General features: G+C 46.7%; 2 protein-coding genes across 2 annotated transcripts; both read left to right on the top strand.

Moving 5' to 3' along the window:
- Positions 1 to 9,051: 9,051 nt before the first annotated feature.
- Positions 9,052 to 10,038, top strand: LOC116635801 (heterogeneous nuclear ribonucleoprotein A1-like). Its single transcript, XM_032410108.1, has one exon. The coding sequence runs from the start codon at positions 9,052 to 9,054 to the stop codon at positions 10,036 to 10,038; it is 987 nt and encodes a 328-aa protein (XP_032265999.1).
- A 17,561-nt stretch (positions 10,039 to 27,599) lies between these two features.
- On the top strand, positions 27,600 to 41,120 carry NCR2 (natural cytotoxicity triggering receptor 2). The gene is made up of 5 exons (XM_032410107.1): positions 27,600 to 27,687; positions 27,836 to 28,177; positions 33,050 to 33,179; positions 33,297 to 33,407; positions 41,045 to 41,120. Exons 1-5 carry the CDS (start codon positions 27,600 to 27,602, stop codon positions 41,118 to 41,120), a joined length of 747 nt encoding a protein of 248 aa, XP_032265998.1.
- Positions 41,121 to 71,624: the final 30,504 nt, after the last annotated feature.

Raw genomic sequence — 71,624 nt, 5'->3', positions numbered from 1 at the left:
TCCGCCCTCGCCGCTGAGGTTGGAGGGCAATGAGATGCAGTGGCAGGTTCCGCTTTGCCCTCTGGGTCTCCATCTGTCCTCACTCTCCCTTCCTTCAAATCCAACTTTTCTTTCAGTCATCCGCCCCACTGACTTACAGTGACTGCAGGCCCAGGACCAGCTGCCAAGTCCACCTTACAGACTTGTTGCCCAGATCTCACCAATGTGTAAGGTCCGTACCCTATAATTCCCATAATCCCAAATGATTCAAGATGCTTCCACTTCCCCAAACACACCTTGACTGATCAGAGGGTGACGTCTGTCTGGGAGTGGGGAAATTTTATTTCATACAGGGGGGCAGAGAAGGCTTCACTGATAGGGAGACATTTAAGCAAAGGCATAAAAGCAGGGAAGGAACAATGCATCTACTGTTTTAGAAGAATAACATTAAAGTAGAGGGATAAAAAGTACACAAATCTGGAGGTGAGAGTGTGGTCAGTAAACAGCAAAGAGTTGAGGGTCCTCAGAAAAAAGTTGGAAAGGAAGAGTATTAAGGGAGGGGGTCAGGGAGAGGAACAGCCTGGATCTCAGGGGACCTTGTGGACCATTTTATGAATTTGTCTTTCACTCTGAGAAGGGAAGCCATTGAAAGGTTTGGAGCTGATCTACGGTTTCAAAGGGTTATTCCTATTGTATGGACAATGCACTGTAGGGAAGCAATGGTAAATGCAGAGAAATCAGCTGGGAAGTTATTGCAAAAATCTAGGTAAGAAATGATGGTGGCCTCGTAAAGTTGATGGCAAGTGACCATTTAAACTTGTTAAGGAGAAACAATAGGGTTCATTCATGGATTGGCCATTAAAGAATGAGAGAGGAGGGGCACCTGGGTGGCTCAGTCATTAAGCGTCTGCCTTCGGCTCAGGTCATGATCTCAGGGTCCTGGGATCGAGCCCCACATCGGGTTCCCTGCTTCTCCCTCTACTCTCCTTGCTTGTGTTCCCTCTCTCACTGTGTCTCTCTCTATCAAATACATAAATAAAATCTTTAAAAAAAAAAAAAAAGAATGAGAGAGGAGTGTAGGGTAGCCCCAGTTATTGGCTTGATTTTTAACTATATTTTTTTTCTAGAAGGACACTAGTTAGAAAAGTTTTAGAAGAAAATTACATGAAACATGTACTTAAGCTGGTAATAAAATAGAACTTGTTAACATGAACCGACAGTATAAAAAAATTATAAAATAAAATTACAACACAAAATAAAAAGACAAACTAAGAAAAAAGGTCTACATGTGAACATATAATATTCAAAGGATTGTTACATGTAATATTTAAGAAGCCTTTGAAATCAACTAGAAAGATAGTTATATCCCTATATATAGAAGAGGGATCTAAGACATCAGTGAGAAATTCACAAGAGAAGAAATACAAATGGGCAAAAAGGAAATGTGAAATTGTTCAGCATATCTAGTAATCAAAAAATTGCAAATTAAAATGACAAGGGGATATATTTGTTCTACCATGAGATTGACAAAAATAAAAGGAATGATAGACACTGTGAGGACACTGACAGAAAGCCCACCCTCATTGGTTGTTGGGGTGGGGGCGGAGGTGGGGAACGTAACTGGCACCATCTTTCAGCAAACCCCAAACAGTAAGAAGGAAGAAATGAGAGAGGTGAAGGCAGGGAGGCAGAGCTGCACTGTGCTTACAGAAGCCTATTTTCTTGTTTTCCCGGACGCTCAGGTAGACCCCATTTTTGCCCAGGGAATGGAGGCAGAAGCGATGTGCACTGGTCCAGATCTGTTCCAGACCTGGCTATAGACCCTCCCATGTGCCACACTTCCTCTGTGCCATCCATCGCCTGAAGCAAAGGACGCTGAAGACTCAGGACAGCAGAGCCACGAGATGGAGAAAGCCTGGCTCCCTGAGCTGCCCCTGACCACCTGTTGGTTTCTGAGATGAGTAAGAAATCAACTTTTATTCTCTGCAAGTTTGGAACATAACTGTTAGAGTAGCTAAGATCATCCTAAGCAAGACAGGCAGAAGTCAATTAAATGCAGGAATGAGAGCAAGAGAGAGATGAACAATAAAATGCTTTTCTTGGAAGAAAAAAAAGAATAAGATATATAAATTTCCAGCAAGACTAATCAAGAGAAAAGTTAAGAAGTGCAAATATAAAAGGAAGAAAACACTCCAGCAACCCTCAGTTTGTTTTCTGAGATTAAGAGTCTCTTATGCTGGAGTGGTGGGAGGTGGGAGGGATGGGGTGGCTGGGTGATGGACATTGGGGAGGGTAGGTACTATGGTGAGCACTGTGAATTGTGTAAGACTGATGAAATCACAGACCTGTACCCCTGAAAGAAATAGTACATTATATGTTAATTAAAAAAAAGTATTATAAAAAAAAAAAAGGAAGAAAACAAATGAGAAATACCTGGAGACCCAAAAGAGATTTTTAAAATAAAAGTGTTATGAATAATCATTTGCCAATAAATTTGATAACTTAAAATGGATTTCCAGGGGTGCCTTGGTGGCTCAGTTAAAGATCTGACTCTTGATTTCAACTCAGGTTGTGATCTCAGGGTTGTGAGATCAAGCCCCGCACTGGGCTCACACGCTGGGTGTGAAGTCTGCTTAAGATTCTCTCTCTCCCTCTGCCCCTCCCAACCTCTAAAAAAATGGATACATTTCTGGAAAAACATAAAATTTTGAAATTGATCATAAAATAATTAAAAGCTTGACTAGACCAGCAACAACCTAAAAATCAAACTCCAGGAGCCCTTGAGGGGCTCAGTTGGTTAAGCATCTGACTTTGGCTCAGGTCATGATCGCAGGGTCCTGGGATTAAGTCCCACGCCCTGCTCTGCACTCAGTGGGGAGTCTGTTTGTCCCTCTCTCTCTGCCCCTCCCCCCCACTCATGCTCTCTCTCTCTCTCCCCCTCATAAATAAAATCTTTAAAAAAAAAAAGTTCTAGACTGTGTTGTACACTTGAAACTAATATGACACTGTATGTTAACCATACCGGAATTTTTTTAAATTTAAAAATTTTAATAAATAGACATTCTAGAAAGACAGAGAAAACAGAGGAGGAAATCATTCACGATCAAATTCAAGAAGTTTTCCAGTGAATTTCTAGATTGCAAGGGCCACTCACTGCAGGGAACAATGGTTGGAAGTAGACACACTCTGTGGCACTGGAGGGTGCGGGAACAAAGACACGCACTAGCAAAGTGGAAGCAATAGATCACTCATCACAGTTATCACAGTGGCTTCAGCCTCTTTAACCGTAGTGGAAGCCAGAAGGTAATACAGCAATGTCTTCAGAATTCTGAGGACAAATGATTTCCAACTCCGAATATTAGGTCAGTCAAACTATTAGTGTCAAGGTGAAGAAGGACTTTTTTTTAGGGTAGGGAGGGACAGAGGGAGAGGGAGAAAGAGGATCTTAAGCAAGCTCAATCTCACTACCCTGAGATCATGACCTGAGCAGAAATCAAGCGTCGGATGCTTAACTGACTGAGCCAACCAGACGCCCCCCAAAAAGGACATTTTAGGTATAAATGGTTCAAAATGTATTTTTCATTTCCTTCTTTCTCTGGTCGTCGCTGAGGGTTGTGCTCCACCTGTAGGAAGAAATAAACAAAGGTACTAGAAACAAACAATATGGCGGGGGGGGGGGACAAAGAGAAGCCCCTGGGTCCTGAGGGACAGAGACCCCAAATGACAGCTGTGTACCAGGTATGGAGGGTAGCGAACCCACACGGGGGCAACAGAAGGCTCCAAGAGTGAGTTTTTAGAAGTAGGGATGCCTGGCTGGTTCAGTTGGTTAAGCGGCTGCCTTGGGACCGAGTCATGATCCCAGGGTCCTGGGATCGAGTCCCACATCGGGCTCCTTGCTCAGCGGGGAGCCTGCTTCTCCCTCTCTCTCCCTCTGCTTGTGCTCTCTCTGTCAAATAAATAAAATCTTAAAAAAAAAAATTTTAAAAAAAGAAGAGAATCAGTAGAATACCTGATATGTCAGAATGTCTTGAGAGGAGATTACAACATGTGGCCAAGAATTTGGGGGTTGAATTAAATCATAACATAAAAAATAAAAATTTTAGGGGCGCCTGGGTGGCTCAGTTGGTTAAGCGACTGCCTTTGGCTCAGGTCATGATCCTGGAGTCCCGGGATCGAGTCCCACATCGGGCTCCTGGCTCAGCAGGAAGCCTGCTTCTCCCTTTCCCACTCCCCCTGCTTGTGTTCCCTCTCTCGCTGTCTCTCTCTCTGTCAAATAAATAAATAAATAATCTTTAAAAAATAAAAAAATAAAAAAATAAAAATTTTAAAAGATAATTATTTAAATTCCAGTTAAGACAAATTGTCACAGAGAAAAGGAAGTAAGAATGATTTACTGCATGGGAGGCAAGTGCACAAAGAGCAAGCTAAGCTCTTTCCTGAGATTGCCTGAAATTCACACTAAATGCTGGGACCTCTATACCCCGGCAAGAGCTTTAGTAAAATAACCACCTCTACCCACAAGGGAATCTGGATACCACAGACTGGGCACATGACACCCCAGAATACAGACCACATTTTGCAATGATAATAAAATTAGATTAAAAATAACTGACAAAAATATAACTAAAAGTAGATATTTGAAAAATTAAAACATTTCAAAATAACTCGTGGTTGAAATTCACAGAGGCATAGACAGCTGGAGTGCTTCCTTGAAATGTGAGATTATTCTGTTTAAATTCAGGAGCTAGAGAAGCATCCTCATTTTCCTTTCCTCTAGCCATCTTTGTGCTGAAAAGCCAAGGTAATGCCTTAACACAAGAAAAACAGAAGGCATAGGAGGGGGGCCTGGGTGGCTCAGTTGGTTGGGTGACCAACTCTTGGTTCCAGCTTGGATCATGATCTCAGAGTCATCAGGCCCCAAGTCAGGCTCTGTGCTGGGCATAGAGCCTGCTTAAGATTCCCTCCCTCCCTGGCACCTGCGTGGCTCAGTCGGCTGGGTGGCTCAGGTCATGGTCCCAGAGTCCTGGGATTGAGCCCCACATCGGGCTCCCTGCTCAGCAGGGAGTCTGCTTCTCCCTCTGACCCTCCCCCCTCTTGTGCTCTCTCACTCTCTCTCTCAAATAAATGAATAAAATCTTTAAAAAAAAAAAAAGATTTCCTCCCTCCCTCTCCCTCTGCCCCTCCTACCCCCCTTCCCTGCTCACACGTGCATCTGCTCTCTCTTAAAAAAAAAAAGAAAAGAAAAACAGAAGGTATAGGGATCTGAAGCAGGTGATAAAACTCACATTGTTCGCAGGTGATATGATTATCTATGTAGAAGTTCCAAAAATATATACAATAAATCATTAGAAATAATGAGAAATTATCAAGTCACCAAACATAAGATCAAAATACAAAACTCAATTATGTTTCTGTACACTAGCAACAATTACAAACATAAGTTGTGTTCATTTTTAACACAGAATTACAGCAACTATTTGAGCTAATCTTTATAGTCTGACTGCTTTCTGATTCATTCCAGATTTTTAACCACCACAGCCTCATTTTTCATTTCGTTTTTTACTTTTTACCTCAGTAAATGGAAGCAAATCTTCAATCTATGTTTTCAAAGAAAGGTACCTTAGGTTCTTTCATATGAAAACTCTTTGGGTTGTCTTTACAAAATTAGGACAATTTAATGAGGCAGAAAATTACTGGCTCAAAATATTTCCCTCTATTCTCAAAAAAGGATAATTTGTTGTCTTCTAGCATTTAGTGTAGTGGCAGAAAACTCTGAAACCAAGATTGCTATTAAGTCCTTTAGCACTAACCCTTTCTTCCTTCCAATGTTAATGCTTATAGATTTTTCTTAGTTATCACAGAAAAAAATGTTTTTGCTAGATATGCCTAGAGGTATATGCTTCACATTACTACTATTCAGCAGTATTCAGTTTACTTTTATTTCTAGACACTTGGGAGAATCATATTTCTCAGGCCCCTTGGAACCAGACAAGGCAATATTACTTGTTTTACCCAAAGAAATGTAAATGAAATGTCACTGGGAGTGCTGAATTGCTTATCTTTCTGGCAGTTTTTCTCCTGCTGTAGAAGCACTTGTTAATTTGGAAGGGTTGAAAGATTGAAGCAGCCTGGAACACAGAGCTAACCTTGGGAGAATTGTATCCTGAAAGTGTGCCTGGACCCTCGGGAGACATTGCACAGGAGAGAAATAATCTTTGGCTGTGGGAAGCTATTGAAGGTTAGGGGTTGTTTATTACTCCAGCATGAAGGAACCTATCCTAAACATAAGCTACAGATCTCTTTTCATTGATTTTTTTCCCTTTGATCAACACACAGGGTTTGTTTGTTTCACTTCAAATTTCTTCTACATCTTAGATGATTTGCCCAACGGTAGGCTAATGTTAGTGTTCTGAGCACTTTTAAGATAGTGCCAAGCGATGATGTTCTGTAGGTTAGGTGTATTAAATTCATTTTTTACTTACAATGTGTTTATTGTAACATAATCCCATCGTAGGTCAAGGAATATCTGTATTTTATATCATGATTACTTAACCATAGCAGCAACTATGATTCAAGAATACTGGCAGCTGGGCTTATACACTCTCCCCACCCCAAATAGGAATGTTAGAGGGATTCATTTTTAAAGGGAAATGACCAGTTTATGAGAAAAGTACTGGAGATACTGAGAGTGGGGTGTCCTTCAAAAAGAACAGAGGCTCTTGACTGATTAATATAGATCAGTGGTTCTCAACTGTAGGTGATTTTGCCCCTCCAGGAGAAATTTGCCAATGTTTAGAGAAGTGTTTGCTTGTCATAACTGAGGAGAAGGTGCTACCTATGTCTAGTGGGTAGAAGCCAGGGATGCTGCTAAACATCCTACAATGCATAGGACAGCCTCCTGAACAAAGAATTATCTGGCCCAAAATGTCAATTGTGCCAAAGCTGAGAAACTCTATTCTAGAGTATAATCCAACATTCAGCAACCCCCACACACACAGAATTCCCTATCACTTTTATGCTGCAGTCTTTCTTCTCTAACTTTTCATCTTTAAAAATTTGCAAATGCCCAGAAAAATATAAATAATAAGAAGAAATATGTGTAATGATACATATAAGAAAGCCTCTAATATATAGCACAAAAATTTAAACATATACAAAAGAACATGAAGGAAATAGATAACACAGGGGCCTAAATTAAACAATTTAAAAGTCTTATGCATCATATCTTTAAAAATAACAGAGAAGACATCCATGAAACTAGAACAGAATACTAGACAAAGAGGGTCCTCTGAGAACAAAAATAGTACCTTTTGTGATTAAACATATAATAGAAATAAGAATAATTCAATAGAATAATTGGAAGATAACACTGACAAAATATTTGGGGAAGAATCAAAGGACAAAAAGAGATGAAAATTAACAGAGAAAATATGAGAAATATGAAGCACTAACCCAAGAAACCAAATAAATGAAGAGACATACTATATTCATGGATTGGAAGACTCAATACTGTTAAGGTGCCCATTCTCCTAATGATCTGTAAGTTCAACACAATGCCTGAAAAAGAATTTTCCTGTAAAAACTGATAAGCTGATTCTAAAATTTTATGAAAAAGCAAAGGACTTAGAATAACCAGGAAAAAATAGTGAAAAAAACTTGGAGGACTAGCACTACCTGATTCTAAGACTTACTATAAAGCAACAGTAATTAAAGGAGTATCATATTAGTTAAAGACAATTAAATAGATCTGTGGAATGGAATTGAGAGTCCAGAAGGAGATCTACCCTATATATTTAAGTCATTTTTATAAAGGCGCTAAAATAACTCAACGGAGAAGGAAAATCTTTTCAACAAATGGTCCTGAAACAACTGGATAGCCATACGGAAATAAATGAACCCCAATACACAAGAATAAACTAAATATTGATTATAAATCTGAACATAAAACCTAAAGCTATAAAGCTTCCAGAAGAAAACATTTACAAATGCTGTTATAACACTGGGGTGGTCAAAGATTCTTAGTCAGGACTCAGAAAGCATTAAACATTAAAGAAAGAAAGAAATTGGACTTTATCAAAATGAAAATTGTTTGTTTCTCCCAAGACACCATTAAGAAAATGAATAGGCCAGTCACAGACTAAGACAAAATATGCACAATCCAAAGATTGGAAAAAGATTTATATCCAGAATATTTGAAGGATTCCTAGAACCCAATACTAGAAAGAAAAATGATCCAATAAAAATAGGCAGATGAGGAAATGAGCACTTCCTAAGAGAAGATATGGTAGTGGCTGGTAAGCATAGGAGATATGTTGATCATCATTACTCATCAGGGAAATGCAAAGTCAAACTACAGTGAGATTTCTCTATGCATCTATTAGAATAACCAAAATTAAAAAGACTGTCAATGCCAAATGTTGGCAAGGATATAAAGGAACCAGAAACTCTCATACAATGGTTGGTTGGAGGTGGGGTGGAGTGTAAAAATGGTACAATAACTTGGAAATTTGCCTGGCAGTTCCTCATAAAGTTAAACATATTCTTACCTCCCCTATAACCCAGCAATTCCATGTCCATGTATTTAATCCAAAGAAAGGAAAATGCATGTTATGGGCTGAATTGAGTCCCCCCTAATTCATATGTTTACATTCTAACCCCTTGTACTTCAGAGTGTGACTGTATTTGGAGTTAGGGTACTTAAAGAGACAGTTAAGTTGAGGGCATTAGGGTGGACCATAACCTAATATGACTGGTATCCTTGTAAGAAGAGATGAGGACCCAGATAAGTGCAGATGAACAACCACATGAAGACACAGGGAGGAGAAGACAGCCATCTACAAACCAAGGAGAGAGTCCTCAAGAAACCAACCCTGTTCACACCTTGACCTCAGATGTCTAGCTTCCAGAACTGTGAGAAAATAAATATCTGTTGTTAAGGAACATTCTGGCAGCCCTGGCAAACTATTACAATGGATGTCCATAAAAAGACTTGTTCAAGAATGATCACAGCAGCTTTCTGTCCGTGGACGCCGCCGAGTAAGCATCATTAAAGTCTCCTCTCCCACCGCCGTCATGTCTAAGTCAGAGTCTCCCAAAGAGCCTGAACAGCTGCGGAAGCTCGTCATCGGAGATTTGAGCTTTGAAACAACCGATGAGAGTCTGAGGAGCCATTTTGAGCAATGGGGAACGCGTATGGACTGTGTGGTAATGAGAGATCCAAACACCAAGTGCTCCAGAGGCTTTGGGTTTGTCACGTATGCCACTGTGGAGGAGGTGGATGCAGCCATGAACGCAAGGCCACACAGGGTGGATGGAAGAGTTATGGAACCAAAGAGGGCTGTCTCAGGAGAAGATTCTCAAAGACCTGGTGCCCACTTAACTGTGAAAAAGATTTTTGTTGGTGGCATTAAAGAAGACACTGAAGAACATCATCTAAGAGATTATTTTGAACAGTATGGGAAAATTGAAGTGATCGAGATCATGACTGACCGGGGCAGTGGCAAAAAGAGAGGTTTTGCTTTTGTAACATTTGAGGACCATGACTCTGTAGACAAGATTGTCATTCAAAAATACCATACTGTGAATGGCCACAACTGTGAAGTAAGGAAAGCCCTATCTAAGCAAGAGATGGCTAGTGCTTCATCCAGCCAAAGAGGTCGAAGTGGTTCTGGAAACTTTGGTGGTGGTCGTGGAGGTGGTTTTGGTGGGAATGACAACTTTGGTCATGGAGGGAACTTCAGTGGTCGAGGTGGCTTTGGTGGCAGTCGAGGTGGTGGTGGATATGGTGGCAGTGGGGATGGCTGTAACGGATTTGGTAACGATGGAAGCAACTTTGGAGGTGGCGGAAGCTATAATGATTTTGGCAATTACAACAATCAATCCTCAAATTTTGGACCCATGAAAGGAGGGAAGTTTGGAGGCAGAAGCTCTGGCCCCTATGGTGGTGGAGGCCAATACTTTGCCAAACCACGAAACCAAGGTGGCTGTGGCAGTTCCCGCAGCAGCAGGAGCTACGGCAGCAGCAGGAGGCTTTCATTACTGCCAGGAAACAAGGCTTAGCAGGAGAGGAGAGCCCGAGAAGTGACAGGGAAGCTACAGGTTACAGCAGATTTGTGAACTCAGCCAAGCACAGTGGTGGCAGGGCCTCGCTGCTACAAAGAAGACATGTTTTAGACAATACTCATGTGTATGGGCAAAAAACTCGAGGACTGTATTTGTGACTAATTGTATAACAGGTTATTTTAGTTTCTGTTCTGTGGAAAGTGTAAAGCATTCCAACAAAGGGTTTTAATGTAGATTTTTTTTTTTTTTGCACCCATGCTGTTGATTGCTAAATGTAATAGTCTGATCATGACGCTGAATAAATGTGTCTTTTAAAAAAAAAAAAAAAGAATGATCACAGCAGCATGATTAATAACAGCCAAATAACACAAATGTCAACAGATAAATGGATGAAAAAGCCAGTATATTCATACAGTGGACTATGACTTAGGAACAGAAAGGAATTAATGCATGCAGCAACATGCTTCTCCCTCTGCCTGCCACTCCCCTTGCTTATACTCTCTCTCTGTCAAATAAACAAATAAAGTCTTTAAAAAAAAAGAAGAAGAAGAAGAAGAAGGATAAACTCAGAAAGAGAAAGATATGAAATTCAGGAGAGAGCACATCGAACACCCAATGGAAGCCAAGGGAGTGTCCAAGAAGATAGTGAGTAGAAATTGCAGGAGGTTGTGGGTTGGGCTTATAGGGAAACCAGTGCAGTGGTAGGACAACCAGTATGTCCCGGGCATCTCAATGGAATGAATCCAATGCCTGACTTCATGTGTTTGAACTTCCCAGATGAAATTTACACTTTTGGTAGAGACTTTACAAATGAATTAATGGCAAATACATAAAAAATAAAACAAACAAAAATAAGGCAAGTTGGGGGATAATCAAAAATTATACTGAAAAGAAAACGTAATCATAATACATTCATTCCATGGCTAGGCTGGAAAACAAGTATTTACAGGGTCCCAAAATGTAAAATCTGCATATCCTTCTTATGGGCAGTTGTGATTTGACTATATTGTGGTTTGGGGAGAGAGCGTGTGGGGGTGGGTAGGGAAGTGATTTGTGTGTGAAATGACCCAATTCTCATCCTCATTAATGGGAGATTAGTGGATAATATCAAAAACTAGAAAATGAACAAAGAGCAGTATAAGCTTTGTTTCTTCTCTTCCACAAATAAAGAGGTAAATATCAGAATACATAGATAAAAGATGTGGATTCCTTCAGGGGAATGGAAGCTGGGGGCTCAGAGTGGGAGAGCACGAGACTGCTTCAGACTTTCGAGTCTTGTACAATTATTTGCTTTTTTATTTTTATTATTTTTTTTTACTCAAGTATCATTGAAACACTTTTTTAAACTGACATATAGTGGACATACCATTATTTTCCTTTTTAAACAACAGCAATCACCACACATGTCAAAGTACTTAGAAAATTGTTTAGAGGGTGCCTGGGTGGCTCAGTCATTGGGCGTCTGCCTTCGGCTCAGGTCATGATCCCAGGGTCCTGGGATCAAGCCCCGCGTCGGACTCCCTGCTCAGTGGGAAGCCTGCTTCTCCCTCTGCCACTCCCCCTGTTTGTGTTCCTGCTCTTGCTGTCTCTCTCTCTGTCAAATAAATAAATAAAATCTTTAAAAAAAAAAATTGTTTAGATTGCTGCTTCACAAACCAGATGTTTCTTTTGTTTGTTTTCCTTTTTTCTGCCTTTTTTTTTTTTGAATGTTCATAGCAGATTTATTCACAACAGCCAAAAAGGAGAAAGAACCCAAATGTCCATGAACAGTAGAATGGATGAATAAATTACATTTTCTGCCTTTTAATTCATCACCAAATTGCCCCTCCAGGAAGAGGCTATCAATTATGTCCTTCCAACAATTCATGAGAATCCCCTTTTCCCTACACCTCTCCAGCACAGAATATGATTACCATTGTTTTTAATCTTCTTTGAACTGATAGGCAAAGCGTGGGGTCTCACTTCATTTCTCATCTCTCTGATTATCAGCCATTTTGGACACATGTTCATATGTAGTATTTGTTCTTTATTCTGTAACAGTTAACTTGTTCCTATCCTTAGCCCTCTTTAAAATGGAAATGTTTGCCTGATTCTTATTTATTTAAAAGAAAAAGATGTTTAGGTCCTAAAGCTGTTAACCCTTTTATCTGGCATAGAGGATGGAAATATTATTCCTTCATTGTCATATACTTTTAAAACGTGTCACTTTTGGAAATATCAAATATTACATTTGTATATGGTATGAACGAAGGATATTTCCCTTATCGGGCGGAAGAAGAACCAAAGCTGACTGCAGTGGGCATTGGTGATCGGAAGACCAGCTGGACTGTGAGCTGACAGAGAAACAGGAAATCCTGGAGTGGAGGGAGGGGCACACATTAGGGGGAGGATGCCTACCAGTTGAGTTTGGTCCACTGGGTAGGAGGGGGTGGCCTGGATGCACAGGGAGAGTCTCTCAGGTGGTGGGTCCCCGCTTTGTGGACGTGGCGTTGGAGAAGGCAACATGGGGATCCTCAGCTCTGGGACGAGAGGCACCGCCATGGCATAGATGGTGGAGTTAGGTGTCGGGAGGTGTCTTCCAGAGGCACAGGAACGGCCTTGTCTTGGAGGCTCCAGATCTTAGTGGTCCTGATGGAGCAGGAGGAGGTGGGGGAACTCCAGGCTCAGTGGGGAGTGCCCAAGGGCTCTCGGGTCTTGGCGGGGCTGGGGGCAGCCATTGCTGCTACTCCCATGGTGTGGTGGAGACCTGAGAAGTGGGGAAGGGGGCTCAGAAACACACTCACTGGCTGTTCCTCACCTCTTTCATCTGACCCACTTCCAGCCCCATCCCCTTTCCATTCCTGAAGTCTCTCCTTCTCGTCGGGTCCTCATCTTCTTCTCCCTGCGCACGCTTCCCCCTTCAGGACAGAATGAGACAAAGTCCTGGGGTGGGAGCTCTAGAGTGTGAGCTGAAGTCTCAGTGGTGGTGGGAGGGGGACCCTTAGAAGGGACTTCAGGCTGGGTAGGTGTGGTCTCTGATGGAGGGAATGAATACCTGTGCATGTGTGCACGTGTATCTGGTACCTCTGTGTGCACACTTGGGGGTCACTTAAGGAGGATGCCTGAGGCTGGCCTCAAAACTGGACAACCCAGCTGCTGTGGGTGGACATGACCCAGGGGCATGAGTTTGAATGTCCAAGAAAATGGTGGCTTATAACAACCAAATGCGTGTGCAGAGACGGGCGAGGTAAAAGAACATTTAAGTTGGTCTAACTTACAAAGGATACAATGCCCCCTGTGTGACTCCTGGCTACTTCTGTCCTGCGGTACCTCTCTCCCAGGAGAGACGTTTCCCCCGCTCCACTGGCCCCCAAGCCAGCCCAGACCCCACTCACCTGGGCTCTGTAGGTCAGAAACAGGAGGAGGGCTGTCAAAGCCAAGATCTTGGTCACGAGGAATGCACACAACGGCATCACAAAAGTGCCGCCCAACAGACTATGGGAGAAGGGGGAAGAAGGAGGGGAGGATCCAGGCTGTGGAGAGCAGCCCCTGAACTCAGCATGGGGCTGGAGCCTGTTTATGGGCCAGCCCCACCCTGAACTCACTGGGGTCAGCCACAGGGATCACCTGGAACAAAATCATGAGAACCCAGGAACCTTGGGTGGAGGGAGAGGTTGGAAAGGAGGAAAGAAATGATCAGAGTTGTCATTTCTCTGGGTGACACTATCAGGGTGTGCCACAGCTCCAATGGATAGGGAGTAGACGAAAAAGCAGAGGGAGAGAGCTCCGAGATCTGTAATAGGCAAACCGGGGAGGGGACTACCCAGAGGTGCCCCTGGAGAATGTCTGAACCCCACAGGAGCCCTGGACCAGGGGACAGAAGACCTGGATCCTGGTCCTGCCACCGCCCTGAAGTAGCTGAGTGACTCTGGACAGGCGTCATTTCTCTTGCCTGTGAATCAGCACTAATAGAAGTTCTTGCATTCCTGATATGTAGCTATTTCTGCTCCATCATGGGGGAAGTTTAGAGCCACTCCTTCACCCTTGCCAACCTAGCCCAGCTCTGAGCTGAGACCTTGGAGCCCCTTTTAGACCTCTATGTCCCCCTGATCTCCTGACTCAGAGTCCACACAAGTCATCAGCTTCCCAGCTCCCTCCCTTTAGGTGAGACCCCAGACCTACCAGTAATCAGAGTCACTGATGAAGGTTGAACTGGTTGTCACTAGAAAAGAAAGTGTGATTGATGACAACAGAGAAGGCCTAGAGTCCCCAGAGAAGAGGTCAGCCCCCAAAGCCTGAGAGGAAGAGGGGGAGTGGCCAGAGCCAGCCCCTGGGGCCCCCCAGGCCAGAGCTGACTGGGGTCCAAGGACACGGAACTTCTCAGAGCTGGTGGAAAGAGAGAGGCAGGGGCTGGGAGAGGCCTGGACTGAGAGAGAAGCCTCATACCGGGTCCCCAAACCCCCAAGGGCAGGGAGAGTCAGGAGCATTCCTGTGCAGAGGGCACAGACCACTTGTCCCAAAGGCCTGGCCTCTTCACCATCAGAGTCTCGAGACCCTTCTAGTCTTGCCTCGGACCCAGGTCCTGAACAACCAGCATGTCCAGTCTGGGGGTGACCTAGGCCACAGGGCCCCACACAGATACCCTGTACCTCCATGGGGTGGCCAGTTCTGGGGATCGGTGGGTGAGGTTGGGTCTGAGCCATCATGTGGACTGGGGAGCTACACCCAGTGGACCCCAAATTAGCTTATACCTGTTGGGAGAGGACACCCAAGGATGGAGGTGATGGCCCAAATATGGGAACTAGGGACCTAACTGCCCACAGTGGGAGCGAGCACGGAAGTGGTAGGATTGGGTGAGGAAGGCAGGGGAAGGAGGTGAGTGGCTTCACTTCCCCGGACACCCCAGGAAGGCCCTTGCCCTCCGCAAAGAACTCACTTGAAGTCACCACCAGGCTGATGTTCTTGAGAATATAGATGCTCTCCTCAGGACCTCTGTCTATTCCACACCAGTAGGTTCCTGAACTCTTCTTCGTGATTTCTGTTATGATGACAATGAAGAAGCCAGCAGAAGGGTTGTCCCAGATCACATGTGGAGGGTTTTGAGCCATTACCTGGGGTCTTGTGCTGGTGACCAGCTTCAAACAATGACCTGGCTTGGTTTCCTTACACCAGATTTTATTCTCATACTCACCTGCCGGGGGCGTGGACGGGCATTGCACAGAGACCACCTGCTGCTGAAGCTCCCACACCAGCTCACTCTCCCGGACTTGTGCCCAGGAGCCTAGAAAACAAGTTCTCAGGTCAGGCTAAGGAAGGAGACACAGTCACCCTCAAAGCATGACCCCAGACAGCCCTCCAGCCCTCCCTCTCCCACCCTCCCATAGCGCACTGCACCCCATACACTCACCTCCAACCTCCCTCCCTCCCTTGCCCTGTCCCCCTGGAGCCACCCTCCTCCTGAGGGCCCCTTACCCAAGGCGAACAGCAGCAGGACCAGCGGCAGGTGTAGGGCCTCCCAGGTCATACTGCCCTGTCCCCGTGCGAGGCTGCCTAGAGTGAGGGGTGCAGGGTGGCTACAGGACGGAGAGACCCAGGAGCTAGGCCCGACTCTGCCCAGATGCCCCAGCACATCAAGGGCAAGATTGAGAAAAGAGAGGTCTTGATTGAGTAAGTGTGAGGCCTGCAGGGCGGGTTCTGTGGGCAGCGGGGAAGGTGGGGGCCCCCTGGGGGAACCTCCAGCTGCTGGGGGCATCTCCAGCTTCAGCCTTGCTCAGCCGGGTGGTCCAGGCACTGGGGCTGCTCTGGGTTCCCCAGGCCCACCCCACACCCCACCCAGCACTTACAGGGGAAAGCTAGGTGAAAATAAGAGACCACCCTACTTCTTTCAATCTTGGTTCCTTTCACTTCATCCTTTCAGAGGCCTGGCTTTTCCACCCATCTCCAAAAGCCAGGAGAGAACTGGCCCAAGGCAGGTAGGGACTCTTTGAGGCCCGAGCTGCCCTTAAGTACCTGTGGCCCCCAGGAAGAGCAGAGAGCCCCTGGCGTGGAGGGAGCACGGTTGAAATGACATAGGCACACTTACTCATAGACTCTCATAGCCCCCCAAGATGTACACTACGAGCCTGGACCCCATTGCTACAAATAGGAACCATAGTAAAACATCCCCAGGCCGTGCAATCCCAAGGCAAGCTCCCCGACTCTCACTGCACCCCCTCACGGACCCCAATCATCAGCTCCAAGTATGGCTCAGTACTCAACACCTGAATGCCAAATCCCACATTATTTCATGTGTAGTGGTCTCTTTTGTGAGTAGGTTTATATGAAGATCACAAGGGCTCCACATGATTGTGGATACAAAGTCTATTTCCCTTCTGTACTGTCATGAACATTGACTATGGTAGTATAGGTACACATGAAACAAGGGCTAAAGCTACTAAGGATTTTATCTAAGTTGGACCTGGGTTGGCTGAGCCCTGCAGATGCCTGAGCTGTCCCCCTCTGACGGTGATCCCATTGGGGGGAAGAGTGGAGATACTAGGGCCTCAGACCCAACCCTCCCCTGGACTCACGGCACCCTGCCTATCTCCCTTGGTGCAGGAGGTTTTTACTCCGGGCACCTTGGACAAACTTCGTACAGGTTACCACCTGTGTCGGGGAATGGCTGAGTAGCCCGGGTTCAGATTGTGAGGGAAATCTGCGTTTTCCATTTTGAGAGGTTATAAGGTATGAGAAGACAGGGGATGGAATTTCAATTTTATGAAAACAAAGTAGGGGGAAAAGAGACTTCAGGAAAAAGAGCAAAATCAGATTTGCAACTTAGAGTTTACAAAGCCTGGTCACAGGAGTATTTAACTCTGGAAGTCCCAAACTTGTCTGCACCTTTTAATCACCTCAGGCTTATGGAAAAAAATGTACAGGCCTAAGCCACCACCCAGACCAAAGAACCTAGCCCAGTGTGGTGAGGCTCCCCATGTGATCTCAGTGTGCAGACAAGTCTGGGAACCCCTGGTTTAATTTCACTTCCACAAAATCCTTGAGAAGCAGTGGTCACTACTCTCTTTCACCATAGGGAAACTGAGGCACAAGGAGTCTTGGTGATTCCTTTAAGGTTCTCCGGTGAATTGGTGGCATTGCAGAGCTCCTTCTGCAGCCGGTTTCGCCCTCCGGCAGGACAGGCACCCCAGCAGGAGGTGGGCTGTTGTCGCATGACTTGCATGACTCGGGTTCAGGGGACCTGTTCCTCGCTCCACAGCGGTGGGCAGGAGAGCGCTGCTGGAACGGACGGGCTGCCCTGCCCCCTGCTGGCTGGAGAGCGCCATTACCGGGTGAGACGTTCTCCTGGAGTCTTCCCTTTCCCAAGGTCACCTTCTTCCTTCCCACACTGCCTCCCTGTGGTCCTCAGTCCTTCTAACCTGCTCTTTGCTGTGTGACAAGGAGGCCCTCCATTCGCAGCAGACAGGGAGCACTTGGCGGGTGGAATCGCCATTTCTCTGCGCTTTGGGCTCCCCACCAGGGTCTGTGGGGTGAACACCCTCGGGCAGAGCCTGGGGTCCTAGACTCCCCAAGGGTACAGACGATGCGCAGCATCTGGGCCTTTAGACCTGTCAGAGCTCAGTGGCAGTGGCATCCCCGGGGATGGAAACTGCAGAGACAGGAACCCCAAATCAGTCTCTGGTCCCCAATCCTGAGAAGGGTCGCCTCTTCAGAGGTTCGGCTCTCCCGGGAGGAGTCTGGGTCACAGGGCTCTGTGGGAACCGGACTCTGGGAGATGGCCTGGAAGCGTGGGACTAGGGTTCACTCTCAGGGAATGGCACCGTTGGTGGCCCGGGTAAAGGAAATAGCCCTGGGTGGCCCCTGTTACCTCTGGAATCCCACTCTGATGACCATCTAGAGAGGACCTGCCTTCTTCCTCCAAACCCAGGATTCGGGACAGGAGAAGAAACTGGGAGAAGATCAGACCACAACAGTCCCAGGAGGGGTAAGGAAGGGCAGTTCAACCTTCTCCTCCCTCTCAGTATGGCTGCAGGGATAGAGGGGACTCCATTTCCCTGACTGTAAAATTGGAATATTACACCTTTTTGTCCCATTGAGCCCATGAGGTCAATAGCTCTGGTAAACCTCTAATGGCCTTCCCTGCTTTTTCCCTGGGTCTTCCCGCCTGGGGCTCTCTGGTCTGGGTCCCCTGCAGAGGTTTCCTGCAGCCTAGGAGAATGCTCAGGGCCAGGTGTCTCCGGGTTGAGTAGATCTGAGCTATTTCTTTCCCAACCCCTCTGACCACTCCTGGCCCCCAAACACACACACACACACACACACACACACACACACAGGATCAGGCTGATCACTCCTCCACACTTTCAAAAGCTCTGCTTTAATTCCGTCTCCTCCAGGGGCTGGGTACAGGGCATGCAGTGTGCCCCGCAGGGGAAGACGCTGCATGCGGGGAGGTGGGGGGGGGGTTCCCTGGTGGATGACTCTTGTCTTCTAGGTGGAAGGAGGAGGCAAGGATTCCAGAAACTGAAAAAGGCCTGGCTGGTTTGGTGACAAAGGAAACCATGTATTTGAAAGCTTTTTATAACTTTCCAGTTTGACACAAATTTGGGACCGACACGAAACTCTAGAACCATTAATTCAAAGGTCATGTTTATCAAAGTTTTACGATATTCTACAATAGAGGAAAATACAAGTTACCTTGAGGGATTTTCTCAATTACAATATTCTACAATAGAGGAAAATACAAGTTACCTTGAGGGATTTTCTCAATTATAGAATTTTTCTATTTTTTTCCCATCTTGACCATGATAATGGTTCAAACACATGTGGGGAGGGGGCACCCGGAGCCATCATTTAAAGAAATGAACTTGGCCTTCCTTTGACTCTAACAAGCACGCAAGTCCCTAATCAGTGAAACCATTAAGACAAGTCTGGTGCTGGCAGAATGAGGGACGGTCGTTCTGTTGTGTTTAGCTTCCTACCAGGTCAGCCTTTCCCCTCCTCTTTTCCTCCTTTTCTCCCTCAGGCTGCCATCTGCTCGGATGTGAGGTCCCCTTGGGTCCCCACTCAGGGGGCCAGTGCCCCACCTGCTGCACCTGCTGTCATCCACCTCACCCAGCCCCGAGACCCCGCCAGGCCGCTGCACAGGAAAACCCCGTCTGATGCGGGCATGGTATCTTTTGTGTATATGAATGCAGTATGCTAATATTTTGCTCAGGATACATGTGGCCATGAGGGATATTGGTTGGTCATTTTCCTGGCTTCTAATTCCTTTCTCTGCTTTTTGTACGGGTACATTCCGGGTAATTCTGGCCTTATAAAATGAGCTGGGATGTGTCGCCTATTTTATGAGTTTCAATTTGGTATTGTTTCTTTCTTAAATATTTGTGGCATTTGGTCTTGCTAAATACCCATTTCTCAGCCTCTCTTGAAGCTAGAGACCAGGATGCTCTCACTGGCAAATTCTATCAAATGTTTCTGTGTCTGAAATGATTACTGTTGTTATAATGGATGGTTATTTATTTTTAATGTTTAATTAAATATTGACTATCTTATGATTTTCCACGTAGTGCTTACTCTTACTATGACTTGATTATTGTTTACTTGCATATTAATTTCCTCTCTCCTTTCTGCCTTCCCCATCCTGCCAAACACCCTTCTCTGAACATAAGCTGCATGACTGCATGCTGTCTCAATCTATTCCCTATGTCTGGAATGGTAGGATCTTAGCAAATATTTGTTGAAAGTACATGTGAATGAATGAACAAACTCTGAGAAAGGAGTCCTTGCTTGACCAAACTTTGGTGAGGCTCCTGAACCTTCTCCTAGGCATCAATGCACTTCCTCGTAAAGTCCAGTTTTAGCAAGAACCCTGATTTTTCCACTGTTCTATGCTCCTTCTAAAGCTCAGCATGAATTCTGTGTTCTCCAGGGCCCAGGGACAGTAGGTGCAGCCCACCTTGCAGGTGAAGACATGGATATCCTCAATATCAATATCTGATGGAGTTCCTCATCCTCCGCCATGGCCCAGTGATGTCTGGTCCCCCCAGCCTGTCCTCAGCAAAAAATCCTGTTAGGTGGAGTGGGTTTAGCCAGAACCCCTCCCCCTTACTCCTGATGTTTCCTCTCAGTAATTTTCCATCCCCTAACCCCCACCTGCTTCCTGGCTATAAATCCCCACTGGCCCGTGCTGTATTCCTAATTGAGCCCAATTCTGTACTGATGTCTCCCTTTCCCGACTGCAGTAGTTCCTAAATAAAATCTCTTTTCACCGCTTTAGCTGCTGCTCAGCTTTGTTTTTTCTTTGACAACTCTCCTTTGGTTTGTATGGGGTTTCAGCAAATATCCTTGAATTTTTCAAGTAGACAACTACACAACCAGCAAATCATGGTAATTTAGCCTGTTATTTTAAGTTTATGTGTCCAATTTTATTTTCCTATGTAATTACATTTGCTGGTACTTCCAGAAACATGTTAAACAATACTTTTGACATTGAACGTTTTTATCTTGATCTCAGCCTTTAACATGATTCTTCCTAGTGTGATGTTAGCTGATTAATTCACTAAACCATTTCTTTATTAGGAAAGCAATTTCCTATTTATAGAACAGTAAAAAATTTGTCTAGGATGGATGTTGAATTTTACCAAATGCCTTTCTGCAATCGATCAATATCTTCATATAATTTTCTCCTTTGACTTACTGAAATAGAATCAAGCATTGACCTAACTTTGATAGCCAAACACATTGTATTCACATAATACAAGCTATTTAGTCATGAGTTTTATTATTCTTTCCGTATACTCCTGTCTTTAATTTGCTATACACACTTTTTTTTAATTTTGGCCTTTTTTTTTTTTTTTTTTTTGGTCAAGCTTTTACAAGAATTTAAACTTTTTCTTTATCTTGTTATAACCTGCCAGGAAGCATTTCATCTTTTTGCCTCTTTGTACAGCTCAGATTTGATAAACATCATCTGTCTCTTGCAAGTATGTCGGGACTCACACCTAAATCAGCACCTAGGCTGATTTGTAGGCGGATTTTTACACCCATACAAGTATCATCCATGGTTAGTTGTCAGCTGACGATTTTAAATCTTGACCTAATTCTAACTCACATTTTCATTTAGAAAAAAAAAGAAATTCATCTCTAGAAGGCAGAAGAGATGACCCCCAAAGATATAGTTACTTCCTAGTCCCCAGAACCTATGAGTATTGCCCTTCTCTATGGCAAAAGATGTGATTAAATTAAGGGTCTTGAGAAATGGCCTTTATACTGGATTCTCTTGTGGGTCCTGAATGCAATCACCTGCCTCCTTATAGGAGAGAGAGGCCAAGGCGATTAGACAGAGTCTTGCACAGAGCAAGTAACATGACTAGGAGACAGAGATGGGAATGATGGGGCCACCGGCTGAGAGCCAGCAGCAGCTAAAAGAAACAAGGAAGGATCCTTCCCTAGAACCTCTGGAGGGAGAGTAGCCCTAACACCTTGATGTCAGACTTCATGTCTCCATTTCCGTTAAGTAACCCAGTTTGTGGTCATTTGCTACGTTAGCCCTAGGAAACTAATAGGTCATCCAATCAGGATTTTTACTTTTTGTGATTATAGAATTACATTCAATCATTTATATGTTTTCTAATACATTTCATATTTGGTGTTTTTTAAGGTTTTTTTTTAAGATTTATTTTTAAGCAAACTCTACAACCCAATGTGGGGCTCGAACTCACAACCCCAAGATCAAGAGTCATATGCTCCACTGACTGAGCCAGCCATGAGCCCCTATACATTTCATATTTGTGATTTCAACTAATTTGTCATTCCCAAGGGAACATAAAAGTATTTCCTTTTAGGGGTGCCTGGGTGGCTCAGTCAGTTAAGCATCTGCCTTCAGCTTGGGTCATGATCTCGGGGTCCTGGGATGGAGCTCCACCCCCCCAGTCAGGCTCCCTGCTCAGCGGGGAGTCTGCTTCTCCCTCTGCCTCTGCAGCTCCCCCTGCTTGTTCTCTCTCTCTCTCTCAAATAAATAAATAAAATCTTAAAAAAAAAAAAAAGAAATATTTCCTTTTAAAAATCTTTTCCCAACAGCACATTTATTCATTTCATCATATTTAAATTTTTTCACATTTCTGGATGGACAGTCTTATTTTTCACTATATGTTTATGTTATATGTTTTATATGTATACATACTTAAATATAAATATGTTCTTGCAAAATATTTCACATGATATTCATGTTTTAAATTTATATTTAATTACACCGATGTAAATTTATCATTTATGTTACAATTCAATACATATAAATCATAAATGAATAATCAAATGATTAGAAATAATGGATTATTAATTTAGCCAGAAAAAAGATCTACATACAAAAATTAATTGCACATATATTCACAAAAAACAAACAATTACAAAATACGATTTTACAATGACATCATTTTTGGTCAGCTTTATCACCAAGATGCAATAATTATTTAAACCTCTCTTTCTTTGGATTTATCTCAGTGCTTACCACCACCATTTGTTGGCCCTTTTAAAAAAATTAACTAGCAGTGAACTGAAGCCAATATTCAAATCATTTTTGTCCAAGAGGGATGTGGTTACTATCATGTGTAACATGGTCTGGTTGTCCCTACACAGTAAGGAGAGACATAAGCAGGGGGAGCGGGAGAGGGAGAGGCAGACTCCCCGCTGAGCAGGGAACGCAATGCGGGGCTCGATCCCAGGACCCTGGGATCATGACCTGAGCTGAAGGCAGACACCCAACCGATTGAGCCACCCAGGTGCCCCAGAAACCAATTTCTTGTCTTCTAAAATTTGGTGTTGCAGCAGGAAGCTCTGAAGCCAATGAGACTCATTTTTCATTCCTTTGGAAGTAACTGTCTCTTCCTTCCAGCTCTGGAGCTTGCAGTATTTTTCTTACAGAAGTGTGTGATAGGCATCACTATTGCTGACCAGTATTTGGTTCCCCTTTACCTCTGCATAAATGGAAGGCTCCTGTTTCTCAGCTCCTTGGCGACCTGCCGGGCTAGTGCAATGTGTGGGAGTGATGTGTCTCACTTCCCACAGAGCCATTGAGGAGCAAGAGCTCCACTTTCCAGCACTCTCTTCCCTATGGTGACGGCCAGAGAAGCACGTGTTGATGTGCACATCCATGAAGTCAATGTCCCTCAGATGCTGAACTGGCCCACAGCGGACTCCTGCCCTGGACAGTCGTCTGGGCACATGGGCTTCACAGGAGCAAGAAAAGACATTATTTGTGTGAACACACTGAACTGTGGTTATTACTCCAGCAGAACCTGGCCCATGTTCTAAGATAGTTTGTACCTTTTTCAGTGACTATTAATGGAAAATCACATTTGTCATCCGGCACTTAAATTCTTTTTCCCACTCAGCCTACATTTGTTGCTTGTGTTCTCATGCTTCTGGCCTTTCCTTCAGAGACACCATCACACACTGGCTGCTTCTCTGTTCTTTGTCATCTTCCATCTCTCAAGTCAGCAAGCTTTTCCTGTCGAGGGCCACATAGTAAATATCCTGTGCTCATGGGCCAGAGGATCTCTGTCACTGTTCCTCAGCTGCCTTCAGAGCATGACAGATTCTCCAGGTAACACATAAATGAAGGAGCATGTCTGCATTTACTTTACTTACAAATTCAGGTGATGAGTTCAATTTCATTCAAGGGCTCTAGTTTGCCAACCCTTGCCCTAAAAGGAGAGAGCAAACAAAGAAAGAGTTAGATGTGGGGTCGAGAAAGAGAGCACTTTCAACACTGGATATGGCCAAGGGCATTCCCAAGGGCATTCCCAAGGAGAAAGCCAAGGGATATGTCAGGGAGGCAACTTTGCTGAAGGCCTAGGGGGAAGCTAGTCCAGACTGGGGCCAGAGGACATTAGACCACCTGGGGATGGACCAGAGGAAAAAAGCCAGCTGATGAACTGATATATTCAAATATACTAAGGTGAAATTTACATTTGGGAATAGAGTTTAGGGATGAATTGATGATGGTGGCTAGAATATAAACTTTAAAATTAAGGCAATTAATAACTTCATGGAAAATAAAAAGTGTACCACAGAGGAAATGTGATCATTATGAACTATATGACTGGGTTATGAAAAAGACATATACATGGTCAGGAAGAATAAAATCTAAAAATTAATTTTATCAGTAACTCTATTTGACTATTTGGAGAATAAAGGTGGAGGAAGGGACAGGCAGGGGCATGATGGGAGAGAGAGAAAACGTCATCTTCCATAGGGCACATTTCATGGATCATACATACCCCTGTCTAGTAGAGAAATATCAGTATAATAGTAAATATAAAAACTAACTTAAAAGAAACTCCCTGGAGGGTGTGCCTGGGTGGCTCAGTCAGTTGAGCATCCTACTCTTGGTTTCTGCTCAGGTCATGATCTCACGGGGAGTGGGATCAAGCCCTGCAGCCAGCTTTGCTCTCAGCAGGGAGTCTGCTTGAGACTCTCTCCCTCTGCCTCTCCCCCTGCTCGTGCACATACTCACCTCTCTCTCTCAAATAAATAAATCAATCTTTAAAAAAACAGTGACTCCCTAGCAAGAAAGGGAGCTGGGGTGTAGAGTGTTGGGGCATAGAACTACTGCATTTTTATTAACATGAGTTTATAACCTACAATTTTTGGAGCTACAAGTTTTGAAGACACATATATGCATGATTTTGATGAAATTTTAAAACGAAATAATACTGCAACAGCCACTGTACCCTTTTTCAATTCCTAGATTTAGAACTGCTGAGTCAAAGGTGATTTCTTTTTTAAAGTAGATTTGGGTTAATCTGACTACACTGTCTTTCAGAAAGGTGGTATCAATATGTTTACCCAGCAGAATATGCAATTGTCTTTTCCCTAAAAGTCCCCCAACCCTGGTTATCATCATTTCTCTTAACTCTTGTCAATCTGATGAGAAGAGTGGTTTTGCATTTATTTTAATAATATCCCCTTTGGATTTGTTTTCCTTAACATTGTTCATTTGTATTTCTTCTGTAGAAGAGTACTTGTTCATAACTTCACTCCCTTTTCCTATTGAAATATTCATTTTCTCTTATTATTTAAAAGACTTGTTTTTCATATGAAATCAAATAACCCTTTATCTGCCAAATAGGAAGGAAACCTTAATTCACAGCTGTGATTTGCTATTAAATGTTGTTTGTCATATCTTTTTATCATGTCCAAGTATTAATCTGTATGTAGAATGACTGAGCATTTTTCCCTATATAATTTCTGGCACCAGGGACATGATTAGAAAGTTCTGCTCTAAATGACATAACTTGTATTTTTATTTCCTTTTAGAAGTTTGCTGTACTGCTATTCCATGTCTACATATATAATTAAAAGTCAAGACATATGATATTGTGGATGTTGATTCTTGATGACAGATATTCACTGAAGAGATACCATGTAATGGGCACTTCTGTAAATGTTTGCAAGGGTTTACTTATTTATTCCCAGAATAATCATATTAGTGATCCATAATTATCTATTAAAGGAGGAAACAGACTTTTTTTTTTAAAGATTTTATTTATTTATTTGACAGAGAGATAGAGAGCACAAATAGGCAGAGGGAGAAGCAGGCTCTCCGCTGAGCAGGGAGCCTGGCGCAGGGCTTGGTTCCAGGACCCTGGGATCATGACCTGAGCCGAAGGCAGACACTTAACCAACTGAGCCACCCAGGTGCCCCAGAAAACTCAGACTTTTAGAGGTATAGGAGTTTGCTCAAAAACTTCCTGTCCCCTGGGCACCACAGACCCAGGCTGATAGGCAGAGAACAAGTCAGAGCCAACCCCAAGCTGGGGGCACATAGAGATAGTGGACTGTGGGCAAAGAGTGATCTTGGGGAGCTGCAGGGAGGAGGCATCCCTTCCCGGTGGTCAGCAGCAACCAGACAAAGGGGAAATCGCTGTGGGAAATAGTTGCTGCACACCCTCATGCAAGGGACACACACCTACACCAGCCAGGGCCAGAAGCCCCCCCCCCCCCAGAAGGGTGCCCCCCACCCCCGCATTTTGTCTGTAATTGGGTTCGGAGAGGAAACACTGAGCCCAGCCCAAGGCTAGAAAACAAACTGCTGGGAGCTCGCCTCTGCAAGTGCGTGTGGTTTGGTTTCCTGCCCTGTCTGTGGGCCAGGCTTCAGCAAAAGGCCCCGCCAGAAGTCAGGAAGCTGGTCTGGTTACATCTGCATGGCACCATGTGACTTTGAGCGGGTCACGGACAGATCTGAGCCTCAGTTCCCCCGTGTGGAGAGAGCACACACAAACACGCTGAGTAACCTAACTCGTGCAAGTGGGTAGTGGGGGTTGGCCCAAACTTTCCTTCTGTCTCCACAACTCCATCCTGCTTTTCCCCAGGAGTCTCTAGGCAAGAGAGCCCACGGCCCTCCTGTGTCCCTTTTCTTCTTGTCTGTCCCTTTGCCCTTATCCTCAGTCTCTGCTCACTCCCACTGCAAGGAGCAGGGCTCTGCACCCAGGTGGAGTGGAGAGCAGGAGTCAGGGGGCGGGGGGCCACAGGGGACGTGCAACCAATACCCTCAATTAGTTCAAAGCCCCTCTTCAGTCATGAGCTCTGTGCAGGGCTCCCTGCAGCGGGTGCTAGACTGGCAGAGCCCCTGGTGGCCGAATGTGGAGTTACATGTTAGCACAGGGCACAGTGTCCAGACTTCTCTCTCTCTCTCTCTCTCTCTCTCTTTTGTTTTATAGAAAATCTCTTTGTAAATTGCATCATTTTTTAAAGTGCTAACATTCACTAAAGAAAGAGATGCCAGAGTCCTGCGTCTGTTTGTGTAGCAATTACACAACCAGCGCTCTTGTGCCTACAGGGGGCAGGAGTTGAAGATTTAGAGGTGATTGGGGGTCCAGGCTCCTGTGCTCCACGCCCCGCCCCTCATTGACCCATCCCTGCCACCAGCCTGGCTCTCTTTGCTCCCAGCCTCATTCTCCCCTCCTTTGCCAGGGTCCCTCCCTGCACTTTCTTACCGGTATTGAAACTCCACCTGCTCTCCTCTCCCCTCCAGCACCCATAAAACCTCCCAGGGTGGAAACACATCACTCACTCACCAGGCAGGACTGGGCATGAGGTTTCTGACCACTCCCAGGGCCAGTGGGAATTAGGGTTCTTGCTCAGACCTCTGAGTGCCCCTGAGCTCGTCACCCACCTTCAGCGTGGCTTTCCCTGGAGAGGGGGGCAAAGCCAGGGTCCTGCAAAGAAGAGGCAGTGCACAGAGAGAAGCGGATGGGCAGCCCTTTACTTGACCACAGCTTCCTCCTGGCCATCCCAGCTCCTCCCCCAAGGGCAGGCCCTGATGGGGAAGGGGCAGCTGGGCACAGAGGAGAGGAGCAGCCTCTATGGAGACCCAGGAGCTGCGTGCCAAGCAGGGCTGTCGCCTCCACATCCAGCTTCGCACCTGCCCCTGGAGGTCCCTGCTTCCCTCTGCGTGCAGTCAGCCTTCCCCAGGTCTCCCACTCCCCAGGCTGGCCTTGGCCTTTCTCATTTTGTCTATCTCAGAAGCACTGGAAGAGCTAAGCAGAGTGAGACAAGCTTCTGGTTCTCTCTCCCCAGTGTCCCCCATGTCTCCTGCCACCAGCCCACAGGGAAAGGGCCGGAGGGTCTGGAGAGCCTTGCTCCTGCTTCTGCTGCTGCCACTGCTGATCCCAGGTGAGGGGGAAGGGAAGAGCGCGGGGAAGAGAGGAGAGGGTGCTATGAGGACATCTGGGACAGTGGGATGTGGCGCTAGTGCTCTGTGCGCGGGGACGGCTGGTGGAGCTGATGCTGGTGTGACCCTGACCTGCAGCCTGCTCTCCAGGCTCGTGGGCACTACCGGAGGCGCAGCATCTTCACCGAGTGGCGGGGCAGACGCTCTCTGTGACGTGCCAGTACCCCCCCAAGGGCTGGCCCTACGAGAGGAAGGGCTGGTGTAAGGAGCTCTCGGTGTTCAAGTGCACCAGGCTAGTCACCAGCTCCAGTCCCGGCAGACTGGTTCAGGCCTCTCGATTCTCAATCTGGGACAACCCTAGCGCTGGCATCTTCACTGTCACCATGACTGGTCTGAAGGAGGAAGACTCAGGACACTACTGGTGTAGAATCTACCATGCTTCCAGCAACTCTGTCTCTAAGTCCGTAAGATTCTATCTGGCAGTATCTCCAGGTAAGCCCCTTCGCGGGGGTCCCCTCGCCCCCTCCTGGTGCCTCCTTGTTTCCTAGTCCCCCCATCCAGTTCTCCTGGGAAAGCTGTTGGGAACAAGTGCACACACACACACACACACACACACTTCATTCGCTGTCCGTCTTGATGATTTACAAGCCTCAAAGATGCTCAAACAGATCATTTGAGCATGCTGACCAGCCTGAGCTCCTGTGACCTGGCCACAGGGGAGCCCAAGACTGCTTGGCATTTTTAGAGAAGGCGCTTGTACCTGGCACGTAGTAGGTGCTCAGTAAATGTCTGGCCACTGGCCACAAACCGCCCCCACCATGTTGGTAGCATGTTGGGCTGTCCATTCCTCCTGGCCCAAATCAGCAGTCAGCAAACAGGTCTGAAAACCAAGGATGGTTTTTAGATGGTTGGGATACAAGTAAAAGAAAAATAAGATCTTGCGACACATGAGAATTCTAGGAAATTCAAATTTCAGTGTCCAGAAATAAAGGTTTTTTGGGGAACATAGCCATGCCCATTTGTTTATCTATGATCTGAGGCCATTTTCATGCTACAGGAGTGAAGTTGAATAGTTCCAACAGAGACCATATGGTCCACGAGGCTAAAAGTTCAGTTATAAAAATGGACCACGTTGTTCATCGCATGTATGCATGTAGGTGATGGATGTAGTTGCTGAACATTCTGGCGGTAACGTTGTTGTGCCTCAGTCATAACTGAGCAAAAACTTAGAAGTGAAATAGCAATTTCCCATATTAAATGTCATCCACACTTTGAACAAACACCGTGTATATCCACATTGAAGGATTTTAATGTGACAAAAGAGCATTATTTTTGCTTGTTAACTTACCTAATCTGAATGGCACTAGGACACCATAACTCTTCAGAGAAAACACATTCAAAATTGTTTAAATGCTTTGTTTTAATACACTTATAATAGAAAACCGGTCTCACAGAGTTATGTTGACAGAAATCCAGGAATTTTAAATCAATTTCCACAAGCTTAATATTTTTATTTTTAATTTTTACAAAAGGGAGCAAGTGATGTTATATTTTCAAAATGCATCCTCAATCCTTCATCATTAGCTAGTTCCAAAATTTATCTTATAAAGTTATGTTTATATTTAAAATATCTTTTGATGAAAAAATGGATTCTGGATCTATGAACTTCCTATCACATGTCTTCTTTGAGCAGAAAATAAAATTGAAAACATTGTATCAAATTATTAAGGTTTTTCCATGAGTACTTTTGCAGATATGCAATATCAAAATCATCTCCTGTTCTGTTGATAATTGTTACCAAATTAAGAACATGCTGTAACAACTCATAGAAACTTCTTCTAAGCCTCCAACTTTTGTTTTTGCCCTGAGATTTTGTTTGCCGCTGAAAAATATGTTGCGTTCTTCCCTTGCTAGAATAACCTCAAAGCCCTAATATCAACAAGGCTGACTGTGTGATTCACATCTTTAAAAAGTTAGTCATAACTCGATTCCAATCTTGCCAAAACATTAGAAGCCCTTTTCATAGATCAAACATTCTCAACAGAACTCTCCCCCTCGGTAATCACTGTGACCTTGGCATGCAATAACAACCATGCAGGGTTTCCACATTATCACATCATAAAGAGAACGATGTCAAATTCAACACATTCATCTTTATGTAATTCACAATTTTTACCACTTTGGGAAGCACACGGTGCAGGTCAGCTGGTACTTTTTCATAGCAAGTCTCCTTAATCTGAATGACCGCCCCAGAATGTCCTCCTGCCCAAGCAGCTACAACCATCAGAACACAGTCCTACGTGAAACTGGAGCCCCAAACCCCTGGTCAATAATACAACTCTTCAGAGCTCTCTTCAGCTCAGGGTTAGCTGTGTTTCTGACAATGAAGCAAAACGAGACAGAGGAAAACCTCTCATCCTGTTCAAAATTGCACGTAAAATAAAAAGAATAGCTACGTTTGCAATATGTGTGCATTTTTCAAGTTGCCACGAAAAATACTTTGCTAGCTTGACTTGCTCCGGGAGCTGATCTTCCTTCTCGATTGCCAATTCCTGACGATGTGGAGCTGATGTGTCAATAGAAAGGGATGTTTAAGCTCCCTTCCTTGCCACTGACTAACAAAACACAGAGGAGCAAATACCTCTAGTACAGTCTTGCCATAACGTTTGATAACTGTAGATAGATACTCTGTCCTCGCAACACAAAGCTGCTACTTTACAAGAAGCCCACAGCACACTAGAGTTTGTATGTGAAATACTGACTGCTTTTAAGAACTTTGTAATTCAATCCTCTTTTTTAAAAAAAAAAGTTTATTTTGAATTTGTGGTTTTATGTTTTCCATGTAAATGTCACTTGTTTTCATGATGTATTTGTTCATTAGCTAGTATATCTCAGCAGCTAACTCGCTGGGTTTTAGTACTTCATTCATTGTAACTACAAAACTCATACTATAGATGAGTGTCATCATTTCCCATGGCTGTCAGCACAAATCCCCACAAAGGTAGTGGCTTAAAACTGCACAGATTTATGATTTTACAGTTCTACAGATCAGAAGTCTGGAAGGGGTCTGCAGGCTCTGCTCCTTCCTGAAGGCTGTTAGATAGAATCCACTTCTTGCTCATTCAGGTCTTGGGCAGAATTTTGTTCCTTGTAGCTATAGGACCAAAGTCCTGTTTTCTTGCAGACTATGGACTTTTCAGCTTTCACAGCTTCTAGAGGCTGCCATATCCCTTGGCTTGTGGCCCCCTTCCTCCGTCCTCAAAGCCAGAGGCCCTTTCCCACCTGCATTTCTCTCTTACTACAACTGGGAAACACTCTGCTTTTTTTTTTTAAGACTTCATCCATTTATATGACAGAGAGAGAGAGCATATGCAGGGGGAGCAGCAGAGGGAGAGAGAGAAGCAGGCTCTCCGCCGAGCAGGAAGTCAGACTCGGGCTCAATCCCAGGACCCTGGGATCACGACCCGAGCTGAAGGCAGACACTTGACCAACTGAGCCACCAACTGAGCCACTGAGGCGCCGCCACTCTCTGCTTTTAAATACTAATCTTTAGATGGGGCCCACCCGGAATATCTCTCCACCTCAAGATCTTTAACTTTAATGGCATCTGAGAAGTCCCTTTGGCCATGTAGGGTGACATTCACAGGTTCCTGGGATTAGGTAGGACATGGACATTGTTCTGCCTACCACAGTGAAGGATTACATTTTCAAATAAAACCAATGCAAACCCTTTGGAATAACTTCAGAAGGGAAAGTATCTTTAGAATTAATTCCACTATTATTGGTTTATTATTACTGAGACATTCAGAAAACAGATGGCTTTTCTAGATAAAAAGCTCAGTGACTTTGTTTTGCTGTTAAGTAGTCCTTGAATGAGCTAATCACTACTCTGTCTTACCTAATCATGTTAAACTCTAAATTTTTTTAAAAGGATAGATTGAAAATCTCAATGATTATAAGAGTAACAAATTATAAAAATAATTTTTTTCAGGTGTTTATACACTTTTGGGTTAGAGTCGACCAACTAATGTTCAAGTGTCATGGTCCTGCTTCTGCTGTCATGTAACTTGCCCCATATGGAGCCCTCCATGACAGGGTGACAACACCCAAACTGGTCTATATCCTGTTCAACTGGACCAGTTTACCAATCACATGCTTGGACCTTGAGGCAATGTCAAACTGATGTAAAAGTTTCAAGATCCTTACTCCCGATTTCTATATTTACCTTGTGCAGGCAGGTCATAAACAATTTGTGGACCAGGACCAGCCCATAGCTCACACACTGTAGCTCAGGACTAGAATTTTCCCTGAGGGTCCTGAGGACCTCCTCCAGTTTGGACGTAGGGGTTGCTCCTGGTCATCGCTCCAGGCAGCCTCAGAGAGAGTGCCCTTGTGGGATAGGATCATGTCCACATGTCCGTTGGCCTGGGACTCTCTCCAGGGAAGTCTCCAGCCATGAGGTTTCCCAGCATTAAGTACGCTCTCTTCCATGCCTCCTCGGCCCCTGCCTCTCTCTTTTCCCCAGCTTGGGGGAGACTGCTCCCCTCTTGGGCCCTGGGTGGGTGTGCAGACCTAGCTGAGGACACTGAGAGACCACAGTTCCTGTCACAAGGTTCGGGCTGACACCATCTATTTCCCTTCTGGGCCTCACCCACCCCCGACAGTCATTGTCCTCTCTGTCTCCTTCATAGCCCCATCACCTTTCCAGAGGTGACCTTCCACCAGCCTCCATCAAGAGCTCTTAGCGTTGGTAGGTCTGGGGTCTTTCTGGGAAGGCAAGGCAGTGGGGATGGGGGGCAAGTAGCTCACAAAGTTTCAGAATTAAGAGGGGGCCCCAGAAAAGGCATTTACACAGGCCATTGAGGCAGTGGGGCCTGCAGAGGGGCTTAGGGTTCTGTTGCCAAACCAGGAAGGACAGGGCTGGGAAAGCAGCCTTAAAGTTCCCCATAAGGGGCCCCCTTCCCCTAATAGCCCCAGAAGTGTGAGAAAAGGACCGGATGCCAGAGATGAGAGCTGCTTAAAGACAGTGACTCTGTCTACACTCAGGGAGGCTGAGAGCTAGAGATTGCCCTTCCAGACGCGTACAAATGCTTGGAGGGAAGCCCAGGCATCCTGACTCCTCTTCCAGGGCTCTTCCCAGATCCAGGAATACCCCCACAGGCACTGGACAGAGCCTGAGCCGCAGCTCTATCTAGTGTTGAGCCACAGGACTTCACAGCCCAGTCCCACCGCCATGAATTGGTTTCTTCCAGGGTTGATGGGCTGTTCCCAGTCCAGCCCAGGCCCCTGTCCCATCTTTCCCACCAGCCAGAACAGACACGCTGTCCCACCAGCTAACAAGGGTTCTTTCTCTCTTGCTGACAGCTCGTGCCTCCACACAGGCCATCCGGGCTTCAGGTGAGCTGGTCTCATCACCGACCCAGAGCTCTGTGCCCCCCACTGGAAGAGCCAGGGAGGCCCCTGGGGCTTCCTCTGCCCTCACCACCCCTTCACAGTGAGTTCAGGGTGGGACCCTCTGGGACCCTCTGCCAGACGGCCCTGGCTCAGGGGCCCGCACGTGAGAGCTGCCCCCCAACACGCTCCTTTCCCCTTCTTGTCCCCTGTCCTCCAGGCAACAAAACTCCACCCTCCAGTCTCACCCTGCAGCCCCCAGCACTCTGGTCCCCATGCTCTGTGCACTGCTTGTGGCCAAGAGCCTGGTGCTATCAGCTCTGCTTGTCCGGTGAGTGGGTTTGCTTGGGCTTGGGGGGAAATGGAGCAGGAAACGGCTTCTGTCCCTAGACCCATGGTCAGACAGGGAATCAGCCGGCAAACACAGAGGCAGGAAAAATTATACCCAACAGGGCTGTCCAGAGGAATCCCTCACGGACTCCATCCATCGTGCATGCTCACTAGCGGCTCCCCTGTGTCTCTCTCGAACTCGAGTGCCTTGTCCACATTTCTGGGTCTGTTTTTCCCTCGCCTCTTCTCCTTCTCCTCCCTTCCTTCCCCTGCCCCTCTCCCACTCTGATTCATCCCTCCTCCTGTACCACTGGACTGTATACAACCTCCCACCGCCCGCCCTTCCTGGAAGGTCTACCCACAGCCACCAACCCAGGGCACCTCACAGGGCACAGCCCCTTCCCAAGTGGTGAGGGACGGAGGCTGTGCACCGGACGGAGAACCGTGCCCTGGGGAGCGGGGAACGCAGGAGGGGGAAGGTAGGTGGGGCTGGGGGAAAGGCAAGATAAAGAGTCCCTGGTGGCAGGCTTGCTGAAGGAGGGACGGGCTGTGGGGACAGAGCAACAAGGTCCAAGAGTGGATTTGACTCACTTTCTGTATTTCTACCCCCCTCCCCACCCCGTCTCAGAGCCTTAAGGAGTCCACGCGTGCAACATAGAGGGAGGTGTCTGATGTGCCCAGCTCGGCCCAGACCCCAGGCCTCGGGGTCCAAGAAGAATGGCCATTCTCCCCCAGGCCCCCGGGGAGCTCCTGCCTGGTCTCTGAACCCTTCGCTCACTGCAAAGAAAAGGCAGAAGTCCCCCAGAACTTGATCCAAGACCCTTGACTACACCCCTCACTCCAGGGCTGAGGATTTCCCAGCCTGGCCTCCTCCCAAGATCCAGGCCTGCTAGTGGCTCACAGGCAGTTGGCATCTGGGCCAGCACCGTCCAGGGATGGGAGCCAAAGGCCAGTGCAGCAGCTGTCCACCAAACCCGAGCCAGCACTGTGGGCGACTCCGACTCCTCTCCCCACTGCCTCCTCCCCTAGCCCTCCTCCTCATGCCCCTGCTCCCATCCTCCTGCTCCCCTCTCCGTCTTCCCTCTCCCCCTCCTCCTCTCCTTCCCCTCCTCCTTATACCCCTTCTTCCCTCCCCTTGCCCCTCCTGTCTGCAGCCCTACAGCTCAGCCAAGATCCCAGGTCACTAACATTTCCCTCCCCATCTCCATTTGCTCAGCCACACTCTGCCAAGACCCTCTGTTCTGCTTCTCTCTATTGTTTCCACCTCTCCCCCCTCTTCCTCCCACTTTGCAAATCCCCACCACCGGGCACTTGTACTCGGCCAGTCTGTCAATCACCTAACTGGTGTCCTGCCTTTGGTCCCTACCTCCTGGACAGTTCCTCCTTATCCATTCCTTCTCAACAACACCCCTGTGCATTTTTACTGCATGGGGGTGGAGTCCAGTGTCATGACTGGGGCCTCATGCTCTGCCAAGTTCGGCCACCCCTTGTCACCATGTCACTGTGCACCCCCCGTGCTGCCCTCACTGCCACCAAGATGGCTGCAGGCTCTAGAGAGGAGTGACCTTCCTTTTTCCTGCACGAGCTGAGCAGGAGGCTCCACAACGGAAACCAGCCTGGTCTGACCCCAGGCTCTGCCCCTCCTAGGGCTATTGTCTCTCTGGCACTTACTCTCTCAATGTCAGACTTTCCAGACTGAGCCTCTTTCTTTTCCCTCCTGTTCTTCATCTATTTTTCTTTATTCCTCTTTCTGGGAAAGTTCCTCAAGGTTACGTTCCAGCTCTTCTATTCGAAGATTTACTATTTATGCTACCACATCTTAACATTTCTAAATGGTCCATTTGTTCTCTGAATGTTCCTCTACAGCGTGCATGTTTTCTTTGGGGATGCCATTTTTTCTCAGGCAATATTAAAGTTTTCACTTTTGAGGGTTTTTTTTTTTTTTTAAGCCTTGTGTATCTGCCGTTTCCTCCAAATACCTTTTTGTATCTTCTGTTTTCTCCTTTCCTTGACCTCTGTCTTTCCTCAGAACTTTCTGGAAACCCCTGCTGCTTCTTGGCAGCCCATCAGGAGTTAAAAGCTTGGATGCTCCGTGTGTATTACAGAGCTTTATGGACTCTACATTGATTTGGCAAGGGCATTGTTATAGACTGTTATGTACCCCCTCTCCATTTATATGTTGAAATCCTAACCCCCCCCAGATGATGGTATTTGTAGGGGGGCCTTGAAGGTGGCTAGCTCATGAGGGAGGAGCCCTCATGAATGGGATTGGTGCCCTTATAAAAGAGGCCCCACAGCATTCTCTGGCTCTTTCAGCAAGTAGACAGCCCTGTATGAAGCAGGAAGGTCTCGCCAGACACGGAATCCACCGCCAACTTGGTCTTGGACTTCCCAGCCTCTGGAACTGTGAGAAATAAATGTTTTGTAAGCCACCGAGTCGATGGTATTTTTGTTACGGCAGCCCAAGCGGACTAAGACAAGCCTGGCTGCATTTTTTTCTCTTTGACAGCTCAGTTTCTCCAAAAAGGCTCCTGGGGGTGGAAGCCTGGTTCTAGGCACCAACTATAGCAAAGCAAAGGGGCCTCTCTGCCCAGCATCTGTTTTCACTCATTCGGGCACCAAGGGAATACACTGTCCCTCTCCGCGGTGCCTGGTGCCCTGAGCAGGCGTCTCTGTGACTCAGCCCTCATCAGAGACTAACCTGAAGGTTGTCAGCGGGGCTTAAAGAGCGGAAGGAGAAAGGATGTGGGCAGTTGACCCACTCACTCTGTCTCGGGGGAGGCAGAGAAGCTACTAGTCGGACTGCTTCTCAACCCCAGGCCCCCACTTGTAGTTTGCATCCTGAACTACCCACGCCTCCAATTTCTAGGGCTTTCTGGGCTCCTAGGGTAAAAATGACTCACTTCTTATTTCTCCTACCCCCACCTTTCTCTGGTTCACTAAAGTCATCCAATTGTTACCCAGCTCTAAGACGTCCATGGAGCGGGGCGCCTGGGTGGCTCAGTCGTTAAGCGTCTGCCTTCAGCTCAGGTCATGATCCCAGGGTCCTGGGATTGAGCCCCGCATCGGGCTCCCTGCTCCGCGGGAAGCCTGCTTCTCCCTCTCCCACTCCCCCTGCTTGTGTTCCCTCTGTCGCTGACTCTCTCTCTGTCAAATGAATAAATAAAAATCTTAAAAAAAAAAAAAAAAAAAGACGTCCATGGAGCTCCCATCCTTGAAGATGGATTTATATAATTTTTGCCCATTTACCACCACTTCCCTCACACAGCTTCCACACCTCCTTAGCAGGAGCAGAGGGGACCAAGATTTTCCATCAAACCACCCCTCCCCACTCCCAACACCATGGGCAGGACTGAGCAAGACCCCAGATTTCCATTTGCTCCTGTAAAGACTCCTGGCCCCTTCTCCACCCCGCCCCCCTACAGCCAGTGCTGGAACCCCTAGACTTGTGGTTTCATTCCTTTCTCCCTATTCATCCCAATCACAAGAGACCAGGGCTCCCTGGTCCTCCCTCATCACCCAGGATCGCATTGCAATAAAACCTTGTGAATTCATCAAGTGGTCCCATTTCCCACTCTTCCCCAAATCCATCAATCTTTTCTCTCTGCCCTCTGAAACATGAGCACTCGTGGTCTCAACTTCTCTGTAGGTCACCTTCCTATGTTCACTAAAATCTGCCTCTCTTCTGAGAACACTGCTCTCTCTGTAGTTGGGGGCATTTCACTTTCCTTCACCACAAGGCCTGAGGTGGGAGGGGTGTCTTCTTCACTCCTCATTGCCACTTCCTTTCTTCTTACCCTCCCTAAAGCAGCTCCACGATTTGATTTCCTGCCATCAGACTATACCATAGACCTCATTATTATCACATCTCCTATACAATCTGGAGTCTCCCTCTTTCTTCTCATTGGCCTTAACCCCTGGCTCATGGTCACTCCCATGGCTCTTGTCATCATCCTTGGTGAGCTGGGGCCCACTTGGACTCATAGATGATCTTTCCAAATCCCTGGCCTCCCAGTTCCTGACCTCCTCTCCCACAATGATGACATCCCTTTCCCTGCCTTGGCCACCCATTCAGATGGTCAGCAGGAATAGCAGCTCCCCTCCTTGGTCTCAACTTGGAGCACCCACCTTCCAGCCACCACCTGTCTCTCTAACTCAAGCCTACTGACCTGAACACAGTGCCTTTTCAACACTACTGGGATCCCTGATCCACTAGTCCTGCCATTTTGTTCCCCTCCCTCAACTCACTCATGCTTTCCTTTCCCTTGGATTCCATGGCCCATCCTTACAATCACTCTTTGGCACACAGTTTCAGTTCCTTTTCCCCCTCTGCTTTCATTGAACTCCCCTGGCACAACTCCAGCCCTGGTTGTATCCAGCTTTCCATTGCTCCATCCTGCATCTTGTCCTAAAGCTGAACATGGCTGGAGGAAACCAACCTATCATGCGAAGTGTCTCCCTGTACACAAGTGGTCTCCATTCTAGACCTCTAGTTCACACCGCCCTCTGGCCCCTCAAACTCCAGTGTCCTCTCTTCACCCTCAGCTGGTGCCCTTGCATCTGAACTCACTGAGAACAACAAGGCCTATTTGGTCCAACTGCACCCATCAATCACCCCCCTTCTGTACCCCAAGTGCACTCTCTTCTCCCTTTTCCCATCACAGGCCAAACTCTCCACATAGGACCCATCCCATCTTCTCTTGTCCTACATAAGAGAATTGCTCCAGAAGTTTGCCCCCCTCTCATGTGTCATGACAACCAGAATATAAATGGGTTATGATGTATTAAAAACTCTCTCTTGACCCCACAGCACCTCCACCTACTGCTCCACATTTTATTGCCCTTTATGACAAAACCCATAAAAGGAGTTTTTCTCAGCCCCCAATATCTTTCTTTTTGTTGTCTTTTGAACCCACTCCAATCAGGCCTTTGTTTGTACCACTCCCTGAAACATCTTCCCCCAGTCTCCAGTGACTAACTCCAGAGGTCAGTCCTCAAAACTCATCATATTGGAAAGATGAGCAGCATTGGATATGACTCACCACTCCTCCCTTCTTGAAATGCTTTTTTTCCCTTGGCTTACAACAATAACAACAAAATCTTGTCATGTTCCTCCCAACTCATTTGATGCTGTGTAATAAGTTACCTGAAAAGTTAGTAGCATAAAACAACAAATGACATATTTATTATCTCAAAGATAGGTCTGGAGGGGGGAGTCAGAAATTTGGGAACATCTTAACTGGTGTTCATGATTCAGAATCTCTCATGCATTGCAGTCAGGACGTCAGCAAGAAATGGGTCATCAGAAAGCTTGACAACCAGACCACTTCCAAGATGGTTTACCCACATGGTTGCCAGGACGAGGTCTCAGTTTCTCACTATGTGGACTTTACTTCATGATGTGGGAGCTAACTTCCCCAGAGTGACTGATCCAAGAGAGACTGAGGAGGAAGTCACAGTGCCTTTCATAACCTAGTCTCCGAAGTCACACACACTTCATCAGAAGCTGGTTGCTGGAGCCAGCCCATACTCAAAGGGAGAGGGATGGGGCTCCATCTCTTGAAGGAAGAGATATGGAACCCCTGCAGTACCTCATCTGGCCACAAATTATTGAGGTTTCTCCCACATTCAAAATACACTCATCCAAAATACACTCACGGGTGAAGGGAGTCAAAAGGTAAAAATGAAAGATAAAGAAATGGAGAGAAGAGGGGCGCCTGGGTGGCTCAGTTCGTTAAGCGACTGCCTTCGGCTCAGGTCATGATCCTGGAGTCCCTGGATCGAGTCCCACATCGGGCTCCCTGCTCAGCAGGGAGTCTGCTTCTCCCTCTGACCCTACCCCCTCTCATGTGCTCTCTCTCATTCTCTCTCAAATAAATAAATAAAATCTTTAAAAAAAAAAAAAAAGAAATGGAGAGAAGAAAGATACACACAATCCCCTCCAAAAGCCTCCGCAAATCTCACTTGAATATGGCATCGGCAAATTGGTCCAGAAGTTTGTCGCTTAAAGGTCCAAAAGATTGTTGCTTAAATCAGGCCCAGGTATGGATGAGGCTCCTTCAGTGCAGTTCCTTACATACAGCTCCTCGTGTGCAGTTAGTTCTCACATGAAGACCTGTGGGCAGAAGAGATGAGTTATCTGCCAGATACAAACCCAACATACAATGGTGATACAGGCCTGGGATAGCACGAGAGATATCCCTGGGAAGCCAACAGAGCACTGATCCATGGAAAAACTGGAGCTCTGCTGGACAGATGTTGGAAATTCCTTGATTCGGACTCTGTCCTGCTTCTACCTGGGGATGATTCATCGTGGCTCTTGGCCCCTCATGCTGGGCTCCTAGGTCTGCACTCTGAGGCATCCTTCACTTTCCATGAAAGGCAGCCTGTATGTACATCTTCACAGTGTTCTCAACCTGATTCCTTCCAGTAGACTTGGGAGGATACAAAGGCCTTTTTTAAATTTTATACTCTGTTCCTTTCAGTCCAAGCTGTCTTGTGAATATCACTCTCTAAAAAATGTGTGAGTCTCCTGTGAATCTTATTGAAATCCATTAAGCCATACTCACAAATCTCTTCAAGATAAGGTCTCTTCCCTACGTTGGGCTTCTGCTGAGAAGCTAAGGGGTCATATCTTTTAGCATCATAGAAGCCCTTGAGTTTCATTGAAGGAATCCATGAGGCACACACCCTCAAGCTCCTTAGGGGGCTTTTGTCTAAAGCATTACCTTTATCTTTCTCAGGTCCTAACAAGGGATTCCACAGCCACCCTTGGTTTCATCTTTAGACCATATTTTCCTGAAAGCGTCCTGGGTTTCACTTCAGCATCATTCACTGTGTGGAGATCCTGAGAATTTTCAAAGCCATCAGGATCCAGCTCCTTTGTGTTGAATAGTCCTGCCTATAGTTTACCTCCCTGCACTCACAGTTTCCAATAAGCCGCAAGAGGAAACCAGGCAGCAACCTCAACACTTCACCCGGAGACCTTAGCTATACCACCCAGTTCATTACGTATTTTTTCTACTTTCCACATTACTGCAAGTGGCAATATTGCTAAACCTTCTGCCAGTACACAGCAAGGATTCCTTCTCCTTCTCCCCTACTGGCTCAGTGAATTTGGAGAATGTTCTTCAGGTCTCTATGCCCAAGCTCCTCAGCAGTAAAGGGAGAACTGGTAATAGCCAAGCTATTTGGATTACTAAGTAGGATGATATATATTGGATTACTAAGTAGCATCAGATATATGGAGGACACAATGAACGAATGCTGAGCTTTAAGAGGGAATGAAGTGTAGTAGGAAGAGGACTCACCTGTTCCACAGCAGGGGCAACTCAGAGCTAATCTAGCTGAAGGCACAGAGAGCCTACAGGGAGTTGGCTCCTCTTCTTGGAGGACAGCAAAGGGGAACACAGGAGAGAATCAGGGTGAAGAAACTGACCAACCTAGGCCCAAAACACATGCATATTCACTGACAACTCTCTTCAGGCCAGCAGTGGCCAGGGGTAGCCTTCTTCCTTGCTGGGAGGCTGTGGTGACCAAACCAGTGTAATGGGATGGGAAAGGGGTTGCCTCTGCATCTGGGTGCTGTTCTGATGCAGTGCCTGACCTCTCCCTCCTGGATTCCTGCTCTGATTGCAGGTGGAACATGCAGTGGAAAATCCTGATGGAACTCAGGAGCCCAGATGCCAGTAAAACCACCTGTCACTTTCAGTAGGTCATTGACCTTCTCCAGACTGGTTTCCTCGCCTGTAGGGAGATAAATATTACCACCACGCTATTGGGAGGACTTAGATAAACAATGCAAATGGACAAGCCTTGCAAATTATAAAATTATGTGATTATATATTGTTTCCTAAGTTTTCTTCAAATTCTTTTTTGTTTGTTTTATTTTGTTTCTTAAAGTTTTATTTATTTAAGTAATCTCTACACCCAACATGGGGCTCGAACTCACGATCCTGAGACCAAGAGTCACACGCTCCTCCACCTGAGCCAGCCTAAGTTTTCTTCAAATTCTAAAACTGTCCTGCATTCCCACATCTGATCTCCAGGGAACCAACTTCTCCACTTTGCCCTATTTTCTCCATCATCTCCCTTTTTATCCTCAGTTCTCCCATTGGCCCCTGGATGCCCAGAAACCCCCGTCGGTGCTGTTCTAAGCAGGGAAGGGCACTGCACATAAGCCCAGTGAGCAGAGAGGCACAGGGTGAGCAAGGCTTGGAAATAAGACCCCGATTAATTGTCTCAGCTCAGCCCTGTGTAAGCTTAGGCAGGTCATTGCCCCTCTCTGAACTTCTGTTTTTCTCTGGAAAACAAAGGGGATGAAGAAGAGTTCTAAAGCCCCTTCCACAGGATGCTAAGCCGATGGGCATGAGATGAACTTTCTTGCGCCTGGCTGGGTTGCCAGGGACAGAGCACCATGAGATACAAACAGACAGAAGGAGCCAGCAGCCCTTGAACTCAGGGTCTATAGGTGGAGGGTCCCCTATAGAAGATTCCAGTGCGGACAGAGGGAAGGAGCAATGGTGTGGGAACAAAGTTGGACGGGAGGTGGCTGGGGAGGGGATGGGAGAAGCGGGACGCTGGTGGGCACCGGAGAGTGGCAGAGGGAGCCCAGCAAGGATGAGTGTGATATTGCAATTTATAATACATGTTTATTGTGGTCTTCATCCACGGTTCCTGCTCACAGCTGCTAAAATCCTTGGAGTCTCCTGAGCAATCAAAGCCTCTTTTTTTTTTTTTTTAAAGTAGGCTCCACACCCAGCATGGAGCCCAACATGGGGCCTGAACTCAGGACCCCAAGATGAAGACCTGAGCTGAGATCAAGAGTCGAACACTTAACAGACTGAGCCACCCAGGTGCCCCAATCAAAGCCTCTTTTGCTCCTGAGATGGAAGCATCTTTTGTCATATTTGGTCTCTGTCTCCAGTTCCCAAAATGGCTTCAGAGCCATAAAGGTGACATGGGTGACTTGTTTATTCATAACAAGCCCCTTGCCACCACCTCTGAGTTTATGTTAATGTGCTGACGTTTGGAAACCCCCTAAGGATGGGGGCTGGTTGCCAGGGGAACCAACTGTGGTTAGAGGGTTGGAACTTCTAATCCCATCCCCTGATTTCCCAGGAGGGGAGAGGGGCTGAAAGTTTAATCAATCACCAATGACCAGCGATTTAATCAATGGTGCTTATGTAAGGGAGCCTCCAAAAAATCCAAGGAAGGATGGGGCTTGTGGTGCATCCACACTGGGGAACCAGAATGCTTCCACGTACCCCGGTACCAGGCCCCAAGCAACCCTGGGACAGAAGCTCCTGCACTCTGAAACTCGCCTTATGCATTGCTTCCTCTGACTGTTGCCTCATACCCTTTAATATCCTTTGTAATAAACTGGTAATCCTTTGTAATAAACCAGTAATCTAGTGAGTCAACAAGTTTTCTGAGTTCTGTGAGCCACTCTACAAATTAGTGGAGCCCGAGGAAGGGGTCGTGGGAACCCCCGATTTGTAGCCGGTTAGAAGCACAGGTGACAACCTGGGACTTGTGACTGGGGTCTGTAGTGGGAGCAGTCTTTTGGGACCTAGCCCTTAACCTGCGGGATCTGGTGCTGACCCCAGGTCAATAGTGTCAGGACGAAGTTCCATTTGTGGAACACCCAGTCAGTGTCCGTGAAGAACTGCATTAATTGCTTGGTGGTATGGAAAAAACACGCATCTTAATGAGGAGCTTTGCTATGGGATCACATTAGTCTTTGGAGTAGCCAAAACCTCATGTGCTCCCTAGCGAGGACACAAGGTCCCAGGAAGGGGCTGAAGCCCCTGTCCCATCTCCACTCACCCCTAAGAGTCTGGCAGCATGCTGGTACCCAGGGACAATTCAGGCTCCCAGGCTTGGGATCTTTTCCTCAGAAATCCACCTCCTTTTTTTGTAGTCCTCAGCCTCCCTTCTGGGCTCCTTCGAGGACCAGGCTCTACACCAGGCCCAAGGAGGGGCATTCTGGGGAAATTGGCGGTCTCGCTTGCACACACCAGAATTTCTGCTCATATGGACTGGGTAGTACAGTCTATTAAATGGTGTTTAATTGCATTGGTTATGATAATGTTAATTTGCTATGTAGCAAGAAGCTCTTTTTTTTTTTTTCAGAGCTGCATACTGAATTATTTAAGGGTGAAATGTCAGGATATCTGCAATTTATTTTAAAATACTTCCTCATTAAGAATACAGTGAGTTAAAAATAAAGAAGTCGAGTGGAGTACCTGGACTCCGAGCTCCAGTGACCGTGTCTGCCACAGACACATCCTGTTCCTCTCTGGAAATTAGACAAATGCCTCCTCCCCGCCCCCCCTACCAGACACCATTCCCATGGAGAGATTACAATAAAGCACTCTTTGAGGGCCACTGATGAGAAAAATGCAACCCCTTCCAAGGGCTGACTTACCCCCACCGGGCCCCCCCCCTCAGCGGCCCCGATGACTGATACACCCAAGGGTTCCACCTGGGTGTCATCAGATGCAAATGAAGCCACCATCGAATCCACAGTCTCAACAACACACTCAGGTCTCTAGGAGGCCCTGGACTTGACACCGGTTGGCGGATCTCTGCGAGGGCTGCGTCTAGAATCTCACAAATATCACACCAGGTTTCTTGGGGTTTTTTTCTCTTTCCTTTGTAAATTATGTATAAACATCAACATTTTCCTGATTCTAAAACCTCTGAAATTCACTAAAGGAAAATCTGTTAGATTCTTTCATCTACTTATTTTTTCAAGTGACATGTCACAAGCCTCAGGAGGTCGGGCCACAGAGGGAACTAAGGTACGGGCGTGGGGTGGAGGGGTGCAGCACTGAGGTTGCTTCTGCCCACCTGAGCCAGCCCCTTCCTCTCCCACCAGCCCCTCTGAGGACCCCGGCCTGGCACGCTCTCCTCTCTCTGCTCTCAGCTCTCCTCTCCCCACCTTTGCCCGAGACTCTCCCTGCACCTCCCATCTTCCTTCACCTCCAGCACCCACAAAACCTCCCAGGGTTGACACACAAACCTGGCCCACCACTTACTGGATGCAAGGCCTATGGGGCCGAATGGGACTTAGGACTGTGGTCAGGACCCAAATGACCTTCTGCCTCTGTCATCTGTCTTTAGCCCATCCTTCTGGGGAAGAGGGGTAAAACCAACACCCAGGAAATGACAGTTTGCAGAGAGACAGTGTGCAGAGAGAGAGAAGAAAGAGTGGGACAGTGCTGAGTTGACCACAGTTTCCTCCAGGGACTTTTCGGCTCCTCCCCTGCCCACCCAGCGCTCCTGCCCCTCCCAAATGGGGAGGTGAAAGCTGGGACCAGGGGAGCCAAGAGCATCTCAGTTTCCTGTGACTGCTGTGGGGGGGGGGGGGGCGGGGAAGGTGATGCCTCTCAGGACCCAGAGACCATCCATGCCCCTTAGGGGAGAGGTTCTCCTGGCTCCTCTTCGCTCCTTCCCTATTCCAATAGAGCCCATTACCCCGTGCTTCCCACTTCCCCAAAGGAGGCCTTTGCCCTTGACAGGAGATGAGGGGTTGGGGAAAAGGGCAGGATAGAATGTTGGGGATGGGAGAGGTGGGGCAAGGAGAAGTAGCTCTGCAACCAGAGGACCAACCAGGAGGCATGTTCCGGCTGTGGGCACACAGCTGGTTGCTCCCTTCCCCCCCCGCCCTGCAGGGCCCCTGACCTGAGGCCTTGTATTCCAGGCTGCTGGGGAGAGTGACTGGACCCTGAAGGAAAGTGGCGGGTGCCAGCCCCAAGAAGAAGCACAAAGGAGGGAGTCTCAGCAAATCTCTGTGATATTCCAGTCACTAGCACAAGGCAAGACTCAGCCCAGGACAACAGGTCTGGCTTCACCCTCACCCTGGCTGGGCTCCAACAGGCAAGCTCAGGCCCGCTGATGGGAAACGCAGTGCTCCCTGCAACTGTTGGTATTTTCACAGATGAAACCTTCCCTGAGGAAATGGGTCTTCACAGGCTTCAGTCTTCTGCTCACCCACCCTTTCCCCAGAGGGCTGCACACCCCTTCCCACAACAGCTGCCCCCCCCCACCCCACTGCCACAGAAGCCAGGAAGAAAAACATTGACAGATTTCTTACTTAAAAAAACAATTTTTGTTGTTAAAACAGAAACAACAGATCCAAAATGGAGTCACTGTGCTAAGCCCCATCAGCAAACCAAGACTTAATACCTAACCCAACTGCAGCTTCCGCCCCTCCTGGGAACCAGTCAATATGGAGTTACTTGGTCAGGGCTGGTGAACACTACTTGATAGAGCCCTGCTTTCCACTAGTGAAAGGTGACCTTGCCTGAAACACTCCTTGCTAAACACTTCTTATTTCTGCCCCTTTCTGCCTATAAAAGCATTTTGTACATTTTGTACAGCTCCTTGGAACACCTTTCCAGCTACTAGATGGGATGCTGCCCAATTCATGAATCACTGAATAAAGCCAATATCTTTAAATACACTCAGTTGAATTTCATTTTTTTAACAATATGTATGATAAAGAACACCATAAACAATATTTTTTAAGTGACAAGATAGAGAAAATAATACATGTTATACAAAGATTAATATCCGGGATGTATAAAGAACATAAAATTAATAAGAAAAGGACAATGCTCAATGGAAGAAACAGAAAAGGTAGAAACTACAATCCAAAGAAACACCCAGAGAAAATTCATATGTACAAGACAGGATCCATTTTATCAGTAAATGGGAAAATGCAAATTAAAACAATGGGGGGAGGATCATTTTTCACCCATTAAGTTAATAAAAATTTCAAAGATTGGTCATTTCCAGTGGTGATAAGGTTGTGAGAAAATTGATAGGAATATAAATGAGTGCATCCTTTTAGGAAATCAATTTGTCCAGATTTATCAAAATATTAAATGTCCTTCCCTTTCCTGCAAACAAGTTAATCATTTCTAGGGTTTGTGTGAGAGAAGAGAATCATGTGCGCACAAAGCCGTATATAAAAGGTTGTTTGTCACAATGTTTTATGTAACAGTGAAACTTCAAAATAAATTAAACTAGCCATGAATAAGAAAGCAAGAAAATAAATGATGTATCATCTCTCGTACTGTGTGGCAGGTTACAAAGAATGAAGCAGATCAGAATGCATGGATCAGATTGCCAAGCCATGTTTAGGCCCCCCAGAAATCAAGCTACTGAGTGACACATCATAGTACCTCATTATTATAAGTTAAAAAGATACAGAGGTAAAGTCATATCCATAGATACTGGGTGTGTGTGTGTATGTGTGTGTGTGTGTATAAAAACAGGAAAGAATGTGGGTAAGGATCACATGCTCACAGGAGCCAAGTCTGGGTAGGGCATGTGTGACAGGGATGTGAAGGGGGACTTTCACATTTTACTGAGTATCCTGTATTTGAATATTTTTACAATAAAGTGTACTTGGGTAAGATAAGATGGAAATTTGTTCGTGACTGTTGAAGCAAATGGGCAATGAGGAAGTCAGAGGTCACAGCAGATTTGTGCCACCAGCCTTTGCCCCCAGGAGGGCAGTGGAGGGATCTGTGCATCCTGTTGACCATGTCCCGCGGTGACAGGATAGTCTCAATGTCCTCTCTGGAGGCTCATCTTCCACGTGGTGCGTGCTCTTGTGAGTTGCCTAACCCTTTAATTGCACGTTTGTTCTGTCCCCTCCACCATCCAGTGAGCTCAATACCACCAGCTGAAGCCCTACTCCATGTCCCACCCCTGACTTCTCACTAACTATACAAACAGCAAGCATTCTTTGTGTACTTTATATTCACACAAAGACCCAGACACAAATGCTCATAATGCCCTTATTCGTAATTGCCAAAAATCGGAAACAACCCAAAGGTCCTTCCACTAGCAAACTGTAGTACTTTCTTTTTTTTTAAGATTTTATTTATTTATTTGAGAGAGAGAGTGTGTGTGAGCAGTGGGGAGGGGTTGAGGGAGAGGGAGAGAAAGAGGAAGAGAAGCAGACTCTGTGCTGAACATGGATCCTGACACACGGCCCAGTCCCATGACCCTGAAATCATGACCTGAGCCAAAATCAAGAGAGAGAGATCCAGAGAGATCTTTGGATCATGAGATTGAGCCCCGCAGCGAGCTCCACACTCAGCAGTCGATCCTTAACCGACTGAACTGTCCAGGCACCCCTGTAGTATTTTCATGCAACTAACCAACAGTACAAAGGAACAAACGACCAATGCACGGACAAAAAAAAATGGATAAATCCCTAGTGCACCTTGAAAAAGCCCAGGTTCAAAAAGCTAATTATGCCTCTATTTTAAAAAAAAGGCAACATAGTGCATGATTCCATATATCTGACATCCTGGAACAGACAAAACTATTGGGACAGAAATCACTGATTGAGGGAATTTGGGTGGGTGGGGAGATAAGTCTGTCTATATCTGGGTTGTGTTGATGGTTCCATGACTACGATTTGTCAGAATCCTAGAACTGTACACTATGTATGTAAACCATACCCCCAATATAAATAATAAAACAGAGGCATTTGTCTCATGCCAAAGAGCCTGCTCACTGCAGCCTCTTCTGCCCGATCCATGCACATGGAGCACATCTAAGCGGGGCTTTCTTTCCTTCCATTCCCATCTTTATTCCTTTTTTTCCCCCCTCTTCTTCCTCTCTTTTTTCTCTACTACCTGAAAGCTCCCACCAAATGTAACCCTACATGCACCCTTGTACAGACACCCGTTGGAGTGATGTGGTGCTTGATGAAGAAGGGTAAGCGCCCTCTCTCAAGAGAAGTTTGTCCCTATGTCTTCCTTCTGCAGATGGAGAAACTGAGGCCCCCAAGAGGAAAGGGAGCTCCCCTATTGTGTCCATGCTCTGTGCTCCCAACCTTCCTACCATGTGGCCTTCAGAGACCATTCCAGGGGGCACTGAGAGGGGCTGTCATGGTGAACAGCTTACCTTAACTGTTCTAGAGTCTTCCAACTGCAGTTTGACCAGGAGGTAACAAAACAGAAAGAGATTATGGGAAAAACATGTCCTTTCCAACAACCTCTCCACTATGCCTTTGTCCCAACCTTCTTATTGGAAGAGGTCTATGTGTCCGGGAAGAGAGACTGGTTTTTCAGACTGACCCCAAGCTTTGCCATGATGTAAACACAACCTTAACCAGCTTCATCTGTCAGCCTCTTGAGCAACTATCTCAGCGAGAAAGTGTCTCTCAGGACTTCAGGGATTCAGAAATTCCACTTCTGGAAGGTATCCCACAGATACACATATGTGAAATGACATATCATAGCACCATGTGTAGTTCCAAAAGATGGACAACCATCTAAATGTCCAATACATCGTTCAATGAAATTCTCTGCACTTTTGCAGGATGAGGAATTTCCCTATGTACCAATAAAGAGTGATCTGCAAGATACTTTGCATTTGGTTAGTTTCAAAATTAGTTTCAAAATTATTTTGTGTTTTTAAAAATGTGGAAATTAAGGATTTATACTTACATTTGTTTAGAAAACTCTTGAGGAAAACAATAAACCAGGGTGCCTGGGTGGTTAAGCATCTGCCTTTGGCTCAGGTCATGATCCCAGAGTCCTGGGATCAAACCCCACATGGGGGTCCCTGATCAGCAGGGAACCTGCTTCTCCCTCTCCTTCTCCTGCTCCCCCTGCTTGTGCTCTCTCACTCTCTCTGTCAGATAAATAAATAAATCTTTAAAAAAAAAGAAAACAATAAACCAATAATAATGGTTTTGGGGTAAGATAGAAGTAAGTGATGGGGGACAGTGTGGAATGGAGATTTTTCACTTTTTAGATATATTTTTATGTATTTTTTGAACCACTGAAGTTTTTCAAACTTAAATTTTGAAAAATGATTATACAAAACTTCCATGTCTGGGAAGATGGAGTGGATATACTTTTCTCTCTTCTTCCCTCTAAGTAGAACACAAACTCCTGGACATTGTTGTATATAAAACAAACACATGACTGCAAGGTGGAGGGAGAGAAGCATCAGGACCTAAGGAGCAGCACTGCAGCCAGTTCCCTGCGTTCCTTTTTACCTCTCGCATCCCACACTGGGTACTGGAAAAACGGCAACTCAGAAGGGCCACCCATCAAAAGAAAAAAAAAAAAAAGCCCTAAAAAAATGCCTGCTTCCTCTGACCAGAGGACCAGGAAAGGGCAGTCTACTTTTAGGCACCAACCATTTTATCCCAGCCAAACCCCATCCCAGCAAAGCCTGAGAAGGGAGCCTAGACCCCACTCTCCACAGCCAGGCTGTAGGAAGGCACCCCCACCACCCAGCAGTGGAGCCAGGGAAGGCCAAGTAGGAAGCCAGGACCTTCCACTTCTGGGGGTAAAATCAGTGGAGACCACATGGGGAGACTGGACTTCTCCTCCACCACTCCTCTGACAAAGTCCTGTAGTGATGAGGCACCTCTCCCCCTTCCTGCAGGGTGATGTCCGAGGACTAGTGGAGTCCAGGAGGCCAAGAGGAGAACCTAGACTTCCACCCCCACCTGGCAGTAATAAGGGGACACCCACCTTCACCCAGTGTCAGAGAAGGCCTGCTAAAACATAAGATTTAAATAAGATCTGGTGTCTTGGGGCACCTGGGTGGCTCAGCCGGTTGAGCATCTGCCTTTGCTCAAGTCCTGATCCCAGGGTTCCGGGATTGAGCCCTACATCTGGCTCCTTGCTCAGCGCAAAGCCTGCTTCTCCCTCTGTGCCTCTCTCTCTCTTTTTCTCTCTCTCTCAAATAAATAAAATCTTTAAAAAAATCTGGTGTCTTATAATATAACACCCAAAATGCCCATGTTTCAATCGAAAATTATTCATCACTCCAAACACCAGAAAGATCTCAAACTGAATGAGAAAAGATAATCAAAAGACACTAACACTGAGATGCATAGATGTTAGAATGTGTTTGTTAGCAATTAGGTAATTATTGATTAATTAGGCTTAAGTTGGCCATTATATATATATATATATATATATATATATATATATATATGTAAAAAAATCTTTTAAAATATTAGCAGATGGAATTCAGCAATATATAAAAGTACTTATATACCATGACCAAGTGAAGCTTATTCCAGGGATGCAAACCTGATCCAATATTTGAAAATCAATCAGTGTAATTCACCATATTAACAGGCTAAAGGAAAAAAATCACATGATTATATCAATTGAGGTACAAAAAACACTTGAAATTCAACATCCATTCATGACACTCTTAGAAAACTAGTAATAAAGAGGAACTTCCTCAAGCTGATAAAGAACACCTATTTAAAAAAACCTACAGCTGATATACTAAATGGTGAAAGACTGCGTGTTTCTCCCTAAGATCAGGAACAAGGCAAGAATGTCCATTCTCACCACTGCTATTCATATAGTACGGGAAGTTCTAGACAATGCAGTAAGACAAGAAAAGGAAATAAAAGGCATACATATCAGAAAGAAGAAATAAAATGTCCCCATTTGCAGATGACATAATGATCTATGTAAAAAAAAGTCCTAAGGAATCTACCAAAAAAAAAAAATTCTAGAACTAATCAGCAAATTCAGCAAGTCACAAGATACAAGAATTAATTGTATTTCCATCTATTAGCAATAAACATGTGAACATCGTCATTAACAATCCAACACCATTTACAATCACTCACAAAAGGTAAAATACTCAGATATAAATCTAACAAAACATGTGCAGGAATTATATGCTGAGAGCTCAAATGAAAGAAGTCAAAGAAGATCTAAATAAATGGAATGTTCATGGATTGCAAGACTTAATATAGTAAGAATGTCAGTTCCTCCAAAATTGATATAGAGATTTAATGTAATTTCTATTAAAATCCCAGAAAGACATAGACCAGATTCTTCTAAAACTTGTGTGGGAGGGCAAAGGAACTAAAGAGCCAAAACAACTCTGAAGAAGAAGAATAGAGTGGGAGGAATCATTCTATCCAGTTTCAAGGCTTAAATTACAGTGCTGCAGTAATAAAACTGGGGGGTATTGGCAGAGGGATCAGTAGAAGAGAACAGAGAACCCAGAAATAGACCCACATATGATTACCAGCTGATTTTTTATTTGAAATATTATTAATTGAAATACATTTGACATATAACATTGTATATATTTAAGATGTACAACAGACTGATTTGATACATTTATATACTGTAACAAGATTGCCATTGTGGTGATAGCACCTCTATCACATCTCATAATTATCATTTTTTTTATGGTGGAAATAACTAAGATCTAGTCTCTTTACAAGTTTGATGATTATAATACAGTATTGTTGTCTATATACATCAGATCTCCAGGACTTGCTTATCTACTAGGTATGCACCCTTAAACAACATCTCTCATATGGCCCCAGCCCCCAGCCCCTGTAACCACCATTTTACTCTTTTATGAGTTTGGCTTTTTTAGATTCCACATATTATTGATATACAGTATTTGTCTTTCTCTGTCTGACTTATCTCACTTAGTATAATGTCTTCAAGATCCATCCATGTTGTCATAAATAGCCAAATGACTTTTTGCAAACATATAAAAACAATTCAATGGAAGAAGAATGGTCTTTTAAACGAATGATGCTAGAGCAATTGGATATCTAAAAGCAAAAAACAAAGAAGATATTTGATCTAAACCTCACACTTTATACAAAAATTCACTCAAAATGGAACACAGGGTTAAATGTAAGACATAAAACTATAAAAATTTAGAAGATGACATAGAAGAAAATTTTGGAGACTTAGGGCTTAGTGAAGAGTTCTTAGATGTAACACTGAAAGCATGATTCAATCCATAAAAGAAAAAATCCACAAATGGACTTCATCAAAATTAAAAACTTTTGCTCCACAAAAGACCCTGTTATGACAATGTTAAGACAATCTACAGACTAGGAAAAAATATTTGCCAATCACACATCTGACAAAGGACTCCTATCTCAATATATCAAGAACTCTCAAAACTCAACAGTAAAAATAAATAAATAAATAAACAATCACATTAGAAAATGGTCAAAAGACATGAGCAGACATTTCACCAATGGCAAATAAGCACATGAAAAGATGCTCAACATCATTAGCCATTAGGCAAATGCAAATTGAGACCATGATGAGATATTACCACGAACCTCTTAGAATAGCTAAAATTAAAAATAGTGACGTTACCAACTGCTGGCAAGGATGCAGAGAAACTGGATCTCTCATAGATTGCTAGTGGGAATGTAAATGGTAAGCTACTCTGGAAAATAATTTGGCAGTTTCTTCTAAAAACTAAACATACACTTAACATAAGAAACAGCAATTGCAGGTGCCTGGGTGGCTCAGTCACTTGAGCAGCCAGCTCTTTTTTTTTTTTTTTTTTTTTTTTTTTGTAATTTATTCCAGTGGTTTTTAGTTTTTTGATTAACAGGCCCGGAACATATAAGAATCTTGTTCCAATTCCTGAAAAAGTTATCATACGTATGTACATACATTTTTTTTCTTTTCTTTTTTTTTAAATTTTATTATGTTATGTTAGTCACCATACAATACATCATTGGTTTTTGATGTGGTGATCCACGATCCATTGTTTTCGTATAACACCCAGTGCTCCATGCAGTACGTGCCCTCCTTAATACCCATCACCGGGCTAACCAATCCCCCCTCCCCCCTCCCCTCTAAAACCCTGTTTGTTTCTCAGGTCCATAGTCTCTCATGGTTCATCTGTCCCTCCAATTCCCCCCGCCCATTTTTCCCTTCCTTCTCCTAAAGTCCTCCATGTTATTCCTTATGTTCCACAAATAAGTGAAACCATATGATAATTGACTTTCTCTGCTTGACTTATTTCACTTAGCATAATCTCCTCCAGTCCCATCCATGTTGATGTAAAAGTTGGGTATTCATCTTTTCTGATGGCTGAGTAATATTCCATTGTATATATGGACCACATCTTCTTTATCCATTCATCTGTTGAAGGGCATCTCGACTCTTTCCACAGTTTGGCTATTGCGGACATTGCTGCTATGAACATTGGGGTGCATATGGCCCTTCTTTTCACTACATCTGTGTCTTTGGGGTAAATACCCAGGAGTGCAATTGCTGGGTCATAGGGTAGCTCTATTTTTAAATTTTTGAGGCACCTCCACACTGTTTTCCAAAGTGAGCAGCCAACTCTTAATTTTGGCTCAGCTCATGATCTCAGGGTGGTGGGATGGGCTCTGTACTCAGCAGGGAGTCTGCTTGGGATTCTCCCTCTCTCCCTCGGCCCCTCCCCCTGCCTGTGCTCCCTCTCTCTCTAAAATAAATAAATAACTCTAAAAAAAAAAAAAAGAAAGAAACAGTAATTGCACTTTTAGGTAATTTATTCTAGAGAAATAAAAATTTATGTCTCCATAAAAACCTGTACATGACTTCATAGCAGCTTCATTTTGATAGCCAAAAACTGAAAACAACCCAGATGCTCCTCAGCAGATGAACAGTAATACATCCATGGAATATTCAGCAATAAAAAGGAATCACAGGGAATCAAACTACTGATACATGCAACAACTTGGATGGATCTCAATATTTTTTTCTGAGTGAATTTAAAACAGTTTCAAAAGGCCACATACTGTATGACTCCATTGTATAAAATTCTGGAAATGACAACATTGTAGAGATGGAAAACATTAAAGGTTGTCAATGGTTAAGAATACTGGTGGAGGGAGGGATGGGTGTATGTATAAAGAGGTAGCACCAGGGAGATCTTAGTGGTGCTGGAATAGTTCTCTATCTTGATATCTTGATTGCAGTGGTGGTTTCAAGAATCCACACAGGCAGGGCATGGGTACCCAAGACCTCTCTGTACTATCTTTGAACTTTTTATTAATCTATAATTATTTAAAAAGTTAATAAGCTTCTTAAAAAATGATTGTAGGAGTCATTTTATGTCTGTCTTCTCCATTAAACTGTGAGCTCTTCAAGCCCAAGTCTTGAAGAAGGGGAGGGGCGGGCTGGGGGAGGGCTTCCTCTTGACTCCCCACACGGCCAAGTGCATGGCAGGCCCTTACTAAATGTTTGTTGAGGGTAATAATCCTGGTGTTAGGGGGACACAGCTCTGGGATGTTCTGCAGCCAGACTCTTCCATGTCTGTTTGGTCTCTCGGAAGAAACCTTTGTCCAAGGAAGGCAAGAAGGTAGGAAGGAAGACGCGGCCGGCGGCAGCCATATCCTCGCACACTAGGGGGCAGCAGAGGATGGAGAACGGTTCCCAGCTCGGCGCTGAGACTGGCAGCATCTCCCGGGAAGGGCACAGGGTCTGCCCACCCAGACAGCTGCAGGTGCAAAACCAGTTTGAGCAGTCCCAGGGCCTGATAAAGAGGGAGCCCCAATGCCAAGCCAAAGTAGGGGTCTCCCGACGTTGGGATTAAAGTTGGGGAAGGCGCACAGAGTGGGCTCAGTGTGGTCATTCCCAGCGTCCCCTTCTTTCGTGCCATCTGAGGTTCAGGAGCTCCCCACACAGAGCACCTTGCTGTTCGCTGTCAAGGACGAGTTTGCTCAACCAGTCTGAATCTCAGAGAGGAGACAGAGACCTCTGACACCCCCCGCCCCCCAGGCATGCAACATGCAGTACAGAATTGTGCTGCTGTCCCTGAACCGGTCTCCAGCTGCAGACCCATTTGAAATGCGCTCAACGGGAGCAGGTCAAAGGACCTTGAAACACTTCCAGAGACGGACTTGGAAGCTTAGGGCACCTGCTAAAGACATTTTCTAGATGATTCTTCAGGGCCAAAAGGAGGGAGAGCTTTCTAGGATGGAGGTCAATATTTCCCTCTTAACACACTCTATGTGGGCAAGAGAGAGTGAAAATGGGTAAATCACTCTGCCACTTACTAGCTGTATGTTTTTAAACAAAGTACTTTGCCTCTCTTGGCCCCAATTTCCTTGTCTGTATAGTGAATGAAATCGTAGTTCTCTCTCCGGGAGTTACTCTGATGGTTAAATAAAGTGACTGAAGCGCCTCTCACGGCACCTGGCACCTGGCACGCCATCGCTTAAACCTGTTCCTGCGCCCCTTGCGGTCTCTGGTACGTTCTGCATCCTGTACCGACTCCGGCTGCAGTATCGTCCTTGGCCACCGGGCGGCGGTGCGGGACCACAGTGCCGGTCTGCGCACAACCAGACTCACTCTGGGGAAAGAATCCCGCAGCCTGAAAAGCGGCGGAATTGGAGCGTCGGGGAGACTAGGTCTTACCCTCCTGTGCCAGAGTTGCCCTCGATCCGACTCTCCAGAGTCTCCACAGCCGGTAAAGGCCCAGGTAGGCAGGGCAAGGGCAGCAGGTGGGGTGGGGAATCCGGAAGTGAAAACGCCAGAGATCCTCAGGTTGGGGATCTTCGCCCACAGCCCAGACTCCCGAGCTGGTAGATTTAGAGACCCTACCCATTGTCCCATTCCGGAACGTTCCTAAAAGTATGGGTGGGAGGGACAGAGTACCCTTCACGACATCTCCTGGGCCCCTTCTGGAGCGATCTTGCCTAGGCTTGTCTATTTGCTATTTTGGACGGGGACACATTTAGAGATCTGGGTTAAGACACTCACAGACCTGGAAACCATGGACAAGTTAGTTAAATTCTCTTTGTTTATCATTTTTTAAAACACAAACCAAGTTGTTTCAGTCCCTGTTTAAAAATTCTCCAGTGGCTCTGCGATCACACCTGGTATATAATCCCAAACTCCCCACCATGACCTACAAACCCAGGCCTGACCTTCCATTTCACCTCCTTCCTCTCTCCTCCCTGCCAGGCTGTACTCCAGGCTTCCCACGTCTCCACCACTGCACTGCCAGCTCCCTTTGCCTGGGACTCTGTCCCTCCAGCAGTCTGCATGGCTCATTCCCTTACTTCATTCAGGCCTCTGCCTCCTTCCCAGGGAGGCTCTCTCCAACCCGGTATAATCTTTCATTCCCCGCACAGAGGACTGCCCTGCCTAACATCATATGATGTGTCTGAGTTTATCTGTTTCCTGTCTTTCTGTGCCAGGAGAATGTAAGTGCCCAGAGGGCCAGGCTCTTGGCATCCCCCTTCTCTGTCAGTCGGAGCTCACTAAATATTTGTTGAATAAATTCATGACTTAATGAATTAATCTACAAAATGTGGAAGCTCAGGAAGAGTCGTGGTGGTGACAGCTCTTTGTACATTTCATTCGCTGCATTAGTGCACCTATTTTGCGCCTCGTGTACAAGCTCTTAGGTGTCATCGTTGTTCTTACTCACTGTCACAAAGAGAATGGGATGGGAAATAAATCTGATCTGGGCCCAAAGTGCAGACCCTGGGCTCAGTCCATCCTCTTCCCTGCTCTCTTCCCATTTTTGGAGGTAGCCATTGCGCCAGCGGAGAGCAAAGCCTCTGGGCGCTACAGAGGTTCCAAGGGGAGGCGGGAGTCTCTGCACCGTCCCCTGCCCCCATTCAGCCCTCTGGCCCTGAAGTCTCAAAGATGCAAGAGAGAGGTAAGAGATGCCCCTCTCCCTCTCTCTCCTCCATCCCGGATTGTTGCACGCTCGTCCCCTTCCCCTGAGAGCCAGGTCGCCCGGGATTTGTGCCTCGGTTCCGGCCCAGGGCGGCCCGAGCCTCCGGAGGTTCCCGGCTAGGGTCACAGGACAAGCGCCGGGCAACGCCGGCCTGGAGCACCGCGCTCTCCCGGCGGCGGGCGGAAGGCGAAGAGCAAGAGGGGCCCGCGCGCGGCCGTAGTGGGTGTTGGCCAGACCTGGGAGGCAAACCGCGTGGAGAGAGGGCGCGGCGGTAGGAGAGCGGAGAGCAGCCGGCTCCGGAACGTTTGACTGCGAGCCCCGGCGGTTGTGCGCGCGAGTAACAAGTGTGCAATTTTGTGTGCAACTGGCGTGTGCACGTAGGCGCCTACAAGCTCCTGAGGAGGCTGGGTGCACGGAGCTTCAGCGTTCACACAAAGAGCGATTAGACGAGGAACATTTAAATGGGGGAGGGGGGACAGGAAAAGTCCCTGGGAACCTGGGAAGGAGGATGAGGGATTACAAGCGCGATCTCGGCTGGGTTCGGGGCGCCGCTGCTCCGCGAAGGGACCCGCCGCCCGGGCGAGAAGCGCGGGGAGGGAGATTGCCTGGGCCAGCTTCTCGCCTATTCTCCGCAGAACTTTTTCCCCCTCCCTCTTCCCTCGCGCCGCCTCTCTCGGGGCGGTCTCCAGGGACTGTCTCTCACATCCATTCTCCTTTCCTCCTTGATTTATGCTGCAGAGTGGAACGACCTTCCCTGACCTCATTTTCATGACGGCGCGAGCACACCCGGAGCCGGCTACGCACATTCCGAAGCAGGCGTGCGCCGACACTCACACACTCACACGGGCACACACACACCCGAGACCTGGGCTGCAGGACCCTGCCCATGCTTGAGTTCACACCAGCTCCGCCACTGTTCTGGGCACTGCCGGGGCTGTGGACGCTCAAAGAATAGATCTTCATTAGCATCTTGCTTTGAATATCATTTGCATTTTATTCATTTCATGTCAAAACGCTCAGAACTCTCCCCAGCCCGCACCTCTCCCCAGAGCTTGAGAGTCGTGGGCCTCCAGCTCTAGCCCCTTCCCTGTGGGCCGAGCACTTGCTGGCTGCACCCTCGCGTGGCCAGAGCACCACAAACACCCACAGCCCCCGCAAGAGGGGCTAACCTCTCCTGAGCTCTCGGCAAGTTCCAGGCCCTGCGCTAAGGGTTTAGGTGAATGATCTCATTCAGTCCTTGCAACAACCCGAAGAGCTAAGCACTACGTTGTACCCATTTGAGAAAAGAGGAAACTGAGGCACAAAGACGCCTTGCTCAAGGTCAAGGAGCTAAAACCGGAGGAAGCGGAACCGAAATCCAAGGCGGCCGGACGCCAAAGCCGGAAAGCTTAACCGCTTCGCCGCCCTGCCTCGCGCAAGGTCAAAGCTAAGGTAACCGCGACAGAAGAAAGTATGTTTTCCTACGTAGAGGAAAGTCATTCTCCGCCCCACCGCGACCCTTCCCCCACCCTGGCCGCGAGGGGACCCGGGCGCATTCCCCCGGCGGGGGCTCGCAGCGCCCTCTCGTCGGGCCGCCCCTTGTCCTGACCCCTTTCCCAGCGAGGGTTCGGCCGAATCCGGCCGCCGTGCTCTCGAGGTCGCCTGTCGGCGCTGGCTAGTTAAGAAAAATAAACAACGTTCCAAATGGAGGCGATTCCTTTCAACCCAAGCCCCGCCGCCTGCCAGAGAAATGCAAACAGCGGGGGACGGCCCGAGTCCGCCCGGGCCCCCGCGCCCGAGCTGCGGGTGGGAGGGCCGGGCCGCGGTAACCCGAGCCGCCGCGCCGGCTCCCCGCGCGCTGCCCTCCGCCTGCCCCTTCGCCCCTGACCCCGACGGCGGCGCGCCCGGCCCGCGCCCGCCTTCGCCGGCGCCCCCCACCGGGCCCGGCCCCCGCCCCCAGAGCGCCACCCGGGGAGCCCCAGCCGAGTCCCGCGCCCTCGCGGCCACATGGCTCCTGTCGGCATCGCTCCCCTGCGGCGGCCGCGCGCCAGGCCTCAGTCCTGGGATCATTAAACACCAAGACGAAATGGCAAGGGGTGTCAGAAACCCGCCTGGCAAACTACTGCCTAGTGAGTGGATTGGGTGGGGGGCCGCTACTTCCAGATGTGTCCCCTTCCCGTCCTGTGGTGCGCGGCCGGGAAGCTAGGGGCGCCACCGCACAGTAAGGCCACCGCGGGCCCGACGAAGCCGAAGGGGTAGTGTGCTGGGGCGCGCGGGGTGCTCTGCCCGGCCCAACCAGGTGAGCATCGCTTCTCTCCCGAGGCCTTGTCCTCCCCAGGTCTTCTGCGGCGGGGAAAACTTGCGTCCCGGGCCGCCAGGGGGAGCCGACGGGCGAGTGAGGCTGACCCTGCTCCTGTCCAACCCCACTTCGAGGATACGCCGCTGGGTGTACCGTACACGCAGGACGTACGACAGCGCCAACCTCGTTTTTATTGCTGTGCGAATGACTCTGGGGAGTCGCCGTGGCTGCATGTGCGTGCAAACAGTCCCCTGCCCCGGGCGCGGGGATCTGAGGGCATCCCGGGACCCGGGCTCCGTAGCCTCATCAACTTGAGAAGGGGTCGCTGCGTCCGGTGGCCTAGCGGCCCCGCCGATCAGAACGGCCCAGAGATTCACCCGGGCCTCACCGCTGGCGGGCCACTGTTCGAGGGGCCTGGAGCTTGGGGGTTGGAGTGTTGGGGAGGGGTAGTGGCGCACCCGCTTCCTCCGAATTCCTTCACTGCGAAGGTGGGCGGTGCAGAGAACGGCCGGGAATGCCCAGAGCAAAGCTCCCATCAGTTTCGCGAGAATAGGGGACAAGCGAAGGCGGGGACCCCAATGGCCTCCGGCCCCCTTTAACCCCGGCTCCTTTTCCCGGGACAGGCGTGTCGGTCTGTCGGTCTGTCTGTAGTGCGTCCCTGCCTCCGCTTTTCAGCTCCGACTATTGACTGCGTGGGAAGCCGAGCGTTCTCCTGGGAGCCTACTCATACACGTACGCACTCACGCGCGCGCACACTCGCCACACTTGCAAGTCGGCGTCCTGGGTTCCTGGGCGCCGCTGCGCCCGCAGCTTCATGGCTGCCGCGGCTCAAACACCTCTGGAGCTCCTGGCCTTGACTTTACCCCAAGTCTCTCGACCTGAACGGCAATCAATACACTTTTTTAAAAGAGTGCGGGATCGTTCGCTTGCCTCCACCCGCCTCCCCAAACACACACGTATACACTGCATCGGAGATTTCCTTTCTCGAACTTTCGTGAAGGGGCGAGATAAAAAACCAAGAAAAGTCCCCTTTCCTTGAGGATTTCCTATCTGGGCTCCAAATGGGTATTTTTCTCCCATTGAAGTAAAGAGAGGAAAAAAGTTTGCTTAGAGTGTAGGGGGGGATTAAAGTGGACATGAACGGCATCACCCCCATCTCTCCCCTGATTCGATCCCTTTCCATCAGCTGAAACCGAGCAATTCGGCCAGGAAGGATTCCGTTCCTTTGAGGTCCTTCAAAAAGGCCCACTTCGGAGCTGGGCGATCAATGTGCGCTGCCTGAATCCCTCCCCACCCCCAATCATCGCTCCTCCCGGAGCCTGTGGTGCAGACGTGACCTTGAAGAGCCCCCGAGGGAGCGGGTTGGAAAGCCCAGCTCCCGGTTCCCGGGGCAGCGTTTGACGTGTCAACCCCTCGCTCTCCTCCTTTCCCCCTCCCCTCAATCCGGTCCCCCTCTCCTACCCCACCCAGACCCTCGCGTGGGACGCCGACACCGATCCAGGGGCGAAAACGCGACTGACAGTTAAATTGCAATGTAGGCCGAGGGGGGAAAAGGGACCGTGTTTCTTTAACGGGCCCTGCAGACAAAGCGTCTCCCCTCGGAGCGAGCGGAGTCGGGCGCAGCCGCGCGCAGACCTGTCAGCGCGTCTCCCGCGCTTGGGAGAGAGTTTGCAAAGTCATAATTATATCTCTTAACCTGTCTTGCTCTCTGCAGAAGAAGGTCCCATTATATTGAAATGAGATTATTAGCCATCAAATACTTTCTTTCTCGGGGGTTGTTTTTTTTTTTTTTTTTTTTTTTTAATTCAAATACCTTAACGACTTGGCAATTGCATTTTGATCAGATTTAGTTGGCTCCCCAGCCCGGTGCGGGAGCCGGGGCGGGAAGGCAGATGGTTGGGGAGGGAAGGAAGGGGGGTGCCAAAAGAGTTTGCAAAGAGAAGCAACCCTTCTTTCATCCTTGCCTTATGTTTCAACTATCCGGTGGGGACCTGTAGGTCTGGGGAGGGAGTGTGAGATAAGGGAAGTTGGCGCAAGGTGGTGGGACGTTTTCTATCCCTTCCAGATTGTCTGCTTAAAACCGCTTCTTTGAAAATGGAACGGGAGTTTCAGGTGGGGCGGGGGCCAGGCTAAGTAAGTTTCAGGGCTGCAGGAATAGGGGTGTGTCTGGGGCACCAGGTAAGGATTGAGACTGGAGCTGGTGGTCATGCGGGCTTAGCTGTTTCCGCGCAGGTTGGTTCAGGGCTCCCGCCGGGTTCCTACTGGATGAAATTTCAGTATGTAATAAATGGGTTTTGCTCTACGCCCAAGGTCTGTCTGGTTTTACCCAAGATTGTGAGCCCCTTGAGGGGGAAGCCCATCTTGTTTCCAGACTCTGGAACCCCTGTCCCTACTGCCAACAGAGCCCTCCCCCCAGTCCTCTCCTTGGATTGGGGGTGGGGGTGCAGGGAGGAGGCTGTGAAGTGGAAGATTTTCCAGACTCTAATTGTAAAGCCCCTCACTTTGACTTCCCCTGGTGAGAGGAGCAGCCAGGCTTCTGTTTTCCTTGGCTTCAGCCCAGACTCAAGGAAAATATAGGAAGCAAGATAGCTCACCAGTCCCACCTCCCCCACATGCTTCACATACAATTCTGGTGGGTCCAATTGTGCATCTAGTTCCACTCCATCACCTGCCAGATGACCATCTCTCTTCAGGTACTCAAAAAACAAAATAGCATCCAGAATCCAGAAACTTAGCTTCTAGACCAGGCTAGAACCATGCCACTCACCTTGGACCAGGCAACCCCCGTCTCTGAGCCTCAGTTTCTCCCTGTGCATAAGGAGAGTCTTGGACTTGGGATCCATACCATCCCTTTCATCTCTGACATTATTTTCCTATAAAGAAGGTTCTGAGTAGAGTGGTCATCTAAAAGATTCCAGAAAAGCCATACCACTTCTCTCCTCCCATCTCTTCAGAAAAGCAAGGGAGTGGGGGGGGGGGGGTAAGTATGGCTCTAAAAGTCTCCAAATGCAAAAACTTTGGGAAAATTTCAGTGTCTACTGCAGCTGAAGCATGCATACCTGTGAGCCAGCAATTCTATAGGTAGGCATTCCTCCAACAGAAATGTATAGTGTGTTCACCAAAGGACATATACAATAATGTTCACAGCAGCGCCCTTCACAATAGCCCCAAAGTGGAAACTACCAAGTCCACTATCAATAGAATGAATAAATCAATTGATATAGGCACACAACAGAATACTACAGAGAAAAGAACGAACTATTGCTATATGCAACATGGATGATTCTCACAGACAATATTGGGCAAAAGAACCAGACATGAAGGAGTACATACTACATGTTTCCATTTATTAAGAGTTCAAGAAGAGGCAAAAGGAATCTATGCTATCAGAAAGCAAAATGGTAGTTACTTCAAGAGAGGATGAGGAGAAGGGAGTATGAGGTAAGCTTCTGGGCTGATGGTGATCTGATTTTTTTAAAATTTTATTTATTTATTTATTTATTTATTTATTTATTTATTTATTTGAGAAAGGGAGCGTGCGCACACACAGAGGGAGAGGGAAAAGCAGAACTCCCCTCCATCATGGAGCTGGATCCCAGGACCCGGAGATCATGACCCAAGCTGAAGGCAGACGCTTAACACTTAACCAACTGAGCCACCAAGGCGCCCCTGGTGATCTGATTCTTGATCAGGTTATACACGTGTGTTCAGTTTGTGAAAGTTCATTGAGATGTGCACCTATGCTAAATGCATTTTGTGAATATATATTTAAGCCTCAAATTGAGATTTTTCTTCCCCTCAATCCTCAGTTTCACCCATACACACGCTTGTTGTAATGTCTCAAACCCCATAATAGCAGGAAGTCAATCACTAACGTCATACTGGACCCTTCTGCCCTATGCTCAGCACTGTGGAGCATCCACAAATGCCCTCAAAGGGTTTTTGGTCCAGTCTGGAAGTAGACGAACATAAGTGAAACAATTGAGGAAATATCCAGTGGTATAGAGTGAATAGTTTATGATCCTGTGAGCCGACAGCCTGGATTTGAACTCCCAATCCACCCCTTACCAACTGTGTGATCTTGGACAAGTGACTTTACCTCTCTGGATAGTATCTGAAACATGGAGAGGACCATACATCTACTTACTCACAAGGCTGTTGTAAGGATTACATCAGATAATTTGTGCAACAGCAACAGGTGCTCTGTAAATGCTGGACGCTATTCTTACCGGGCATGGTGGCAGCTCTGGTTCAGGCTGACTCAGAGTTCAGAGGAGGGGGGATGAGTATAAGCAGGGGAGGAAAGGATGGCCGAGGAACAGACAACTTGAGCTGGGGAGAGGTTGATGAAAAGGGGGCTTCAGAAGGATCATCTGGAGCAGTGGTTCTCAACCAGGGACAGTTTTGTCTTCCGGGGGCCATTTAGCATTGTCTGAAGACATTTTTGGTTATCATAACTCCGAGTGCGCTATCATAACTACAAGCACCTAGTAGCTAGAGGTCAGGGATGTTGCTAAACATCCTACAATGCACAGGGCAGCCCCCATAACAAAGAATTATCTGGTGCAAAATGTCAATGGTGCCAAGGTTGAGAATTCTTGATCTAGGGGATAAAAGGGATTGGGTGGCAAAGGAAAGGCATTCTAGGACAGAGAAGGGTGTGTTCTGGAAGACCTGATATGAACTGAAAGGAAGTGGCATTAGGGAGTGCCCAGAGGTGTCCCTGTTCTGGTCTTCATCCCTCAGGCTACAAGTTCCTCATTCGCCTCCCTGATTTCAGAACTTGCTGGGGGTCTAAAAGGTTCATCCTAGACCTGGTTTCTTTGCTGCTCTCAGGAGAGACTTCGATAAAGCAAAGCAGATTCCTCCAAGATTTGTAAGACCACAAGCATCCCATCTGCACTGGAACCACAACTGAAGGAAATCTCTAAGGTCTAAGAGACTCGTGGGGAGGGACTTGTCCACTGCCCTGCAGTGCATCTGGGAAGGCTGGGACTCAACCCTCAAGTTCTATCATGGATGTATAGCAAGTTAGGGAGGAAGAGATTGCAGATATTTATTAAGTAACCTAGAAGGAGGGATGCCTGGGTGGCTCAGTTGGTTAAGCGTCTGCCTTCGGCTCAGGTCATGATCCCAGGATCCTGGGATGGAGTCTTACATTGGGCTCTTTGCTCAGCGGAGAGCCTGCTTCTCCCTCTGCCTGCTGCTACCCCTGCTTGTGCTTGCTCCCTATTTCTCTCTCTCTGTCTGACAAATAAATAAATAATACCTTTAAAAAAAAAAAAAAAACCTAGAAGGGAAAACATAACATTTTTTAAAGGTCAAAAGGAAAGTTGGCACTGAACTTTGGAAGTACCCAAGAGAACTATGTGATTCTCTAGGGGCAAGTATAATTCCAGGCCCTAGAACCATGATTCATAGTCATAGGATTCTAGAAAAGAGGGAATTGACATTGATTAATCAAAAAAGTTCTTGCCTGAAGCAATTTCTCTATTCCAGGCACTGTTCTTAAACACTAAGGACACAGCACAGAACAACAGAGGCAAAGCAAACCTTCATGGGGCATATAGGCAACAGGAGGAGAATGATAAAAAAGGCATAATGTAACGCTAGGCATTTAGTTGAGTGCCTACTATGGGTTGGGTGTTATTTATAAATATTCTCAATTTTGCAAGAAACTTTAAGATAGAAATTCCTTCCCCCAATTTAAGATAGAGAAACAGGCTCAAAGAAGGTAAATGACTTCCACAAAGTAGAATGACTAATAAGTGGAAGATTCAAGATTTGAACTCGGGTGGCCAATTCATGATAAAAACAGTAAGTTTATAAGGAACATCCTTAACCTGAAAAAGACTATTTACAGATAAAACAAAACCCTACAGCAATCATTATATTTAATGATGAAATAGTGAGTTTCATCCTTTAGATCAGGACAAGATGTCCACTTCAACTTTCAATTCAACATTGCATTAGATATCCTAGCTAGGACAATGAGACAAGAAAAAGAAATAAAAGGCTTAAAGATTGGGAAGGGAAAAGTCAAAATATTATTATTCATAGATGACATTAAGTTGTACATAGTAAACCCAAAAGAATTTACAAACTACTAGAATTAATAGAATTAACCAAGTCACTAAATGCAAGTGATAAACTCAGATAAATTATATTTCTTTATACCAGCAACAAAAAACAGAAAATAAGATTATGAAAAGCAATGCAGTAATAAGTGGGTAATATCTAAAAGGTATGCGGTTTCTTTGCAAGGTGATAAAATGTTCTAAAGTTGATTGTGATGATGATCACACATATCTGTGAATATATTAACAACCACTGAATTGTACACTTTTAATGGGTGAATTGTATAGTATGTGAATTATATCTCAATAAAGCTGTTCTTTTAGAAAAAAGATGAAGGTAAATGTTGCAGAGGCTCTCCTTCCTACACTACCCATCACCAGTACTTAGGAAAATTCCTTATAAAAAATACAATTTACAGCAGCAGCAGAACTTATCCAGTGCCCAGGAACAAATGTAATGAAAAATGTGCAAGACCTCTACACTGAAACTACAAGCCATTACTGGGAGAATTTAAGGATTTAAATAAACGTAGTGATATACCATGTTCAGGAATGAGAAGACTCATATTTTAATGATACCAGTTCTCAGCAGATTGATATATAGATTCAATACAATTCCAGTCAAAATTCCACCAGGTTTATGGGTTTATGGAAATTGAACTCAGGTAGTTCTGACTCTATGGCCCACTGGAACTGGACACTATAGAAAAAAATCCAAAGGTCACAGTACCCCCTATACGCAAGGTAACAGGCAGCCATAACTGAAAAACCATTAACACCCTCAATTATAAGATCAGGACCCTGGAAAACCCAAATGGGAGTAGAATGAGAAGATAAAATAATTTTCTCAGTTCAAACAATTACTGTGCTTTCAGTAGATATGAGAAAAAGACCACAATTAACTAAATACATTTTTATTTAAACAAGAATGGTAGAGAGGACTGGGGCACCCTCTGTAAGCAGTATCACTGGAGATATGGCTCCTTGGCTGGGGAGATGGCTCCCTCCCAATGGGATATTGAGTGCAGGAATTTCTCTGGCAAGGACTGGGGGAGTGGGTCAAGAAGTCCCCGGGGCCACACACCCATGGGTACCAGCTTGCATAGTGGCATGGCATTGCAGGAAGTTCTTGACCCATGCCAAGATAGCAGCTGGGACTTGGCCTTGGCCTTGGGCTTTGGAGAACTCTGGGAGAGTTGAGCCCTGAAGATAATCACTGGAGGAGACAGCTGCTTCTTCCCTTCTGACAAGCTAGGGAACACCCGAGAGGCTGGGCGGGAAACTGCAGGGGGTCGGGGGTGCAGCACTGCTTTGGTCCTCAGACTACACCCACAGACACAGGGCTCAGGGCCATGGAGCACAGAGAAGCAGAACTTATTCCCCAATGAGTGAGGGGACAGAGCCCTTAGGCTTTCCTCTGCCTCCCATCTTGATCCCTTGGGGTGCCTGGCTTTCCTAAAAGGGGGGAAGTTCAGATCAGTTGAAAGAGAAATAAAGAAAATGCAAAGACAGAGTCTCCCGACCCCCCACCCTCCCACCCACCCCCCACCCCCGCCTCCCCGCGCCTGGTCCCAGTACAGTACTCACTCTGCCTCCTTCCGAAGGAAGTTGTCTTCCTCCAGGAGTAAGGACTTAGAGATGGATTCTACAACAGGGTGTCTCTTCATTTTCTCTAAAAAGAAGAGAAATAGAGAAATTGAAAGCTGGGGCAGGAGTGAGCTGGTGACTAGAAATATCAGTGAGTCAGAGGAGTTTTCTGGGAAGGGAGAGGAGGGTGAAGGATAAGGAGGAGAAGTCTGATTCTTCAGACTGGAGGATTAGAACCTCCCACACACCCTCTCTCCCAACACACACCTCTAGTAGGGGAATCAGTCAGACTCACTCTTTTATACAGTCTGGGCTGGGAACTGAAATGTGAGAGGGGATGAGAGGAAAGATGTAATTGAGAGAGAAGGGGGAATTCTCTTTTCCACCTCTTGCAGTGTCTCTTTGTAGCCGTGGAAGTCCAGGGGACTGAAGGCCCCTATCCCTACTATGATGTCACCGATGGGTTGCAGCTACTCAGTTCCAAAGACCCCGTGTTGAGTCACTGAGCTGTGGACCCCAGGTTCTCCTTGGAGCCTAGAAGGTCCTGCCTCTTCCCCTGGTGGTACACTAACAGCATCAGTTCCAGAAACATGTCAGGCTTTTCTTCACTCTCATTCCCATGTGCCCAGCACTGTGGGACCTGACATGGGGAATATGGTACTCTTCCTGATCTCATGGAGCTTGCAGTCTAGTTGGGGAGAAGCACACACAGGATGCCGTGTAATGCCACTGGTGTGTACCCCCCATATGCCGAATTGAGTGTGGTTTTATTTTTTTAAGATTTTACTTATTTATTTGACAGAGAGTACAAGCAGTGGGAGTGGCAGGCAGAGGGAGAGGGAGAAGCAGACTGCCTGCTGAGCAGGGAGCTGGATGTGGGACTGGATCCCAGCCGAAGGCAGATGCTTAGCTGACTGAGCCACCCAGGCACCCCAGGACTGAGTGTGTTGGCACCAAGAGCTAATAAGGTTGATCTCCACAGACTGGGGTGTCTGGAAAGCTTTCTGCTGGGGGAGGAAGAGTGGAGTTGGGTTTAAGAATGGATGAGATTTGGGTGGAGGAACCAGGAAAGAGTAGCTGGAACAAATGCAAAGCAGGATCAGGAGCCAAGAGACCAGCTTGGCCGGGGCAAGGGATTCACATTTATGGGAACCAGGCAAAAAGAGGGCTGGAAAAGCAGCATGGAACCCTGGTGGGAGGGTCTTAGATTCCAAGGTGAGGATTTAGGGCTTACCGAGGGTGATGGAACGCCCCTGGAGATGAGTTAGAGAATTCTATCAGCCAGCATTCCCACAGGAAACAGATGGCACGCTCGAGTTTGAAGAATCGAAAGAAAATTTGATGGTGTATTAAGTTTCCTAGGGCTTCTGTAACAAATAACCACAAACTGGGTGGCTAAAACAGCAGACATTTACTTCTCTCCCAGTTCTGGAAGCCAGAAGTCTGAAATCAAGGTGTCGACAAGGTTAGTTCCTTCTGGAGGCTCTGAGAGAAAACTGTCCCATGCCTCCCTCCTAGTTTCTGGTGGTTGCCTGCAATCTTTGGTGTTCCCCTGGCTTGTAGCCGAATCATTCCAATCTTTGCCTGCATCACCATATGGCCTTCTTCCTTGTGTGGCTTCACATGTCCTTCTTGCAAGGACACCAGCCAACGGAGTTAGGGCCACCCCAAATCAGTATGACCTCATCTTGACTAATTACATCTGCAAAAACTCTCCTTCCAAGCAAGATCATGTTCTGAGATTCTGGGTGGACATGAATTTGTGGGGAAGACACTATTCAACCCAGCACAAAGGGACTCTTATTTACAAAGGTATATATGGACAGATGGGGGAAACCCCAAGGGATAGTGCAGTGCCTGGGGCTATAAAAGCAGAGAGATGTAACGACTTCTAAAAGGCAAGGAGAAGGAGTAATTAGAAGAACCAGGAGGAGAGTCAGAGAAGGCCACCTTGAGAAGAGCTGTGACCTTTGGTGAAGCCCAAAGCAGCCCTGTGGGGAGGGAACCAGGGCAATAGGTGCTCTGCCCTCATTCTGTTCCCTTGGACCTTTAGTCAGGCTTCCATTCCAACATGAAGCCAGAGGGCATGAAGGCCATGATGCAGCCCATACAGATCATCCACCCAAGGTGGGCAAAAAGGGGTTCTGGAAAGACAAGTGGAATATGGCCAGTATAAGGGGTTGACAGTCAGCAAGACACATTGAGAAGAGGCAGATGAAGACCCAGGAAAGGGTAAAGGTCTGGGCAGGGACTGTGGGGTGACAGTGTCTCCTCAGCCCTCACATCTGGTCTTCTTTAGACATCGGTCATTTGGTTGAGCTTGAGGCACCCATTTGTGTCAGGACAGGGAGCCTCAGGGGTAAGGGCCCCAGCCCCTGGGATAGGAAGAATGGTGGGGTGACTGAAAATATCTCAGTCCACATGCTGGCCTGGGACCAAATTTAATCATAGTCACATTTGTTGGCAGACTCACAGTTTTTGAAACTTGAATTTGAACACCTTCAGGTGGGGCCTTCTGTTCAACTTTGTCCTCAGCCTCACCCATTTCCAATTATCCCATTCAGGACACACTTAACTCTTGTCCATTACCTGCCCAGCCCCTGGAGGTATTTGAGTGTTCAACCTCTACTTGAAGACATAGAGTGGAGAGAGGAAACAGACTAGCCTTTAAGATGAGGCTCCCCATCACTGTGCATCCCCACCCCACAGGGCAGAATCCTCTGGGGGATGGGGAAGGGGGACGGGCCCCTGAACATCGGGAAAGACCAGATGAAGGTATGGGCCAGGTGAAGGGCTGGAGAAAAGGCTTCTTTAAATGAAAACATTTCCTGGGAAGCCCTCAATTTTTGTTTCTGACACTTATTTTCTATCAGGGAACTTAGACAAATTCTCTAATACCTCTGAGCCTCAGTTTTCCTTTCTGTAAATAATGATGCCCATCTTGTAGGGTCGCTGTTAAGGATGAGATGAGATCATTCTCATTGCCAACTATGCCATCAAGGACAATGGAAGTTATTGTCTACTTGTTATCCGCACTTCCTCATCTCCCATTCTCTAATTTTAAATCAATCTTTCCACCAAAACAAGGCCAGTCAAGGTCACCAGTGATCTCCACATGGCCGAGTCCAAAGACCAGTTCTCAGTCCTCATTGTTACCACCTTATCTGGAACACCTCAGGCTTTCTATCTTCTTGAAATACTCCCTTCATGTTGGCTCTGGGACATCTCACTCTCCTGGTCTTCCTCCTACCTCCTTGGCCATGCCTTTTCAGTCTCTCTTGCAGGATCTTCTTCCTCTTCCTGACCTCTTTTAGATTCGGTTTCCCAGGGCTCCATCCTTGGGACCCCCTGCCCACTATCTACACTCACACCCTTGGTGATTGTAGGAGTTTCCTGGAACTGCTATGACTAAGTACAACAAACTGGGTGACTTCAAACAACAGAAATGTATTTTCTAGCAGTTCAGAGGCTGGAAGCCTGAAATCAGGGCACATGCTCCCTCCAAAGGCTTGAGGAAAGAATATTTTCTTGCTTCTCCTAGCCTCTGGTGATTGCCTGCAATCCTTGGTTTGAGCAGTGTAACTCATGTCTGCCTCCATGTTCACATGGCCATCTTCCTCTGTGGGTGTCTGTATCCAAATCTTCCTCTTCTTAAAAGGAAACCAGTCATTGGATTAGGGCCCATTCTAATGCAAAATGATCTCATCTTAAGTTGATTAAACCTGCAAAGATCCTATTTCCAAATAAGATCACATCCATAGTTCATAATGGACATAAATTTTAAAGGGATGCTATTCAACCCAGTACAATGGTCTCATGTGGTCTCATGGTTTTGAATATGATCTACACATTATTGACTCCCTAGTGCATATCTCCAGCCCACCCTTGGTTTCTATTTTCCTGCCTCCTATCTCCTGCCCTTTCCACACCTCTACTCAGATGCCTAACCATCACATCAGACCTACTATGTTCTGAATGAACTCTTGCTCCACACCCTTGGTTTCCCTCTTTCTCTGTATATGGCACAATTTGGCAACCAGTTACTCAATCCAAAAACTCTGGATGTATCCTTGGTTCCTTTCTTTCTCTACACCCCAGATGCAATTCATCAGTAAATTATGTTGGCTCTAATTTCAAACTGTATCCAAAATTCAATCACTTCTCACGACATGCACCCCTACCATCCTAGTCCAAGCTACCATCCGTTGTCACCAACTATAGAAGCCTCTGACCTCATCTTCTACCTCCCTCCTTATTGCACTGTCTGCCACCAACTGACAATCTGAATTTATACTCACAAGGATCTGGACTGCTTCTGCTGTCATGTTGAAGGAACTCGCAAAGAGTCATGTCACTCAGCCCTAGCCTTAGGAGAATTCTAAACAAAATTTTAGCCTCTCTCTCAGGGGTTGCTTCTGCTCTTGATGCCATTTGTGGTTTGGAATTGCTTTATTCATTCATTATCAATTTGCATTTATTGAGTACTTCCTATGTGCCAGATACCCCCTAGGCTCGAGGAAAATAAAGATAAATAAGAAATAGTCTCTATTCTGCATGTATTCCTAATCTAGTAGGAAAAGGGACAAGTAAACCACATATGATCTATGCATAGGGGACAACCTTCTTGAGCCCCAGAGAGACACCTAAACCAGCCCCTTAGCATATCAGAGACAATGGCTCTAATCCCACACAGGAAGGCACCACCAGGTTTCCCCTTTTTTCCTCCCACCATCCCAGAGCTTCTTTCAATCCAAACACACCTCTGTCGAGATTATGCTTTCATATCTTACCCAGTGGTGAG

The sequence above is a fragment of the Phoca vitulina genome, unplaced genomic scaffold (assembly GCF_004348235.1).
Source record: "Phoca vitulina isolate PV1807 unplaced genomic scaffold, GSC_HSeal_1.0 scaffold11, whole genome shotgun sequence".
Classification (NCBI taxonomy): domain Eukaryota; kingdom Metazoa; phylum Chordata; class Mammalia; order Carnivora; family Phocidae; genus Phoca; species Phoca vitulina.
This window is presented reverse-complemented; position numbering and strand designations above follow the sequence as displayed.

What these genes read in the sequence shown, in the direction of transcription:
- LOC116635801 (XM_032410108.1), top strand. Translation starts at nt 9,052, where the DNA reads ATGTCTAAGTCAGAGTCTCCCAAAGAGCCTGAACAGCTGCGGAAGCTC.
- NCR2 (XM_032410107.1), top strand. Translation starts at nt 27,600, where the DNA reads ATGTCTCCTGCCACCAGCCCACAGGGAAAGGGCCGGAGGGTCTGGAGA. An exon ending in CTATCTGGCAGTATCTCCAG is followed by an intron (nt 28,178 to 33,049) that starts GTAAGCCCCTTC and finishes TCTTGCTGACAG; the next exon opens with CTCGTGCCTCCACACAGGCC. An exon ending in CTATCAGCTCTGCTTGTCCG is followed by an intron (nt 33,408 to 41,044) that starts GTGAGTGGGTTT and finishes CTCTGATTGCAG; the next exon opens with GTGGAACATGCAGTGGAAAA.